Genomic DNA, 72,089 nt, shown 5'->3' on the forward strand with positions numbered 1-72,089 from the left:
AAAACACAAGTGAGCAAATAGAAAATGTCATCAGTGATATGGAATCTACATAAAACTCTAAGTGGAAATTCTAGAACTAAAAAGAAAAAAATGCTAACAGATTCTATCAGAATTCTTCTTATTCATTCTTACCAGCAGAGCAGACATGGAGGAGGAAAAAAATAAGAGAACTTAAGGATGTGCTCATAGAAATTATCCAAATTGCAATGTGAAGAGAAAGAAAATGTGAAAAAAAAAAGATACAGCATCTGAAATCTGTAGCACAATATCAAATGGTTCGATATACACATAACTGGAATTCTGCAAAATTGATAAAGACATTACCCACAGTTCCAGGAAGCACAGTTTCACTCTATTTACCCCGAGCAGGATAAATTAAAAAAAAAAAAAAATCATACCTGCACATCTTAGTGAAAGCCCTGAAAGCCAAATATAATCTTGAAAGCAGCCTGGGGGGAAAAAAAATCACACTTTATGCGCAAGCGAACAATAATCAGAATGAAGTGTGACTATTCATCAGAAACAATGGAGGACAGAAGAAAACGTAATGACATTTTTAAGTTCTGAAAGAAAAAAACTGTCAACCTAGATTCTATAGCCGGTGAAAATATCCTTTATGAAGGAAGAAAAAAATAAATGTTCAGACAGACAAAGGCTGAAAGATTTCATCCTTAGCTGACCTGCACCACAAGAAATGCTAACGGGAATTCTTTAGTCTGAAGAGAAATACTGGAGGGAAACTTGTTCCACATGAAGGAACAAAGGACATTAGGGAAAATACATTTATGAATAAATATAAAGAATTTTTCTGAATGACTCTGGAATATAGATGTGTATATGGGTCCATATCACATACATATATACGCAAAAATGTACAAATACTTCAATAGTATAAAATTGTTCCCACTATATTATAAAATATAAAATGTATTTTTAAATTCCAACATATCTATATCTATGCCTCTATCAGATAGAGAGAGAGGGAGAGACTAAATGTTTTTTTTTTAAGATTTTATTTATTTATTTGACAGAGATAGAGACAGCCAGCGAGAGAGGGAACACAAGCAGGGGGAGTGGGAGAGGAGGAAGCAGGCTCCCAGCGGAGGAGCCTGATGTGGGGCTCGATCCCAGAACGCCGGGATCACGCACTGAGCCGAAGGCAGACGCTTAACCACTGTGCCACCCAGGCGCCCCGAGAGATTAAATGTTTTAAAACTACAATGACTGTGTGAAGTCAAAATTATATCAAAGTGTTATGGGGCTTATAGTCTATGTCAAAATAAAACATATGACAACCACCATGAACAGACATGTCCAGTAAGTTTGGAAGTTTGTGGGTTTAAGGTTCTTGCACTGACTACAAAGTGGCAGAACATTTTTTGAATGTAAGCTATGAAACGTAAAAGGAGAATATTTTTCTATCTAGAGAGACCACTAGAAGGTAATACCAAGAGGTATAACCTAAAAGCAGAGAATCTAATAGAATACGAAAATATACTCATTGCACTCAAGAGCAGGCAGGAAAGAAGACGGAGACAAACCAAGTGTAGATGGAACAAACGGAAACATACTTCAAGATAGCAAACCTAAATACAGACATATGAATAATTAAATTGACTATACGTGGACTGATCAATGCAATTAAAAGGCAAAGACTGTCAGCTGAAAAAAAAGTAAATACATACATACATACGTAACCCTAACTGCATGCTGTTTACCAGAACATGCTTAAAAGATTAAGACACCAACTGAAATTAAACAGATGGAAAAAGTGTATCGTACAAACACCAAGCGTAAGAAAAGCTGGCACAGCCTACTTTCTTTGAGAAGAAAAGTGCTAACAGGTAAAGAAGGAGGTTTCATAACGATAAAAACCTCAATTTATCAAAAAATCATAACCATTATAAATGTGGGTGAACCTAATAACTGCATCCCCAAACATAAGAACCAAAAATTTACAGAATAAATGAGGAAAATTGACAAATCCACACAAAAGAGATGATAATACCGCTCTCTAATTAACGGATAGAACAAGTAGATAAATTAGAAAGGAAAATGAAGATCTGAAAAGCATCAGCAGCTCGTCTGGTTCTACTTTTCTAGAACACTATACCCGGCAAGAGCAAGAAGTCCAAATGAGTCGTTCACCGAGACAGACCACGGCAGAGCCCTTCAGCAAGTCTTAGGGAATTGCAAAGGATCGAAACCATAGGATATGTTGTGTGATCAGAGCAGTATTCAATTAGAATTCAGCAACAATAAGATAGCTAGGAAATCTCCAAATATTTCAAAATTAAACAACAGATTTCTGAATAACTCAAGGGTCAAAGAAAAAAAATCTCAAAGGAAATGAGAAGCCTTTTATGCCTCCGTCACCTTTACATCTTCACGGGAATGAGATTATCAGATCATTCCAGAGCGCAGGTTTTAATTAGTAGAACATAAAAGAAGACTTGGAGGGGCTGCTCTGGAGAAGAGAAAAAAAAAAAATCACGGAAAACAGAATTAAGGGACCTGATACGGTCGTCGCTTTACTGGCTGTGAGACTTTCTGAAAGCCTCTCAGAGAAGGTATTTGTTCACCTGAAATAGGAATAAGAAAACTCACATTGTCACACCTTTGTGAAGGCTAAATGCTACGCTTGCAAAATTACCTACAAAGCAAAGGCCTTGGTCCGTCCCTGTAGATACTCAACAAACACTGGCTGGATGAAAAAGTAGCTTGAGCTATCAAAACAAAGCTTCATAAATTTGCCTAGGGCTCAGCCCAGCAAAAAGAGAAAGAAATATATTAGTTACATGTGAAGATTTCGTCATACCTAACTAGCCCAGAAGAGACTCCTTTAAGGATAACTGAAAGAACTTTTTTTTTTTTCTTTTTAAGTGATCTCTTTGGAAGGAACTAGCAGTTGGGGAAAGAGTGTGTGTTCATATTCTCCCACTACGTCTCTTAACTGAACCAGTGCATTCCAGCTTCTTAAACAAACAGTATTTCCACTTCATTGCTATTTACAGCCATAGCCTAAAGCACAAAGATCAGACTCAGAGTCTGATTAAGCTAAGTTTTATAAAGAATGACAAAATAATTGGTAAAAACATTTCAGCTTGGGTATGTAAAATAGAAAAAAACAAAGTAGCGAACATTCAAAGCACAATGGGTTTTGGGGAACAACACTGTCTTTTCTCTTTGGCATTTCTCTAGGATTCCTATCTTGGCTGGGTGACAAAAACCTGTCCATCAGCTGCAAGCCTGAGCCTATCAGCCTTACAAATCAGAGTTAATAAAAGTCAATCAGTGATGGTTTAACTTGCTTGCTACTGCCTGAAGCAGGATTCAGCCCCAGTGTCTGTCATCTACTTAGAAAACACTTTCTATGGCCGCCCATAAATTCTAAAAATTTACTCATCTACATTTCTATAGATAGGAAAAAGTGACTCCTATAAATATGTACCAGGCCAACACAGATGCGTATGAATCCCCCTACAGATAAATGCACACATATAAACTTAACCCTCTGCGGTTACAGACATAGAAAGACCGCAGTTTTCATAAACAATCAGTCTCTTAGAGTTTTACCTTGTACATACATATCTTTTGATATAAAAGCTATTTCTATCACAACTGTTTTTCCATGTATGTTGGCTTGTGACTTTTTCAATAAATTAAATATGAGTTGACATATTCATTGCCCTAATCTTTACAACGTCCACCAAGATTATGATATTGGATCTAAAATTACAAACCATTAGCACTACGGTTCGATCCTGTCAGGTCCAAGTTATTGTCTCTTTACACGGACAACAGCAGAACATTCTGCCTCAGTCAGGGCTCTCTACGTTCAAATACACATGTACCCAACTCACAGAAGGGCCAATTCGGAGAGCCAGGAGGGAGGAAGAATCTAAGGCTGTTGGGACAAATATTAATCAGAGACAGGTTTTCCTCTAACCATAAATACCTTAGCTTTTGAGTCAAGTTTAAAATCCAGAGGTTGCGTCAAACAGAATCAAGGTAGAATACAACAGATGCTCATTCATTCATTCAACAGATGTTTACTGAATGAAAACTGTGCTTTTTATGTCTGCTTTTAACAAAAGTATAATGTGAGCCACGTATGGAATCTGAAATTTTCCAATAGCCGCATTTTAAAAAGGAAAAGGAAATAAGTAGAATTAATTTTAATAACATCTTTTATTTAATCCAGTATATACAGGCATTATCATTTCAATATGCAATCAATATAAATATTTATTAAAGAGATATCCTACAGCACAATTCAGACCAGCCACATTCCAACTGCTCACAGCCACATGTGGCTAGTGGCTACCACATTGAACAGTGTCATGTGAGATGCGGTACGTTCAGCAGCGAAAAAAAACGAAAATATTTGCTCTTATGGAGATTAATCTGTGGAGAAGACAGACAGTAACAAATACCTAGGAAATGTCGGGTTGTTAACATGGCCCTATGTGCTCTGGCTCCAGCCACCTCTCCGAACTCAGCAGCAGCAGCATGTCCCCCTGCCCCCTTGCACTCACCGCGCGGAAACCACACCGCCCACCTGCCTGTTGGCGAATGAGCTTGCCAAGCAAGTCTCACCCAGGCTATCTCCATCCACCTGAACATTCTTCTCTAAGACATAAACACTTTAAAAACCTTAAGAAACAATGTACACAATAATAAACAGCTACAGAGTGCTTACCACACACGGCATACATTTTCTCAATTGATTAAACTCCGTAATAAAATAAAGAGATAACTATTATTATGTACATTTTTGGACAAACTGTAATTTCCATGTTATGCATATATAACTCATTTAACCAATCTATTGTTCAATCTCTCTTTTTTTTTTTATTTTTAAACTTTTATGCCCAGTGACTATATTGCCACAGGTCGCATTCATTCTTTTCTTTTTTTTTTTAATGTTTTTTTATTATATTATGTTAGTCACCATACAGTACATCCCTGGTTTCTGATGCAAAGTTCGACGCATTCATTCTTAGAGGTAGAATTGCTGGGACAAAAACTAGGAGCACTTTTAGATTTTAGGGATAGACTGTGAAATTACTTTCCAACAAAGTTATGCCAGTGCAAGTTCCACCAGTAAAAGCAAGAGCCCGGATCCTGTATCTCTCATGGTTTTCAATTTAGTGTGCTTTCATTATTTGTGATCTTTAGCCAGTTTGATGTGAGAAAGACAGTATCGCAATGCTGTTTTAATTTTCTTTTCATTTATGTTAGTCTTTGTGAAGGTAAATGTTGATCATGTTTGCTGAAAATTTTATAGCCCCCTATTTAACTTCCTTGTGTCTGTTGTTATTTTTCCCATTTACGTGTTTATCTTTTTTTCATCATTAATAAGCACTAGGCTCAAACAGGGACATTAATTAACTCTGCTTATTTCTTAATGTTGCAAATGTCTCTTCTAGATCCCCCTTTGTCTTTTCATTCTGGGTTTTTTTTAGGTGGGGTATTTGGTAGACTTGCACATTGTTTTTTTATTACGTTCAGCTAGCCACTGTATGGTGCATCATTAGTTCTTGATGTCGCGTTCAACGATTCATTAGTTAACCTCAGCAATAGCACAGAGGTCCATAGGGGAAGGGAGGGAAACCTGAAGGGGGAGAAATCAGAAAGGGAGACGACCTATGAGAGATTTTCATTCTGTTTGAATCCCATTCATCTTTTCTCTTTATGGTTTCCACTTTGGTTGGCATGCCTTAAAAATCCCTGCCCCCAAATTTTGGAAATGCTTCTTCATCCTTTCTCTTAAACTGCCTCGGTGAGCAGGCAATGAGGCCACTGTCTTCCCACATTTGAGACATGATCCATGCTGAGCATATCACAAAAGAAGGGTCTGTCTGCTGGTGTTCCTGTTCTCCGTTTTCTTCAACCCTCCCTTAACCGCCCACAGAGCTCATGGAGCCTTCACTCCAGAGCACCCCCACCCCAGGTCACCGTCGGATCTATCTTCTCTCATCTTCCAAAAAAAGCACTGGTCTCATGCACTTACCTTAGGTTATCGCATTTTTGACACCTATCTGAGAAATATTTAGAGAAGTAGTGGAAAGGAGGACAGGCCTTAAGTGAAGGGGACAGAGCACGAATTTGAAGTTGGATCCCAGAATGTTAATTTTGGTTCTGCTATTAACTGCAGGTCCTTACCCTTAAGTTCTCTGGACCCACCATTCCTTACAAGATAAAAGGGTTGGCACAACGATCCTCAGCTGCATTCAAGTCTAACATCTCTTATTGACTGCCATGAGTCTTCCTTTCCATCTGGCCTTGGAAGAAACATAGTCCGAAGCACAGAAGCCATGATCTAATGATATGACCCACATAAGGAGAGTTTCTGGCGTAAATAATTCTGAATTAGGTTCAGTGCTCTACCTTTCTGCTTCTTAATGCCATTTATTGTATGATCATCCTGGGAAAACCAACTTCTCTACAGACAAAGAAACGTTATTTGTCAGTGAAAAGAAATCATCAAGGCTTGAAATATCTATACTGAGTCATCAAGTCAAATAGGGAATTGTTTCTAACTCAGAAATATCACAAGTAATCGAGAGTTGACTTTTTACCTGAATTAGAAATAACAAATTTTATTGGGCTTGGAATCATCAGTAAAACATTAAGCTTCTCTTTCATATCCTACCCAATGAATAATGAACTGCTTCACTGGACTAGAACTTTTTTGGACGTGAATTTATTGGACCATTTTCTGAAGGTAGAATTCCAGGCCAGAATTCTATGTTAGTAACTGAAGGCAAAAGTTGGCCGTCTTTGTCTGGTGGAGAGACTGCCACCTCTTCTCAAATACAGAACAGATTTTCCAGTTCGTTTTGCAGAAACGGCTTTCATGGGATTTGACAACACAAGAGTCATTCATTAATCTAATTGTCTTCTGTCATGAAATTATGCTTAATGTTAGTAATGTGGAGATAGTAATATTATAAAATATGAACTGCTAAAGTAGCCTGGAATACCCTGGCAATTTCCAGCCATTTGATGGATTAATGTCTAATTCTGGTAAATTTTAGATACTGATTGATGGGGACATTCAAAAGCAAATGTAATTAATTTTAAACTTTATTTACCATTAACTTCCACATCTTTAACCCCTACATATACTAACAGGTAGGGATGAGGAATTCTCATCAGAAATGACCTGTCTTTAAGATAGAAAGCATCACTCACTGGAATTACTGCAGTATTTATCAGAATCCAATCCTCATTCATACGTTCTCCTGTACTGTTGTCTCCCTAATATTATCTTGGTAGTGGAAATTAGAAGAGAATTCGTCCACATACATCCACATGCTTACATCCATTCCCACTTACTCTTTTTGCCTTTTTTGGAAACTGCTATTATCAGAGAATCTGTAGTCGTATTTTCTCATCATATATTTCCCCTCTGGGGAAAATATACATATTTCCGGGTCTGACTAAATAAGCTTGATAAAAACTTGGGACTTTTGGCCTAAAACAAACATTTCGAGCTGTTTAAACATCCTATAAATTTTAAAGGTCTGTGCGTTTGAGGTGTCAAACATTTCCGACAACAGTCTCAACGGGAAGAATGATACTTACGGGTTTTTTCCCCCTAATCTTGAGCTGTTTCAGAAGTGAGCTCCCAGAATATCTCGATGCCAGTTATACTGGGACCTCATCTCAAACCAAAGAAAGAGAAGCTCTTGCACCTGTAGAAAAGAAACAGGGAGAAAGACTTTGTCCATGTTCTTTGCTGCCAGACACCCCTCAGCGGGCAAGGACCGTGTGCCTTTCACAGGATGATTCCACCAGCAGCGCCCTCACTGGCCCTTCCAGCCTCTTAACGTTCCCCCCAGTCAGAGACAAACTGCCAAGTCAAAGAGTATTAGCTGCAAAGGCTTTCTAGGATGGGATTTTCTGCATGTTCTCCCCTTCTCTGAAAGCTATTCTACTTACAAAATTGATTTAGTGCAAAACTGGCACCTAGTTGTTCTAGGTGTGTGACTCAGGGCATCTGAAAGCAGGGTGCCTCAGTTTCTCTTTTGAATTCTGCCACCGCCTCATCTTAAAGGAACACCACGAAATACAATGTCTTGGAAAGGTCCTCAAGCTCCAGCAAAGCCTCAATAGACCAAAGCCCATCTGGGGGAGTTCTGTTCTTCAAGGGTGTGCAACACACGGGGGCAGTGGTGAACGCACTCGTGGAGCCCCCTTTGGAAGTACAAGTAGGAACAGGCTCACTCGGCAGAACCCCACAGCTGGCCATTTTGTTGTCTTCACTCTATCCTTGCCACCTGAAGAGCAACAAAACCTAATAATCATGGCCGTACTATATTATTAGAGCTCACATCCCTTTTTAGGGCACAGTTAAGCGATTGACATAGGTTTTCTGACTCCAAGGTCATGCTATTAGTAAGAGAAGGAACCAGAATTCAAGCCAAGATTATCTGGCTCCATGGGCTCAACTAGAAAATGCAAAAGGGGGAAAAAACAAATCAACCTTTCAACATTATTTTTCTACCCACAGGTGTTTACGAAGAAATTGGCAAAAGTAACTTTTCAGCTTCACCCTGGAAATATTTTCCCTGTGACTTTTAAAACTACAAGCGATCATTTGATAATCTCCGAGAAGATATGGCAAATGGAAGTAGACAAACATGAAAATAATGGTAATGATAATCTCAACCTTATTGCACACCTATTAGCTACCAGATACCGTACTAAATGCTTCCCATTGGCTAGTTTATTAAATCTTCTCAGCAGTCCTTATGGTAGGCACTGTTACTGTCTCCACTGTACAGATTTAAAAAGCTGAGGCTTGTATAGGTTTCTGAGAAACTCAAACGTGTTAAAAATGTTAATAATTTGATATCTAAAAATAGGACTTTTGCCTTTATAAAAATACTAAAATATTAATATGTAAGATCTAATTTCTTCCACTTATCTTTTATTTTACTAATCTGATGTTCATACCATGAACCATATCTTAAACAACTTGTTCTTGCTGAGAGTGGTCTAGGGAAGGAAGTGGGGAAGGAATAAATATCCCTGTCTGCCTCCCAACCCCTCCCCGCCCCGTGGTCCTTATTAGCAAAACCCAGCCAGAAGAGAGGGCAGAGGATTTGGTGAATGCAGCCTCAGAGCAAGGAAGACAGGTAGAGGATGGGGTTGAGTGAGGGAGCTTGAGCAAACTGGCAGTAACCAACATAGCCACTCCCCCTCCCAATTAGAAATGGGGTCCAATAAGACCCATTTGATTTGGTGCCAAATGTCCACCGAGAGACAGCAGATGTGATATGGGAAAACTGCTGTTGCTTGACTTGCAAAAAAAAATAAGAAGAAGAATGCCAATGTACATATTTTTTAGAGAGCTCTATAAAGCATGTATACTTACATATAACAAAGTATTAAAAATGTAGGTTAGGTCCTGATATCAGACCCCATTGCCCCTTGCTTAGGGAGTAACCCTTAATCAGTGTGGCTGAAGGAATAGTCCTGAACCCTTTCCTGTGTCTTCCACATGGATTTGTGCCCCTCGTTCGGGAAGACCAGCATTGAAATTTGGGATTAGCCACAGTTGATGATATGGTTTCCTAAGCACATTTACGTTCTTCCTACTTCTCTTTGTTAATATCGACCTTATTTTTTCTATAACAAATTCTTTGATGCAGGCCCCACGTCTACCCAAGTATAAGAATATAGCTGTCATCATACTCCCTATCTCCTTAAGTCCCAGATAAATACTGTTCAATTTTAATGCATCAAGAAACTTAAAAAAAAAAAATTGAAATGGCTCGGTCACCTCTGTGAAAAGTCAAGATTGAAGGGATAAAGATTGCAGCTCTGTACGTGTTAACAACCATTTTGTCAAAGTGTTGTTTTGTGTCTGAAGGATGTAAAAAATTGTCATAAAACTGTGGTTCAGCTGACTGTAAAGAGATAGCCACATTGCTTCAAAAATATGCTTTGTCATAGCCTAACCCTCCGTGTTGTCTTCACTGCTAGCTCTCTTGAGCCAGATCTGCAAAGTCAAGGTTGCAACAGAGTAGGAGACGATTCCTGGGCGGTTCCTACCTTCACTAGGATTAGATTGAGGGCACTTTACTACTTTACGTTCAGTATGGACACTGAGCACACAGAAGGCAGAGAACAGTGGCTTCCAATTTTAAATACATAGTCTTAATCATTCCAGCACAGAAAGTTTGGAAAAATAGAAATTCTGATATACTGGTGATGGGAATATAAATCGGCAGTTTGGCATCTAATAAAGCCGGAGATGTGCACCCGGTGACCCAGAAATCCCATTTGGGGTTCTTTGTTTGGTATGTGTGCCGGAGAAAATCTCACACTTGTGAAGGAAGACGCATGACTGTGATTTAAATATATTCATACAATGAAATATTTTGCCACAGTTAAAATGAATAACTTAGATCTGCAGGTGTCGACATTGGTAAACTCCAAATATAATGTAGATAAAACGGGTAAGATGTAGGGGTGCCTGGGGGGCTCAGTTGGTTAAGCCGTGGACTCTTGGTTTCAGCTCAGGTCATGATCTCAGAGTCCTGAGATCGAGTCCCAAGTTGGGCTCCACGCTCAGTGGGGAGTCTGCTAGTCCCTCTCCCTCTGCTCCTCCTCACTCTCTCTCTCTCTCAATTAATAAATAAATCTTAAAAAAAAACCCACAGGCAAGATATAAAAGGATGCATATAATACCACCTCCAAAAAGTTTAAAAACCTATAAAATCATATATGTATTGTTTGTAGTTGCAAAAATATGTCGCAAGAGTAAAAAGTAAAAATAAATAAATAAAGTGTTCAAATGCATAAATTCATGATAGCCATTCCCCCGAGGAGAGAGAGACTAGAAACAGACAGAGGAAGGATACAAAGGAGTCCTCAACGGCATCTGTAAGATTTATTTCTTTGAAACACACGTACACACACACACATACATCGGAAGTGCAATGTTAAGATTTGATAAAGTTGTGTTGTGGGTCCATGGATTTTTATTATATTATTCTCTGTACTTGTCTGCATGTTTGAAATATTTCATTATAAAATATATATTTTTAAATCATCCGAGCACAAGAATATTTCTCAGAGGAATCACCAAAGCAAGGAAAAATAAAACATCCCACTCAACTTCTTTTCCCTATAAGAAGCCATGAATTATGGAGCAAAGAATGCCTTGTATTTATGAGAGGGATCCTTCTAAAGGATGCCTCACATTTATAAGTGAGTATCCTTGTAAAGATCATTGCTCTTTCATCTTGAATTCCAGACAAGGATATCCCACAAAGTATTAAGACTCGCTCTGCTTTACATTTTATTTCTTAGCAGAACACTTCAGGAATTCAGAGAGAGGATCACCCAGCTCGATCAGGGTGGTACCCTGCCCCTGGAGCCCAAGGGAGATAAGATAACTGCAGAAATGAATGATGGGATGAACTGAGCCTTCAGTTTGCTATGTTGTCTGTCATACCGCTAAGTCCACAGCCATCAGAACATGTGTGCGCATTTTTACTTTAAAACATCTTTTGAGTGGTAGTTGTGTGAAACAATGATCTGTTGAATTTAATTCACAGATCAAAGAGGGAGGAAATTAACCAACACAGTAAATTGATTATTTCATGGGTGACATAACCAAGGCAATGATTTATCTTAATAAAGAGCAACTTCCCCCTAGTCCTTAACTGAATTCCAGCCAATGCAATAATACTCGGCTGTTAATGACTTTGATGTTGATGTGGAAAAGTGAATGACTGCATAATCACTGAAATGGGACCTCATCACAGTTGGAAACGTTTAAGCCAAATCATTTTGGACTGTGAAAAGAGCCCTGAGTGGTGGAGATTGGCTGGGTCCCAGCTCTTCAGTCTTAACTAAACAGGGCCTGAAAACTTTATCATGTTGCATTGCTCTGGGCTGGACCATAACTCTGACAGCTCACAGGGACTGAAGTTTAATGTATATGTCTGTGGCCTCACAGAGGAAAAAAGAATTCCAGGGCTTACAGCACCGATAATAAATACATGTCTATCAGCATTCAGCTGAAAGTGTAATTAGTTAAATCCGTCTTTGGGAGAGGGAATAGAAGAAAGGAAACAGAAGTCAACTTGAAAAAAAAATTGAACCAAAAGCTTATTTTTATACCCCATGTTACTAAATATGGCTTAAGAGCTTGCAAGACAGCATTAGTCATAGATGGCAGCCTCCACCCCCACCCCTCCTCCACTCCCATCTCTAAATAATAAAGCGAACTAAAATTAGAGCTGCTTTCAAGTATGTTCCCTTGATTATTATTATTTGAGTTACAGCTGAGAAGTCTATGAGGGGACGGAGCACCCTTGGGAATCTAGGTGACTCCCCAAGGCCCACATTTTTGACTTCCGAATGGGGAAAAGGAAAAGAGCTTCAGCTTTAGCCCAATCGCCATCGGCCAACCCAGGAGCTTTCCTCTTGTGCTAATCAGATCCTGGATAACATCAGCTTCCTAGAGTTAAATTATGACATCCATGTATTATAATGCCAGTCTCTAGCCGGTCCCTCCGATACACCCCAATTTTCCCCCATCCCCTCGTCTCCATGCCATCCGCCCTCCTCACCACCTCCCACTGTCCCCAGATGCTCCAAAACGAAAGTTCTAGGGAATTGTCCAAGACAGCCAAGGTCAAAGCTCTGCAGCCAAAGCTTAGCGACCTAGCCTTACAAGAAATATGGCTCCAGGTGTAGCTGCAGGAGTGCCAGGCACGTGCCCGTTAAATACAGCAGAGCGCCTGGGTTCAAGAAACTCAAGATGCCCCCTTCTGATCATCTACCAAAAAAAAAAAAGTCTTTGTTTAGAGGCAAGGATTGTTAAACTGCTCATCCAGACCCACAGCTGGGGTTGACTCAGAGGGCAAAGCTGGAAAATGCCCGTGTGGCAAGATTAGAAACTCATTTGTGTGGTTTGTGTGGCCTTGCCGGGAGCCTCCTCCTTTTCTCTCCTCTCTCCTTTAATCCAAGCCTTGATTGGTTCGTAACTTTACAGGCACCCTCTTCCTGCGGAGAATCTGGCCTGCCGGTGTCCTGGCAGTTTTTCCCCAGGGTCCAAATGACCCTCAGAGGTTTCAGTCCTGTTCAGCAGTCTACTTATGTGAGATCATCTGGGAAAGTCTCAAAGAATCTGTATCCTTTTCTTTAAAAAAAATTTTTTTTTATGTTTGCCCTCCCCAAACTGTCTCCCCTCATGCACATACAATTCTTTTGTTTTATTCCCTCTCTTCAAGTTCCATCTGAAGCCAAGTGCTTTTAATTTTTAGCTCCATTTTGCAAGCCTGGACTTTCAGGAATATATGTTATGAAAGCAGGGAAAGAAAAGCCTTTCTTGTCATCAAAACCATAATAATTATGTGTCAAAGATAATTACTGCTTGGTGTATAATACATCTAATACCAAGTGACAGAGAAAGTAGTCTACCGGCAGACAAGAGTAACTGCCGGCTGGCTGAAATCTGATATAAAATTAACCACCAGGCTCAAGCTCTCTGCCCACTGGAATTTTACCAGATAAAGGCCAACTCCACCCCTCAAATGAAACTCATAGCAATGTCTAGTTTATCTCTGTTTGTTGTGGGGGTATTTTTAAGAGGTGCATATATTTGCATAGGTATAAAATTAGTTGGGTCTCTCATAAAGATTTAAGACTACATTCCAAGGCATCTGAGTAGCTATTCGAGGGGTAAAATTATTCATAAAACAGCTAAGGAGTACAACCAAATTCGGGGCAATAAGAATGAGAAGCTTTCAGAGATATGTTCGTGGTTTTGTTCCAGAATACCCAGATTTAGAATCTGAGTCTTACCTGGGAAACCAAAGTTTTATCATTTTTTTTTTAGAAGTGGGGGGAGGAATGTTCATAGCAGCAATGTCCACAATAGCTAAATCGTGGAAGGAGCCGAGATGCCCTTCAACAGATGACTGGATTAAGAAGATATGGTCCATATATACAATGGAATATTACTCAGCTATCAGAAAGAATGAGTTCTCAACGTTTGCTGCAACATGGACGGCACTGGAGGAGATAATGCTAAGTGAAATAAGTCAAGCAGAGAAAGACAACTATCATATGATTTCTCTCATCTATGGAACATAAGAACTAGAATGATCAGTAGGGGAAGAAAGAGATAAAGAAAGGGGAGGTAATCAGAAGGGGGAATGAAACATGAGAGACTATGGACTATGAGAAACAAACTGAGGGCCTCAGAGGGGAGGGGGGTGGGGGAATGGGACAGACCGGTGATGGGTAGTAAGGAGGGCACGTATTGCATGGTGCACTGGGTGTTATACGCAACTAATGAATCATCGAGCCTTACATCAGAAACCGGGGATGTACTGTATGGTGACTAACATAATATAATAAAAAATCATTATAAAAAAAAAAAAGAAATCTAAAAAAAAAAAAAATAGAAGTGGAGGGAAGGGCAGAAGGAGAGAGAGAATCTCACACAGGCTCCATGCCCAGCGCAGAGCCCCACGGGGCTAATCCCAGGACCCTGAGATCATGACCTGAGCCAAAATCAAGAATCGGCTGCTTAGCTCACTGAGCCACCCAGACGCCCCAAACTGAATCTTTAAAAGCAAAGCATTTAAGATATTTAGAAGATGGACTGCACCGTCCCTGGAACAAAAGCAGGTGAAGGGAAATCTGGAGACACAACCAAAGTAAAAAATGATGTTATTTGAGAAATTCCTCCATGTTAGGCTGGGAGTGATGTCAAGTAAAGATGACTATTAAAAATGGCAAGCGTGAGAATTCTGCTCAACGGTTCTTTCTGGGCAACTGCATAGCTGAGGATGAAGCCCAGCTTCTCTTGGCTCCGTGGTCCCTCTGCCCCATTTCACCGTGAGCAACATCAGCTGTGCCAGGGAAAAGCTGGCTTGAGCCCAGCAGAGGCAAGTGTTGGTTGCCAGTAGGCAGGGCTGCGCGGTTTATGCGTCGTTTGGTGTAGGTCTGAGTCTTAACCTACCTCATCAGTAGCAAAAACTGTTTCCACGGTAGCAGGAGAGGCCAGAAAGTTAGAAAGAGGACTACGGTTTGCAAACTGTTCCCTGATTAGCTGAAATCACTAATCAGCTCGCAGACGCTTTCCCAGTCTGCTTGCTCTCAGGCAATGAGCGGGCTCGGGTCCAGTTTGCACAGAGGCACAAGTGCAGAGGACGTTAGTGACCCTCCACGCGTCTGTTATCTAGGCTCGCTGTCGGGACTGAGCCTGAATCCAGCACAGCATCATCTCTGTGGTCTTTAAACTGAGTCTTGAGGGTGATCATGGAGTTCACACTCATCCCTATCAAACCCCCTGCTACTGTTTTATCCGAATAGATCATTTCGATGGAGCACTCTGCTCCTGCACCATTTGGCTGTTCTGCATCGGCTATACAGGAATCCCTCATTCACTTCGGGGACTACATTCCCGAAAAGTATTGAGGTTGGCAAAACTGCATTTGGCAAGGCCAAGAATCAGAAATCAATTAAAATGGTATTAAGGCCACATACCTAATAATAATAAGTACAATTTCTATAAGGCCTCTGATTTGGGAAAACCAGAATAATTAGCGTTAGAAATGGTCTCCAGTTGGTAACCATTTATTTGTTTAGAAAATATTGTTTCATCATCATGACTAGCTGAGACAGAGTCTCTTGCAAATTTTATGCAACACAAACTGTACCAGTTCAAAAAAAAAATTTTTTTTTAACCGTTCCTCACTGGATTGAAATTCAATGTCCTTTGCACTTGTGCCCTTGTTTTTGTTTTTGCTACCTCTGCGAAATACTTGAGTATCCTTTTCTTAAGTACCAGCTGGTTTAAGTGCACATATTACTGATAGCCCTTCCCTTGGATTTAGGGGGACAGAGCATAAATAATCTCCTTCTCCACCACTCTATAGACCCTAACACATGGTCTGCTGCGGGGGCGGAGGGAGAGAAATGAACTGATTTGAATTGCACAGAAGGAATAAGACCGTGTTTAAAATATTTAGTGTATAAATACAAAACTGTGCTGATCTCAAATTCAAAACTGATGAAAGATTACAAATTTACCTTCCCTCCTCACCTCTCAGGTTTTGAGATAGAAACTAAAGCTCTCTTCTAATTTGGTTGTTCGCAAGATAAACTGTGGACCGTGAAAATGAAATGCTGAGACGTGAAAAGAATGATGCAAAGTCTTCTTGGGAAATAAGAAAAATGTTCATATTATGGCTTCCATGTCAATCTGCTTTGGAATTTTTTCACAAAATATTAAAAAGTATGTTTCCACTATGGTTTTCTCAGTATGAACAACTGTTTTGAGCCTATGTTGTTTTTTCGAAGACTAATTTTTGAAATGGTTTAGATTTTTTTTTAAATGCCTGACCTAAACATATTATTTCCAGCAAAAGAAAGAGTAAAATAGCCTCTTGAATATATATGTGTATATATATATATATATTAATATGCTCATATTCCATGGATATTAAAAAAAGCATATAGTCCTAATAATATTCTTAGGAAGCCATAAGGTAATACAGAATTTATGCTAAAGCTTAGAGCAGTAGGTAATGGCAAATAGAGACTATACAATCCAGGAGCACATACAAATAAACACGAATTTAAAAAAATGAAATGACATTAACCAAAATAAGTTCTTTCCTTTTTTTTATCACATGGATCATTTAAAATCTTAACAAATACAAAATAGCCATCAGGATACACTGTTGTATAAAGCATCCCTATGTAGTCGGCAAGATAAAAACCTTTCTAAACTATATCACTGTGAGCTACTAAGGGTAGATTCCTATCTGGTACTCAAAATAATATTTAAAAATTTGTCTCAGACATACATTTATTTATAGTGTAGTTTCTGATATAACAAGTTATTAGATATCAGTTTCCAATTTGCCAAACACAAGGTGTTATCTCTTCTGGAAGGCCATGGCGTACATTAACGTTCCAGCCCTTTCCACGTACACTAAATGCTGATCCCCAGACAAGCTTCAGTGATTCATCATTCCTGGCATCCACTTCCTTGAGACATCTGATTGGATTCAAATGATGTAAAGAGAAAGAGAAAATATACAAACCAGGGAAATTCACACACACAAAAATGCCACTGAGTTTCTCTTAAACTCGTTGTTACTAAGTGAAAATAATGAAACATATCTATCTCCAGCCACACACAAAAATAAATAACCTCGGAAAATCGTTAAAGAAAAGCTGGCAAACGAGGTACAAATAACAAATGGTTAGGGTGCTTGTTTTTACAAATCAGCGTCACAATACAGGGCAATGTCATGGCTGGCATGCTTTGAGAATCTATGCCTGGGTGTTCCATGACCAATACATCATTCAATAAAGAACAGCAGGTTTGGGGTTGCTTTCTTTGTTTGACTTCCACCAAGAAAGCACTGGCAATGGCGCCAAGAAGAAAAGGAACAAAGAAACCACAAGGCTGGTGTGGATGGCTTTGTCCAGTGCAACGAGTATGTGCAAGGTATTTCTGAGTGGCCCTGCAATGTGACCTGGCCCACTCACTACTCAGGTGCCCCCTTAAAACTTTGCCTTTTTTATATGGACTTTCGGCTATCTGGTTTACCTGCGTTTAACTATCTCATGAGGCACAGGTAACCCTAACATCTTCCCAGATTTTTCTACTTCTTTTCCAGGAATAAAGGCTGCAGAGATTTCCATCTGATAGCTATTGCCATTAGTTTTACTATCCAGCTTGTGAAATATAAAAACTCCCTAAGGACCGAAAGAGGCTTTAAATGTTAACGAAATCTCCCGTGTTCTACATAGGCAGGAAGAGTACAGAGTACCTACACGCATGCTCTATTTTTACTACCACTCTTCCTCTTTGCTTGGAAATGCTTTTGTTTAGAGTGATGTTAAGTATCATCTAACCAGACAGTGACAGGAGCATTGATCTGCTTAACCTTGCAATGAACTGGACATGGTTCATCCAGTCCCACAGCCCAAACCTGGGCCAAATGGGTGAATGGCTCTGTCAGGGAAAAGTGGGAGCTTCCCTGATTAATAGCTAAGATGCAGAGTATTTGAAAAAGAAATTAGAAGAATGCATTATCTGGAGACATTTCCTGCCACCAAATCACCCCCACTTAGGCCGATGACTGAGAAATCCCAGAAGGCGTTCTCCTCTGAATGTGGCCTACGTCAATGGCACATTTCTGAATTGTCAGGCTGAAAGCCCATCAATAGTCATAAAGAGAAGGATGTGTCCTCATTGGGGGTGTGTTGATGGATCTGATCCAGAACATGAGAGGTGATTCCTGGGTTAGTTGGATGTTGGACATATTTGGGTCTGGTGACCGTGCTTCTGATTGTAAATCAAAACCATTCTCCCTGCTTCATCCAGTACATTACAGAATATGAGTAGGGTTGTCTATATGCATAATTATCACTGCTCATGAGAAACAGGCCCAAAAGAATTCTCTGACCTTGTGCTGATAAATTGTGCTGAAGGAACAAGGGGCTCAGAACTGCCAGTGTCAGTTACAGATGCTGAAAAATTAAGTTGGACTGAAGGGAAATCAGGCTTCTGCGTGGCACATTGCTCAGTAGGCTGATACTCTGATCTATTGAAGTCTGTTCCTCAGGACCCCAGTTCAAGCCCTACCTCTGCTCATCAGTCAGCACATCATTCTTGGCACTAAGCAACATGCTTGTAATTTCCAACCTGACTGGAATTAGCTCCTGAGAGGGGCAGGGAGGGGGGAGGAGGGGGGGAAGGAAGTTAGAAAGAAAGGGTTCAAAAAAGTACTCCTTCTAAATCAGAAACATCTGCTGGAGTCATAAATGGTTTTAAGTAGAAATCGGCGACAAGAGGGTTTTCATAGGAAAAATAGAAAGAAACGAAGCCACCCCTCACTGCAAGTTCCCAGGTAACCGAAATAAATGATATCGCTATATATTAGAGCAAACTTTTGAACCTGCTTGGTAGCTGACACTTTGGCATTTTGAATTTGGCTCTTATTACAAAGGACCATGTGATACTAAGGAGCTCTGTGTGCCGTTCCCAACGCCTGAAATGCCGGGGCGTGACTTGGCTACTTGACACAGGTCCCTTGTCATCGATTAATCTCACTGAAGACCCTTCTTATTATAATTCCTCAGGGAGCTTTTTTAGAAGAACAAGGAACAAGAAGGATGTTCCTCTCCCTGCGCTCAGATAAAGTCCGCACTCTGGCTTGTAGGATCTTCCTAAAGCTACAAGAGGTACGGAACGTGAAAGCATCAGCTTCTCTCTCTGGGGTCCTCTTATGTGTGGGTGTGTAGCCTAGACACATCTTCACACAGACTTTCTAAAAGGAAATCACGACTTGTCCGGCCCCACCTATCTTTTGTGTAAAGTCCTCCCAAAACTGCTTTAAGAAACCAATTGTTCTAAAAAGGCAATGTGAGTTCTAAAGCAGTGTTGTCACCAGCACAGAAATCCTTTCATCATACTTGTAGTAAATTCAGTCTCGTCGCACACACAAAGCGCTCTCCTCCTGTCACCTTTTGAGTAAAATTCGGAGATTGGAGGAGTTCAGCTAACACCAAGCCAACGGCGTTATAGATGCTTGCCTTAAAGGAGAGGGTGCCCAAAGAAATAACCAGGTACCCCAAAAGCAACTGGAAATTTAGGCATAACAAAATTGACACGAGTTTGTCACAATTTGCATTACTTTCACAAATGTAGAATTACCAGGGAGTGGAGAATAAGAAGGACAGAAAACATAAGCTAACTTCCTTTTAATCCAACCCTGGAAGTCTGAATAAGGTAAGTGTTGCTTTGCTATAAAATAGCTGGAGGAAGGAGGCGGGAGAACAGTGAAAAGAATTTCTTTAAAAGCAAACATCAAGTCGCAACCACATCAATCATTCCCTGATTTAAAAAAAATAAATGAGTGCTTCTCTCCACAGTTGGAAATTTCATTACTTCTGTATGTTCTCCTCTTTGTTTATAACTTAACTAAGAACTCCTGGAAGTTTTGCTTTCTTTTGGAAAGAGAGGTCAGATTTTTGATGGCCCCAAATGTACCCCAGGGATTCCGCCCCAAGACTAAAGTTTAACTTATTTTTCCTTCTCTTCTAGGCTTTTGCTTGTGGGGGAACAATAAATATATCTTTCAAATATACCATTATAAAACAGGCTCCCTGCCATGCTATAGTACCCAAAGAGTCAGTCACATTATGGGGTCCTAATGAAATACAGATCTTTCAAACTCATCTAAAATGTCACTTTGCACATGACTAGTTTATTGCATAAAGTGCAGTAGTCAAGAGAGCAAATGAGTTATTATACTGAATTAAAAGACATAAAAAAGATGAGACTCTTTGTTATACTTTGCAAAAAAATCTAAATTGATAATTGCCTGTTTCCCTTGACTATGCAGGGCTTCAGAAGCCAAAGAGAAGGTCCAGAGATGAGCAAAAACAAAAATGATTAATGAAAATGGTACTAGGTTTCCATAAAAGAATACATGACAATTCTGGAATTAATTATCTCTGAAAAGAATACAGTAAGGAAAGCATAACTTGGAAATAACTTTATAGCAAAAGTTCTTCTTACAGAGCCCAGAATGGAGGCAGAGAATGAAAATAAATGGGACCATAAGTGATATGGAGGAACACCAGCCAAATGTCTTTCCAGTGATACCAAAACACATTTGGTAAAATTTACAGGCTCTTAAAATCTTATTTTAAGATACAGGTGGAATATCAAGAGACCTAAAAGCAATTTCTTTACATCAGATGACCTGCTGGTACTGTATTTTTCTAAGATTATTTATGGTTGATGCGGACCTTGAAAGCACTACTCTAGTACACCATTATGACACCCAGTTCAGAAATACATTCGGGTAAAGCAAATAGACAATTTTTGGGTAACATTAAAGTTGTACGTGCCCTAAGCCAAATTCTGCTCTCAAGGAAACTCCGTGTAACTAAATGTGGTTTAATTGTGTCTCACCCCATTGTGTGGTTTGTTGATAGAGGTGACTTGGAAACAAAAAACAACAAAACAAAACTAACAAAAACCCATGACTTTCTCACTAAGGGATTTCTGGTTCACTTTTTCATTTCTGGGAGTTTCATATGAGACAAGCATGTAGTGGAGGGGACAGGCAAATAGCTTTTATTCTCCTGAACAATCTCACACTGAATTCTTGTCCTCAGTTTTTTCTCTAGAACTTCACGTGTCATTTGCTTCCTGGAGTTGTTCTCCTTCTTTACTATAGTAAAGCAAGGTGTTCTGCTTCATTGTCGCTCTTGCATGTGATAAAACGTTATTATAAATTTGCACAGCACAGAACAGTAAGCAAGTTAAGGTTTGTTTGTTTGTTTGTTTGTTTGTTTGTTTGTTTGTTTTTGCCAATCCTCCCAGTGGGATTTCTTACCAGCCAACTTCCATCTTAAGCCCACTGCTGTCTTGTATTGCTAAAGCCCTTTCTTAGGTCACCCTTTCAGGATCCGTAACCTCCAATCTCTTGCCAGTTTTGTAATTTGTGTAATAGGTCAGATATTTTGGAAATACCTCTCAAACTTAGTTGTCCTTATATGTAGGCCATCCTTTTCCTTTTTTCCATCCCATCCGAGAATACTACTTAGCAACAAGGCTAAAGTTCAGAAAAAGGAGACGAGGATATAAGAGAAGTCAGACACATGGGGGCGCCTGGGTGGCACAGGGGTTAAGTATCTGCCTTCGGCTCAGGGCGTGATCCCAGCGTTATGGGATCGAGCCCCACATCAGGCTCCTCCACTATGAGCCTGCTTCTTCCTCTCCCACTCCCCCTACTTGTGTTCCCTCTCTCGCTGGCTGTCTCTATCTCTGTCGAATAAATAAATAAAATCTTTAAAAAAAAAAAAAAGAGAAGTCAGACACACGAAAAGATGCTCAACATCACTCATCATCAGGGAAATACAAATCAAAAGCACAATGAGATACCACTTCGCACCAGTCAGAATGGCTAAAATTAACAACTACCCTACAATCCACCAATTGCACTACTGAATACTTCCCTAAAGGATACAAGAATAGATTTGAAGGGATACAGGCACCCCGATGTTTATAGCAGCATTATCAATAATAGCCAAATTATAGAAAGAGCCCAAATATCTATCAACTGATGAATGGATACAGAAGAGGTGGTATATATATACAATGGGAAATTACTTGGCCATCAAAAAGAATGAAATCTTGCCATTTACAATGACGTGGCTGGAGCTAGGGTATATTATTCTAAGCAAAATAAGTCAGTCACAGAAAGAAAAATACCATATGATTTCACTCATATGTGGAATTTAAGAAAGAAAATAGATGAGCATATGGGAGGGGGGGAAAGGAGAGACGGAAACAAACCATAAGAGACTCTTAACAATAAAGAACAAACAGGGTTAATGGAGGGAGGTGGGTGGGGAATGGGCTGGATGGGCGATGAGTTTTAAGGAGGGCACTTGTTACGATGAGCACTGGGTGTTGTATGTAAGTGATGAACCACTGAATTCTATTCCTGAAACCAATATGGCACTGTATGCTAACCAACTAGAATGTAAATAAAAATTAAAAAAAAAAAAAGCAACTTGACTTATTCAGCCTTGAAGGAATGTGGGAAGTAGAGGAAGGAGGAAACGTGAGAAGTTGGGGATGAGAAAAGTGAATTTCCTTGTCCAAATTTAACCTGGAAGAAAAGCATATGTTAGATCATTGAGGAGAATATCTAGTCAGAGGGTCTTTTGGAAAAAATTGATTCACAGGTGTCCCTACCCCAAACACACCAATGGAGTGGCCATAGAAAGGTTCATTTGGCTGTACTGCACTGTAATTGGTCAGAGGAATTGCCAGTTTAGCTTTCCAGAACCACTGCTGATTTCTATTTATACTGTAGATGGGACTTAGAAGTCTCTAGAACACAAAACTCAGAAAGCTGCTGAGTCGAGAGCCAGCAAGATTCTCAGTGAAGCTCATCACTGGAGTTGGCTACAGCAAACTGAAGCCAGGCAGATCCTCAGAAGGGAACTGCACGAGACTGCAGTGAGGGAGCCATCAACCAGCATCACTGGGCCTGGACCAAGGGACCTGCAGACTTGTGGACCACCACCTCAGCCGAGACAGCTCACTGGGCAAGCAGTTTCCAGACACAAAGGGACGTTTTCACAGAAACCAGAGGAGCTGGAAGACATCGGGGGTTCAAGGACCACTTTCCCTTGAGAGTATGTTAGGCTACCCATACACTCAGATCCCACCTTGGCAAAGAAGAAGGAAGAGAAGTGAAAGATTGGGCATTTATCCAAATGAGGTTGAAATTACCAGACTGGATGAAATTTAGCTCCTGCCCCGTCCTAACCATTCCCTAATTTACCTAGCCAAGTGGAGGACAGGCAAAGCAGATAGATGAGCCAGTAAGAAAATAAAGAACCTGTATTTCTCTCCATATATGCATCTAGTATAAATGCATTTTTTGTATGTTTACCATTTATGATATGTAGACTTTTGCCTTCCCTACTTCCTCTTACTAACAATTCTCCCTTAAGAGTTTTCTTAAAATTATGAAAAGCCTTTAGGATAAATGCCATCCTTCCCCCTTCCAGTAATGGTTAGGCAAGGCAGATATTTATTATTTTTCTTTCTCCTCCCACCCTGCTCCCTCTCTCTCTCCTTGCCTCCCTCCTTCCTTCCTTTCGCTTTTCTCTGCCTCCTCTCTCTCCGCCCTTTTTTGAAAAAAAACTACTTGTTTTCTTTCTATATGAGACAGTCTTATCATTAAGGTGGCATTTCAGTATTTTCTACGATGGAATCAGCCTCCCAAAGATGATCCGGGGCAAAGTTAGCAAAGATCTTGAAATCCTTGCTCACCATGAAGCATACCGCCCTATTCCTTACTGAGTAGGTAAATACGTTTTCTGTCTTTTTGGAAGGTGCTTCATTTATTGTTATTTTTAATACACAATAGACATTTCAAAGGCAGAAACCAAAATAGTAATTAAGAAAGCCCTTGAGTTCTTTTGCCTCTTTGTTTTTAAAGCTCATCTATAAGATTTCTCTATTCCATAACATTATTTTTTTTAAGATTTCATTTATTTATTTGACAGAGATAGAGACAGCCAGCGAGAGAGGGAACACAAGCAGGGGGAGTGGGAGAGGAAGAAGCAGGCTCATAGCAGAGGAGCCTGATGTGGGGCTCGATCCCAGGACTCCGGGATCACGCCCTGAGCCGAAGGCAGACGCTTAACTGCTGTGCCACCCAGGCGCCCCGGTCCTTTCCATAACATTATTATACAATTTATTGACTCCTATGGGGGTAAAAGAATATATTGACCAATCCTTAAGAACTCTCTGATTTTATAGAACCAGTGAAAAAGTCTAAATCCCACAAATTGATTTTCCTATATTTATAATTTTAAGATATCATAATAGGATAATCAAATGTAAATATCATCAGAGTAATCCTGGCTGTCTTTGCCTTCTTTCTCCACATTATTGCTCTTACACCTTTAGGACTATAAAGGCCTCAATGTTCCCTTTTTCTTCTGCTTCATTAGGAAAGAGCTCACCTGCTCTTGCTGCCTCTGGCACAATAAAACTTTTGTTTCCAAAATATTGGCAACTCAGCTAGACAAAGCTAGCATTATGTTCTTTAAATATCAATGCTTTTTGAAGGAAATTAGCTTCTGGTTTTGTGAGGGTTTTTTTTTTTTTTTCACAACTACCTTGTATTTATATCACACATTTCCCTGAGTGACATATAGTGATTTACAGGTGTTAACTGATTCATGCTTAGGAAGGAGCTGATGGAAGACACAGTAGTTTAGTCCCAATGTTAGAAATAAAGGTACAGAGAGATCATCACTTGCATGCAGACAGAAAAGTAAGGGAAATAAAAATCCACCAATTGCATCACAATTTGGCCTCATTCACTAAGGAGAGGCACGATATAGAGAACATGTCAAGAGTCAAAGGCATCAGCTAAGCTAGTTTTTTTTTTTTTTTAAGATTTTATTTATTTATTCGACAGAGATAGAGACAGCCAGCGAGAGAGGGAACACAAGCAGGGGGAGTGGGAGAGGAAGAAGCAGGCACCCAGCGGAGGAGCCCGATGTGGGAATCGATCTCCGAACGCCAGGATCACGCCCTGAGCCGAAGGCAGACGCTTAACCACTGCGCTACCCAGGCACCCCCAGCTAAGCTAGCTTTACTGCATCTCGATTTCCTATCTTTAAAATTTATAGTGCTTGATTATTGTTTGTAAGCCCATCAAACTCAAAACTGATTCTTGTGTTTATTTAGCTAGGCGCACACACATTTGCTTAATTTAATTAAGATGAAATTCTACCCCAATTTTTGTTTTTAAAAGCAAAAGCCAATTGGTCATCTTAAGAGTGGGCAAAAAGACATTATTTCATTAATTTCCAGAGAGAAATATGGAAAGAAAGCAAATATCTAGATCTTTATACAGGCACAGTTTCTTTCACATATCTTTCTGCTCCATTGCGGCTCCCCCCAACGACAAACAGTAGCAATATTGATTTCCTGCTAATGTACTGCCGTAATACTTTAGCCAAATATTTCACAATTTTGGTAATTCTGTTTTTCCATAGTTGAAATTCTGAGTACTTACTAGTCTTACTCTGCCCTCTCGTATGTCCATTCTTATCAAGGAAAAATGTGAAATTGGAGAATTTCAATGGCATAATTTGTTTTCCTATTTACAGCTTCTGCTCCTTTATTTGGTTTCTCTGTGTGTGTGTGTGTGTGTGTGTGTACGTATGGTTACACAACCTGTACTATTTCTTCATTCCTTCCAGCCTGTCTTGGTTGGTTCTACAATGAGTGAACTTGCACCTACCGCCGACAACAACATGACGCTCTGTTCTACTAATCAACTCTGATCACTTCCCTTTCCACTCTGCACCATAGCACCACCACTGAGAGATGAAAGAAACAATTAATGATAGAAAACAACAAAAGATTTTTCTTCTTATCACAAGACTGCGAAACCTGCAGGACTATTATCCTTCCTGGGGCCATATTGAAAATCGTGAAAACATGTTGTGCTTGTTACAGATGTCAAATTTTTCCAAAGGCAAAGGATTAATTGAATTCCCTACTTCTCTTACACTTACACAAAATGTTTTTATTAACATGAACTGTTTTGTACATGCCCAAGAGTGTTTGGGATACAATTTACAATCAAGGGGAAAACTAATCAGAGTGATAGGTCGCATGGAGTTGCTTTCAGCCACAATATGGTAACTGGGACCAGAAATAGCGGACGATATTTTTAATTGTTTTGGTTTGGGATTTTAATCTTTTCCCTCCCAGCAGCCTTAGATTACACCAAATGAGATCACAATCTTGATCAACTTGTGGCTTAGGAAGAATACTGAGACAATCTAAATATAGTAAAAAACAAATGACTGTCACTGATATCCAGGATAAAATATTTCAACCTTGTTTTTTAGAGGATGGGGTTATTTTACATATCCCAAATTAACCTCAACAGGAAAACTGCCTTATTTCGGGCAAATCAGGAAAACAGAATGAAATGTATGAATAGCAAAAATGCGTAGTCATTCAAGACAATGGCCTTTTTTTTTTTTGAGGACATTTTTCCGTCTAACATCTAGTTAAATCGATTAGTGGGAAACAGAGGTAGAACAAAGCCTAAATTTCGGGTTCCTCTTTTCCAGGAAGGTATATTCTTCCTGTTAGTAAGGTCAATATATACAGAATAAACAGCAATGAGAAAAAAAACTCTTTTTAAAAGGATCGTATGCATAATTTAATACTAAAAGATGATTTGTCAAATGGAAATCCATCAGTAGTTTTTCTTTCCAGAATGATATAACTTTGAAAAATCAAGAGTATTAAATACAGGAAGTAAACAAACTCACAATGGATTCAACCTCATCATTACTGATGATGACAATCATTTACAAAATATATCCTGATGTTCTTTGCATCTTCATTCATTAACTAAATTAGCAAATCATCATTTAAACACAAGGGTCATCCATGAATATTGGGCATATGGCTCTGTAAGTTATCCAACTATGGATCTATATTTTATCTAAAGGGTAGGGTACTGGGTGAGATTTTTATACACAGGGAATTTGGGGGGCAAAGTTTAAATCATCAAGATAACTTCTAGTCACTTAATTCTAAATGACTCAGACTGAATTTCTCCTAATGTGTGTTAGGCTAAAAACAAAAGGCACTTCTGATATTTGGTAATTTCAAACTTCTGAAATTTGTGAAATACAGTTCTTACAGCAATGATTCATCCTCTAACACATAATATAAATGGGGTTGTCTATTTTTTAAGAGTCAACATATTCCTGACATGTATTTCTTCTTAAATAGCCTAAAGTTCTTCTCCATTATGTTAAACAACCATTATCCTCTAGATCTGAACTAGAAAAACCAAGGTACACATCATTGAAAGTCTTGTCATGAGTCATTTGGCAATTATCTGAGAATAATTATCCTTGGAATCCTGACTCACAAATAACTTAGCCATTCAACCCACCTTCTTTGTGCAAAAGCTTCGTGTGAAATGGGAACCAAGGAAATAAAATTAAAGTCTGTCTCCAATATTCAGAACATCTGCATGAGTAAAAATTATTCAAAAAGATACCATGAATTTTTAAAATAAAATGCAGCATGTAAAAATTAAGCACCTGGTCTTTTCCTTTATATTTCATTAAAAAATTCTAAATAGACTATCGCCAGCTGTACATTTTACTGCATTTTATATTATGGCAGGCAGTCAAAGCCATACTGCATCCTTTCTCGTCTGAGTTCCGCATAAAAATTTATTTTAAAAAAAGAGGAAAAGACAAAAACAGAGCATGCCTTTTGTCAGATGCAACAAAGAGTTAAGGATGCCACACAAACCAATAAAAGACCATAAAAATGAACCCCAAACAGACTTGATTCCAAATAGGAAGTTTGAGATAAAGGAAAAGTAATATTGTTTGATTTTTTGTTAATTCAAACTTCCTAACAGAAACACAAAAAATTGGTTAATAAGAAATTTCATTTAGCTTTGAAGAAAAGATATACTTAATTTATAAGTAAAAACTGAGGAAATAGATGAAGTGAAGTCATCTTACTGGTTATTTTTTGTCATATAACTGATGATTCATAAACCAACCAAAAAGAATTTACATGTTATAAGCATGGAAGAAACACTTTCTAAACTTCCTAGTTGGTTGGCAGATACCATAGGGTCAATACCAATCAAGTCTCCATATTTTTAAGAGAAACTAGGAATAATTGGGGAAAACGTTCCTAAGATTAAGCAAGAATCGAGTCTCAAATGGGCAGATAATCTTAGGTTGCAATTAGCAATTCTGATTGTTTCACATAAATTGATTAATCAGAGGATTTGAGAAGTTTGCCTCTTCAATTTAAAAATATTAATTCTGTGAAATTTTAAATATTAACATTAATAAAATACTTACTTCGTAAATAATGGCGAAATCCAACCTAAGAGTGCTTTTTAAATTTCTATTTGATCAGATTTTTTTATATCTATGGTCATGTGATACTGACATCTGCCTCCTCTCTATGACTGTTTTGATGACTTCTCTTTCTTTATCTTTATCTTCTTTAAAGATAAAAGGGAAAGTCTCAGATAACTACAGCTTAAATCCAACTTTACCAACCATGCCTCAAAAAAATTCATTTATTCACCAAATATGTACTTGGCATCAAGTGCCAAGTATTGTTCTAGGTGATGAGGATAAAAAGTAAGCAAAACAAGCATGGCCCACACCCCCTTGGCTTCATCTGTGAAATGAGAAATAGCATTGAGATAGCATCTCAATAAAGGTAGGTCCCTTGCCCATTCCCTCCCCATCGCACGTTAATGGAAAAATTGCAAGGCCATGCCTGAATGAACACCAGACAGATAAGATCCTTTAGGTAAGTGACAACATGTGTCTACTACTTGGTTTTCAGAAAATGCTTATTGCCTCTAACAGCAATATTGTCTGTAGTCCTATTCATATGATAAGATATGAAAATAAGGTATTTTATTTTTCTCTTTTGAAAAAAATATCTTTGAGTTTTTAAGATAATTGTATTATGTCCTTGGGTGATAAAGTTAATTTATTGTGATGATCTTAACCATTTTTAACCACAAAAAGATAAATAAAAATTTTAATCAAAAGCACTCTTACATGATTTCAACTCATATACTCATCTGAAAAAAAATCCAACTCTTTTCTTGCTAAATGACTTAACTATTAAAGGCTTTGAGGCTTATGGTAAATTAGAAGCTGGAGGGAACTTGTATATTTTGTAGAAATGCTATAAAATACTGAACATTACTAAGGTATGTTACAAAGTTCAAGCATACTGTGTATGGTAATTTTAAGGGTTATATCTATGCTGCACGTCTTGAAAATAAATGGAATGTTCTATTGTATTTGCTTTTTAAACCAAAACCCAGGGAAGAGAGAGATGAGAAATAAGAACATGGATTTACCTTTTTGATAATTAGCTACAGTTGCTCTCATATTTGTAAAGAGGAGTAAAATCACGATGTCAATATTATAGAACCAGACCAGTTTAAAAGAATATAACTCTATATTCTATTTTATTGCTCATAAAATCCTAAGAAAACAGAATATGATCAGAACTATTTCTAAGAAAATTATAATAATAATTGTCAGTATTTTCATGATTTCTTCTACTTACTAGGATAAAAGTAGAAACTACCTCACCTTAGCATATGGCTGCATAAAGGTTGATAAAATTGCATGGGTTTTGTTTTGAATTTTATTCAAATTAGAATTTTCTCAGATGTTCGATCTTGTGAAATTTGCTAACGTTTGATTTTCGCATGAGTGATTAATCATTTGTTTTCCTTTTTTATTGTTCTTGCTGTGACTTTTTTACTATAATCTTCCTGGGGGGAAAAATGTTTCTTAATATTTAGGCTTTTAAGAATGAAGAGTTTCAATTTAAGAAAAAAAAGAAAGAAAGAACCTTAACATCCTTATTTAACTTATACTATAGCTTCTCAGTACTCCCCTAAAAAAGGGTAAAAACATTTTCATGGAAAAAAAAAACTCTTTTAGTGACCTTTTGTCCCTCCCTAAGAGGAAGAAGTCTGACAGGTAGATATATGGAGAGTTTGTTATTGTAAATTCCAGATCTAGTGATTATCTCTGACTCAACTTCTGGGGTTTTATCTGGAATTCCTGTGAAGGGTCAACAAGTGTATTACTGCCTGTCCTCACCTTCTTGTGACCCTAATTTTAAAACTACACCTTGTAGGTTTCAGAAAGTAGATTACAATGCTGCATTTCAGCAGACAAACTTTGGAATGGGATGCATCTGAAAATATATAATTAGTTCAAATGAATAAAAATATATAACTTGTTAATGTATTTATCTATACCCACTTTTGGAATTTAAAGAAAAAAATCTAGAAAATTACTGACTTCAATAATTTTTCAGAGCCGAATGTTCCATTGAACTATTTCTTCCTAAGGGAAATTTCTTTATAATATTGCTATAATTAAATGACTTTCAGAAGAGATACATATAAATGTAGATGTATTTATAAGTACATCTTAATGGATAAAACTATGGTGATGATTCGTATTCTAGTTTTAGAAAATAGACAAATGCAGCTAAAACAACACATTTGACAATATAACTTGTCCACATGTATTAGGAAAATGAAAAGAGGAATTTCTGAGTAAATTTTAAATAAAAACTTAAGTTCAATGGTCCCAAACTTCCGATTATTGTTCCATAGACCTTGAGTACTGGTTAAGAATAAGAAAACTATTACTATTATGGGATGGTGGAAATTGGATGGCTAAAGAAAACACTTGTAACATAGATTACAAATGGTGGGAACAAATGTATGAGAAAAAAAGGAAATTAAAGATGAATATTTAGAAAACTTCTTGGAATGGAGGTACCACAGAGCAATGCTTAAAAACGTGGCTTTTGCCTTGTATTCCAGACCACCTGCAGGATATGTGATCTTAGGGAGGTCATTTAACCTAAGTCCATTTCTATTCATGAAAAGAACATAATATTGTGCCTACCTCATTTATAGGTCTGACATGGGAATAAAAAGTTACATGTTTGGCACACTGCCTGCCATAAAAGCCTTTGTTGTAAATGTCCATTTTAAACTTAACAAATAAAATAATTGAATGATAAACAAAATCTTCCAAATACTATAGATGATCCAAAGTCTTACTATAGGCTAAGATATAAGGTCCAAATTAATCATGAATGCAACTGTGGGATAAAATTAAATTCTTATTATTAGAAGAGGAAAAGAATTTCAATAAAGAACCAAGCTATGAATTTAGTTTATTGTCTAAAACAGAATAATACATGGAAATCATGAGCTATGGGTGCAACCGTCTTTTGTGTCATACTTTATCCATTTGACATTGTTGAAGACTTATGGCAAACTGAAAGTTGAGAACATTTGAAAGGCACAAAAAATGCCTGCAAGAATAATAATTAGGTGAGATGAAGAGATCTAGCACATTTCTATTTTCACTGGTGATTTTTCACTGTTTCTTTTAATCTGAGAAAAGATTCCGCCATCTTAAACATTTTTTCTGAACAAATAGAATTTCCACAATCATTTAAAGATAAAAAAAACTTGGAAATGAAAATCTATGAGACCATTTCCACTTAATTATCATATATAAAATGTGAAAGGGAGCTTTTCTTTTTTATCAAGTTTTGATAGAAGATTTTGTAAAGGTACATCTAAATATCCCATCATGATTATAATTCTTCTTCCACTCTTACTTTTCCAGTCATTTTGGTCCAAATGATTGCTACTGCCCTTGTAATTTAAAAAAAAAAAAAAAAAAGGTCAGTTGATACAAACTGAATATGCTTTTAGAAATAATCATAACTCATGGCTATGCACGTTATACACAGTGAACTTGTCTCTTGATTGCTCCTGCCTGGTCTGAAATTAAATATTCTTGACCTATTTTTGTGATCTCTCTTACATTGCTGTCCTAAACTGTTTAAACATTATAATTTTGTTTATTCCATCTTTCAAATATTTATAGCCAAATCTTTTGTTGGTATCTTGATGAAGTAAGCTCATCATTTCTCTACATTTACTAGACAAAAGAATATTAGCCAAAAATATTTTTTGATATCTCTGATTCATTGTATACTGCTGATAATTTAGCATATTGTCCTGTCAACAGAAAATAGAATTTCAATGATCACTTAATTAAGGCATATTTTCTATAACTAGGACCCAAGTAGCCTTTATTTTGCCTTTTCAATTCCTATTTGATTGATTAGTTCATTTAATGTACCCAGTGTTACAGTAAGACATTGTATATAGGCCTCAAAATATCAAATAAATCATGCTTTATACATTTCTTTCATTTCAACCAAATATTATTAAATATTCATAAATAAGAGTATATATAACACACATAGCTAGTTTAAAGAGTAGTAATAAAATGAATACTAGTGTTCTCACTAACCAGTTTATGTAGTTGGGACCTCACATGCATCTCTAAATCTTCCTATGCTTTCATTCTTGCTTGTAATTCCTACCCCCCTACCAGAGAGAGCCAATACATTTTGTATCATTCATTCTCTTTTCTTTTATAGGTTTTGCCCTATATATCTATATACTAATACAGCCTGTTCCTTTTGGCCTGAATTTGAACTTAACATAAATAAAATCATGCTAAAGAAACTCATCTTTGATATGATTTAACACTCAACATTACATTTTGAGACATGCTCTTGTCTATAATTGCGCATCATTCAATCTTAATATGATTCTATTGTTTGCATCTATCAAAATTTATTTATGCATCGCTAATGAACATGCTCAGAGTTATATTCTTGTCTGAGCCTCCAATTGCAATATCAGAGTGACTCTAGGAGATCATTACTAGGTCACAGGGATATACATTTTTTTTTTTACATTACATGGAAAAGGCAAATTATTTTCTAAAATATACTAACTTAAAATTTCCACAGCAGTGTGTTAGAGTTTGCATTGTTCCTCATGTGTAAAAATATATGGTCTTATCAGACTTTAAAATTTATGTCTGGTAGGTATATCATTGGGCCTTTACCTGATATTTTCATAATAACTAATGAGCTTAAGCATCTTTTCATGTTTATTATAATTTGTTTCCCTATTAAAAAATAACTGTTCATAACTTTTTCCACACCTTTTTTACTGGATGGTTGGGTTATTTATTTTTTGTTTCATGGGAATATATGTACAATGATACTAATCCCATTTTTTACTTGTTTTCTCACCTTTTTCTTTTCAAGAACTTCAAAACAGAAGTTCTTAATTTTAATGTAGGCAAAACTATCAGCTTTCTTACTTTATGTTTGGGGCTTTTTTAAATATTAAGAAATCATCCTTCACTTCAGGCACATAAAGATATTCTCTATGATTGATGCTAGAAGTTTGAAGCACTGGTTTTCAAAGTTAAGTTTTTGTCTGTCTAGAACTGACTTTTCTGGATGCTGTGAGCTATAGATCTAATGTCCATTTCTTTAATAAGCCATCCTTTTCCCAATGCCAGCTCTGCTCTGTATCAAATATGAATATATACACTGGTTTATTTCTGGGCTCTCTAATCTCATTCATCTGTCTGGTCATCCCTTTCTGCAGAAATATTAAACTATCTTAGAACTATAGGTTCATTTGAAATCTTGATATGACCTAGAGCTTAGGTTTAATGAGCAAGAGACACTGCTCAGAGATAGGCAAAATGCTGTCATCCTTTTTATTTCTAGGGTTGCTTATACTTTACATACTTCATCCTCTTTCAATCTAGCTATCCACACTTTGTTTTGTTTAGAATGTGCTTGGTATCTTTTAAACCTTTCACTTTGAATATTTCTTCATCTTGATATTTTAGTTGTGCCTCTTATAAAGAACACATAGCAAGATTTTCCTGTTATTTCCATTCTGATCATCTTTTTTGAAGTATTTAGTCTATTTATATTTGTTGTAATGTTCATATAAAATATGTGGAATTATTTCCATCAATTTTTTTTCTCTTATTACATTCCCTCAACTAGTTCCACAGCTCAACCTTTAATTTCTATTCTTTTAGTGGTTACCCTAGATATTTAATTCATGCAACTTAAAAGATTCTGTTTAATAGTATTATTAACTTGAACAATAATAGCATATAAATTGGAAGGGAGCTAATTAGAATAAAGCAGACCTAGGTCTTTGCATTATTTGGAGAGAGATTAATATCTGGAAAACTCTATACCAGAAATACTTTATAATTAATTTTTTACTAATTGTGAGACCATACAGGTAGCACAACTTGGGGTTTCAAACCGTGTTAGGAAGGAATTGTAAAAGATTCTCATGGGAGACGTTTTCCATTTACCCAAAGCTGAAGTATTCCCACAAACTCTTTCTGCAGAGCAAGTTTATTGTTGACATCATTTATTTTTCATTATTTGCTTTTTGTTGTTGTTACTGTTAGTCCACAAAGAACACATCACTTTTACAAGAATATTGGATATGACCTCCCAATCTTTGTAAACCCAACATTTTATCTGTCTTTGAGCAGTGCATTAGCCTGTTAAGCTGAAAACTCTAGCCCTGCACAGGGCTCCCTGCTCAGCAGGAAGTCTGCTTCTCCTTCTCCTTCTCCCTCTGCCCCTTCCTGCTGCTCGTGCGTGCTCTCTCCCTCTCTCTCTCTCAAATAGAGAAATAAAATCTTAAAAAAAAAAAAAAAAAAACCCTAAAGCTCTAGGCCAATGTTTCTCAAACACCTAAGGTAAAGGACTAGGGTTTTTTGGGTTTTGTTTTTAATTTCCTGTCCTTTACAGACCATTAATTTAGTAAAATACACTTAAAATATTGAAGCAATGTCAAATTATATAAAAGTTTCTAAGCATACAATCTCTCAGAGATGCTGCTCCGAAACACAAGATATTTTATACAAATGAAATTTTTAAGCTTATTGTGTTTTATATTACCAGAAATACAAGTTCCATATTTCTTTTTCTATTCCTGAAAAATTATTTTAGATAGCTATGCTGTATTCTGGAGTTAATTTTAGAAATTATTTCTTTCCCAAAAATATTGTACTGATGATATCTGAATTTAATTACATTCACATCTATGTTATTTTCATAATAAAATAACTAGTAACTCAAAATTGCACTTGTTATAGAGATTAATATTTTCTTTGTCATTCAATGTACATGATGGAGCTGAAGCCTTTATCTTTAAGGCAATTCTTTCTGGTGTTATAACTATATCAAAGTACTTTATGTTCACACGTAAACACAGAAACAGGTTTATAAATTTTGTTCTGTTAAAAAAATAATATTAACTACTTAACCGTCCCTAAATTGCCTTTAATTTAACTTACAGTATTTTCTTATGTACTACTTACTATCAAGATTGCTTTCTACTTAATAATTAAATGGAAGGGGGAAAATAAGACATAGACAAACAAGATTCATGTTAAAAGAAAACCAGGAAGGATGAACTCTGCATTCTAAATTATATACAACCAAAAACTGCTGTATACAAACTATGATCCTAGTATCAAAAATGAGACTTCACTGTATTGGGTATGTTCTTACAAAATACAAATCCAGACAAGGAATCATCTCCTCTGACACTGTGCTTCATTGAAGAAATAAAGAGTTATAATGTTATGACTGCTATCAAAAGTGCAAAAATTCAATAGAAAAATTAACCTGTGAAACATGTTATCTGACAGCTGATACTGAACCTGTACTATGAAAGACTAAAGATTTTTAAGGTTATTGCTGATAATGGAAGAAAACAAAACAAGCAGAGTCCCTGAGTTATAGCTTTTAAATATATGATGTGAAAATAAATCTGATTTGAAAGAATGATTTACTAACCCATTTCCACCCTGTGAGGAATATATAAACTTCTCAAAAATTTTCCAACATATTTGTGCTTCTGTTATGTATTTGTGTTCTGGTTATTTTGAAATTATGCATTCATCATCTCATGTAGCAAGAGAAATGAGTAATACTAAGACCTTATCCAAAGCAATTCACCACAGCTGATGTGGGTGGCGCTAGTGCAAAATTTTTTTTGCCAAATTTTATGTTTAACCTAATGTTTTTGAAATCATTTGTAAGAATGACTGAAGAAAATTACCCACTATGTTATATTTCTTCTGCCACCAGCTCATAAATATTACCAATTACAAATTTTTCACTAGACTAGCTAGAGCAATAAATACATTTCTACCAAGATATTTATATGTGCCCATTTTTATTACATTCCCAAGACATTTTAACATAATTTTGATGCATTTTAATAAATAAATCAGAATGAAAAATGATTACTGCTTAAAAACTCGGATTTTGTTGAATTACTAAATGAACATGATATTTTAAATATGCAACTATACACAGCTAATATCTATTAAAATAGAATTTACAAGTGAATAACCACTTCATAAAGCACCTGTATTTCTTTCCAACAGGAGATAAAAAACACCATTATAACATTTTCTAAACTATTGATTCTTTGTAGAAATCCTGGGATAATTAATGAAGTTACCCTAGCTTCTTTGTCCATTTTGATAACTGTAAGATATTCCATTCAAAAAAAGATGTTTGTCTACTTATTCACATTAACTTCTAACAGAATATATTCAGTAAGTAAGCTTATTATAGATATCAAATGTTGTCTCGTAAAATTTCATTTAACATTGAATATACAACTTCATGTTTTCTTTCTAGGTTTATTTACGAAAGAGGCATTCCTCGGTGACACATTATGTTATGAAGTATATATTATATATTATATTATATATATTATATATATAGTATAATTATAGTAGTTAAAATTTGTGAACATTTCAAAGACTGTATGTTAAAGTAACAACTGAAAATGTTACTAGGCATGTTCAAGAATTATTAGGCATGCAGCGAAGACCTACCCCATTAAATTATTTTATACTAAAAATGTGTATTAAGCCAGTGTAAAATCTCTATAAATTGTCCAATTATTCATTTGTATTCATTATACACAAATGGATTAAAATCATTCAGAATGGTATCTCTGAGGTTGAGCTATACCCAAATTTGAAGAGAAACTTAAAAAAAATGCTAAAGCCACTTAATAAAAACAGAAAAATCATTAAAGTTAACTATCACTTTCAAGTAATTTTTGGAATATGTATTTAAATAAAACATTTATTGGACACTTTCTATGTGTTCACCAATTTAAATGCTATTATCAAGACTAGCAGTTGAATGCGCAGAGCAGTTTTGCTTGAAAAAGCCAAAACTGGAAATAGCACAAATGTCCATCGACACATACGTGAGTAGACAAATTGTGGTACACCCATACAGTGGAATATCACTCAGCAATACAAGGAATAAACCACTGATACACGCAACAACATAAGAGAATCTCAAAATAATTATGTTGAGTGAGCTTAGCCAGACAAAAAAGAGTGCGGGCTATACGATTCTATTTATATAAAATTCTAGTGAGTGCAAACTAATTTATAGTGACAGAAGGCAGCTCAGTGGTTGTATAGAGATAGGAGAGTAAGAAGGGGTGAGAGGCTAGAACTGGAAGGGGGCATAAAGAAACTTTGGGGAAGATAGAGATGTTCATTATCTTCGCTGCGATGATGATTTCATGGGTGTATACGTAAGTCAAAACTTTAATTCTACACTCTATGTACAGTTTATTATATGCAATTATACCTCAATAAAACTTTTTTTAGCTGTAAAAATAAATAAATAAATTCTATACTTGTTTCAGCATGACTTTGCCTCTTCTACTGTCCCACCACCATTATGTCTTCTCACTGGAAAAATGTCCGAAGTACCATCACCCAAAAGAGAATTATAGAATTGTGAAAAACAATGTCTTTTCCAAAAACAAATTAAGTCCTTTAAAGAGCTAACACTATATGAATTTCTCTTTATTTATAATGCATTGCATTTATTCATTGTATTCATAATGGTTCAATTTCCCAAAAGAATACTTATTTTTAAAAGAAAAAATAATGATAAGTACCTGTTGAAAAGAAAAAAAATAATTGCACAACAGGAATTAGGCATATCTTCTTAGACATTCTGGCTCTACAGAAGGTAGCAAAATCTCTTTTATGCTATTGAAATTTCTAGTTATTTTCTTACTATCTTCCAGTGTCACCACTTATTATGGGATCCAAGGGTTGACATCAGAAAAATTAAACTCTGGACATTTGGGCATACTGCATCCAAGCATACACTAGCGATGTAGTGACCTGACCTTTGAAAGAGGACAATTCATGTGCACATATCTCATGCCTGTCTGCCTTCCATACACTTAGCAAGATGATGATTGCTCCCAGCTATGTTGATACACTTCTATCCACTTGACTGGCCGTGGATAGGAGGCAAATGATCTATCTGGTAAGAGGTGATCTTCTTTGTAGATGTCTCACTTAATCAGAGTAAGATACAGGTAATCATAAGCAGGTATGCTACTTTATCTAGTCCCACTACTACCTTCACTGCTTTCACTTGCTTTATATAAAAGGTCAGTACAAATACCGCTATAAAATGGCCAAGGGAATGAGTCCCTCTGATACGTTACTTGTGGCAATGGACAGTAGGAAATCCTATCTGACAAATATATTGCATATCTTCATAGATAATCTATAACTATAATGTTGGTTTAATTTCTCTCAGGAGAATAAATATTTTCCACTACATACTAGAGTAAGCTATATGAAATTACCAATATGCAAACTTTTTTTTTTTGAAGATTATTTATCGTGAGAGAGAGAGTGTGTGCATGTCCGAGCAAGGAGAGGGGCAGAGGGAAAGAATCTTCAAGCAGACTCCCTGCCGAGTGCACAGGGCTCTATCCCACCACCCATGAGATCATGACCTGAGCCAAAACCTAGGGTTGGATGCTTAACCAACTGAACCACCCAGCACCCTTATGCAAATATTTTTGATCCATAAGAATACTGATTCCTTATGGTTCAACCTAATATATCCTATAACCTAATATAGAATTTAGGGGAAAAATTGTTTTCTCCATTTTTGTTTCAGATTTATGTTATTGAAAACAGAACTTTCTCTGTGGTGGCCTACATCCATGCCTGAATAAAAATGTCTAATATAGCAGAACTACTATAGTATTTTCTGTCGATGCTAGCGGTTTTCCAAGGTGTGACGCAAGTCCCATTCAGTAGATAAGGTGGTACACTGACGAACATGAGAGCTATTAAGAAATATGTAGCTAGCATTCCAAACTAACATGCTTTAATGGATAATACTACTTAAAAAAAACTACATTTAGTTAAGTTTTAAAACGTGACTCAATGACCACTTCTCAGCCTTTGGGCTAAGACCAAGTGTAAAAACTGACTCAATGAAAAAAACTAAGTAGATAGAAATGCAGATGGTATTCAACACACATGGATGACAAACGTATGAGAAATACTGGTCTATATGACCACAACTTTCCATGTATTACTGTATACTGCTTATATTCCCAAGTTTCTCCAGGGAAGACAAAAGAGCTTATATCTGTCCTATATAATGTTGTCATTTTTTTAATGAAAACCAGACAAATATTAGGAATTTCATATGGCCCCATCTTAATGTGTCTCTGTGACCACACAGCATTCAATTTCTAAAAAGTATTAAGTAAAACTTAAATTTTAGTTGAATGATGGATTCAATACAAAGACTTTGAGTTTTTCTATGTCTCGGTATAAATATAAAATATATCTATCAACAAGTTTAAGAAAACTTGCCTATAAACAAATGGCAACTGAAAAATCAGGATAGAAGTCGACATGCTTAACTCATATCTAACTATTAAAAATACATGGATTCTTTTTACGCAACACTCTTTCCTGATAGCAACACAAAAATAAAGGATTATCCCTCTTAGGAAATCACACCTTTGTTGACCTACATCCCAACTGGATCAAGATCAAGGATAAATTTATTTTTCTATTTCCTCCAAAGAAATGGAGTCTAATGGCTTAAAGAGAAAAAAACCCTCAGCCTAATATGTCCTTCCTTCTAGAATAATGTAATTAGGAGCAAACTATGAAAATCCAACAAACACCGTAAAGGACTAAATCAAGCATATTTGCACATACCCCCCCCCTGCAAATTTTACTCACTTTAGGCATGAAGCACAAAACAATGCAACAGTGTAAAAAAAATTTACTTTAACTGACTAACGTTAAAAATTAGCTTTGTAAACTTCATCAGCACTCAAATATCCCAACCTTTCTTAGCAGATCTCTCATTAGTTCCTTGTAAAAGTAATAAAAAGAGTATGCATTAGTAATCTCCTCAACAAGCAATTAGAAATCTATAACTATTTGGACATTATTTGTCCTACGGTGACCAGGGTTAGGGATGCAGGGCAGAGGGAATGCTGAAGGATGGCCAAAGTCAGTAACAGATTAACACACATTTCACTATCATGTGGTTTCTACACTCAGTCATACCCATCTACGGTAGATCTCAAGCTATGAAACCAGAGACATGGAGAACTTACGAAAAGACACCCTGACTTAGAAATTTCTGTAGGCCAACCATGTAGAAATATATTGTATAAACAGACATAAATGTTGTTGTGATTTCTGTATACACAAATGATGGTATAGTTTAGAAAGCATTACAAATTTCACTTTAATTACAAAGGAGGCATGCTTGCATTTTTATGCCTTTGAGAACATTCCATTTCGAATCTAATGTCTGAATTTATTAGCCAGGGCGAGTGCAATAAAACTCAAAAAGCTCAAAATAATTACGGTTGCCAGATAAAGCACAAGATTCCTAGTTAAATTTGACTCTCAGGTAAATAACAAATAATTTTTTTAATATAAATAGGTCCAGAATATTGCATGGAGGCACTTATACGAAAATATTATTCATAGTCTATCTGAATTCTAAATGTAACTGGGTACCTACCTGGTTACTTCCTACATCTGGCAATCCTAAAAATAATGCATGTGGAAAAGGAAAACAGAAGTCTTTTTACCGAACAATCCAAAGAACAAAGAGCCTTCCTCGGTCAGTGGAGGTGGTCAAAGAGTTAGAAGTTTTGATGGCTCCCAAAGCTAACGAGGGTCTTGAAAGCTTCTTCCAATAGGTTCCCACTGGCTTCCCCATGTCTAGAAATAGTTGCCTATCTTGTCTCTTCCCATGTGTTTTCCTTTGGTATTGGCTGTAGATTCCACTGGTTCTTTCTCACATGTAGAAAATCACCATAAGTTTGCTTTCATCACTTAGTTTTAAAATAATGTACAGATTTGTGTATTATCTTGAAGCCAATGAAGACCAACGTTAAAAAGTACTACAGCCAAACAAAGTAATCAATTATAAGGTTGGAAAATAATATACTTTTGCTAATTACTCACAGCTTGGTGCCCATTTTTTCACGGCAGCCAACAACTGCGTGTTTTTAATCTCCATAATAACAATAATGGCATACATCATTAACTCTATTTTATTCTTTTTTAATTTTTTATAATACCAATAACAAAGATCATTAACCTCTGTTCTGTTTAACATCTAATCAGCCATTTTAGTTAAATAAATATGATAGAAAACATTAAATATCACTTTGCTAAGCTACACTGGCTCTCAGGAGGGGAATTCTTCCTAATGCATTATATTAACATCAGCTTATTCCACAAGTGTCAAACCATGAATGGTAACAAGGAAAGAGATAAAGGATAATTTATGGCTTTAATCAAATTAGTTTAAAACTATCTTTTTCAAAGTTGTTTTAAATCTTATTTGTATAATTGCATTGTGTTTATGAAGTTATTTTCTGAAGCTATTTATAGGACAGAGCTGCCCCATTACTGAGATATTGTCAGACAATTGCATGGGAGGAAACCAAGACAGTGAGAGCCAACACATTTTTGAAGGGAATTTCTGAGAGTAAGTGCTTTCTGAAGCATGGAAACCTGTGTGGTATTGTTGGTCTTGGTAAGAGTTACTTTATTTATTTTTTTTTTAAAGATTTTATTTATTTATTTAACACAGATAGAGACAGCCAGTGAGAGAGGGAACACAAGCAGGGGGAGTGGGAGAGGAAGAAGCAGGCTCATAGCAGAGGAGCCTGATGCGGGGCTCGATCCCATAACGCTGGGATCATGCCCTGAGCCGAAGGCAGCCGCTTAACCGCTGTGCCACCCAGGCGCCCCGGTAAGAGTTACTTTAAATCAAGATTCTTACTAGGGGCAATATAACCGCTTGCCATAGAATTTCTATGAGCTTACTGCCCGAATCAGCATTTCACGTAATCAGTGACATCAAAAGAACTAAAATGGTAAACAAGACTCGTACCTAAAATATTCAGCAAAGCCTTCTCCAAAATCGTAACTAAATGGGCATTTCTCTACACACTGGTGCTCATCAGCTCCTTTGTGAGAATGAGCCCGTAACTCAGGCAGTCCCATGCTGCTCCATCTACCTCGTCAGGCTTGTTCTAGAATCCGTGTAAAAAAGACAGATCAGAAGCACAGATAAGGAGAAAACGGCAGGGTGGAGGGGTGACATGATTAAAATGTGATATATAATACATATTCTTGAAAGAGAGAGAGAGGCTTTTAGGGCAAATTAATACTATATCTTAATAAATCATAGTTCTTATAAAATGCCTCTATGCCTCCCCCCAATTTCTATGCCCAGGATAACAGATTAGCAAAATTTTTTGAAAAGTAAACAAAGATATCACGCTACGCTGATTTCTCCGCTAGGGGGAAAATGTGCTATCCTCTCCCAACATACATTTTAGCATCCTGTCTAATTTCCTATCATACGCACATCCCAGAAAATACTGTAGGTGGTTTTTATCAAGCACATTACATTATGTATTTCTCATGATCCAAGGTCCATCCATAATACTTCTGTCCAACGCATCTCTCAGTCAGAGAGAGGGGAGTAAGTAAGGAAGAAAAGAAAGGAGCTTCTCTTGGGGCAGAAAGAGAAAGGTAGAGCGGGCTACATCCCGTCTGGCTATGATATTTCACTTACATCATGGTCTGTGCATATAAATACGAAGAGTCATATGGCTTTACCCACCCTCCATGCTTTGACTTAGCATGAGTTAACCGTCTTTTTTTTTTTTTAAGATATTATTTATTTATTTATTTGACAGAGAGAGAGAGACAGCCAGCGAGAGAGGGAACACAGGCAGGGGGAGTGGGAGAGGAAGAAGCAGGCTCCCAGAGGAGGAGCCCAATGTGGGGCTCGATCCCAGGACCCTGGGATCATGACCTGAGCTGAAGGCAGACGCTTAACGACTGAGCCACCCAGCCGCCCCTAAACCGTCTTTCTAAACACAGTGCTGTGTTTGGGTTTGGGAGGCCACAGGCACAATATAGAAAACACAGGAGTCAGAAATTAGATTCGAAAATGGTTTGGACAGAAACATGGCCTGGGAGGAGAAGCGAAAAGATCTTGGGGTTAGTTCCTCTCCAGAAGAATAAGCTAAAAGAAAACCTAGTAATTATTTGACTTGCGTTCCTTTGCCTGAGTACATTTAAGCCTCTGGTATTATTTTCCAAAGAGAAACGAACATGACTTAATAATTAGAGAAGAGACAGACTTCTCTTTGATTTATGATTCCTTGGCCAATTCCCAGCGCCCACCCCACAGCCAGCATCAGTGTCTCAGTTTCCCTCCCCACGAGATGCATCGGACAGGTGGCCTGGGGAATAAGATCCCCACTGGACAGGACAGTATACGGAGGCAGGACTCGGGAACGCCAGGCTGCTGCAGATACCAACGTGGTTTAGTCTTCTCTTTTGCGGACTCCATGTACTGCTTCCTTAATGTCTGTAACTGAATGTCTCCTATTCCTCCTGAACCGGACCTCTCCACTGAAAAATATACTCTCTGTTATATGCCTTCCATCCCTACTGTCCTATACTCATTTAGTGTTCCTCTACTTTATGCACATTTTTTAAGACTGGTGGTAGAATGCTTTGAATGGTCTTTGATTAGAAACTCAGTAAATGCAGGTATTTTATCTTAACTAGCCATGGACCTAAATATTGACAAAACTGAGAGCGGAAAGAAAAAAACACAAAAAAACTTGGAATTTTCTGTGCAATGATGTCCACAAAAAAAGAAAGTCTTTCGGAGTTTTCCTACGCCTTCTTTTAACTAAAAATCCTGGTTCCCTAGCTCCCAGTGCAAAACACTGCTGATTTAAGACATTAAATGAGCTATACTGTCACACAAGATTTGTGGACATTTCACACTGTCTTTCAAATAATTTATCGCTAGTATACAGTTCAAGGGAAAAAAATGATTAAAATTTAGATTCACCATAAATTAAAAAGTGATTGCTTTGGTTGTAGCACATTAGAATATCAGAACACAGTAACTATTTATATTTTAAAATATGAAGCATCAATGCCAAGCAATATCTTTACATAACTCTTTGGTTTGATAGGATGGGCTTTGGTCTAAGACGGAATACATTGTAAGTAAAAAATATCACTATGGGGATATATATTTATATGATAAAATATTAGATACATATATCACAATAAGTGTTTTGAATGGACAAACTTGTAAATATATTTTTACTTCTGATTCAAAGAAAAATATTATTGCTATACTGGTACTATAATGGTGGGTTCTAACAACTATTTAGCAATAATAAAAATGCACAGGGGCACCTGGGTGGCACAGCGGTTAAGCGTCTGCCTTTGGCTCAGGGCGTGATCCCGGCGTTCTGGGATCGAGCCCCACATCAGGCTCCTCTGCTATGAGCCTGCTTCTTCCTCTCCCACTCCCCCTGCTTGTGTTCCCTCTCTCGCTGGCTGTCTCTATCTCTGTCAAATAAATAAATAAAATCTTTAAAAAAAAATAATAAAAATGCTCAGTTTTAAGATTGGTATTATCAACCATGCCCCTGATAGCCAGTATTTTGATTTCAAAAAAAATTGAAATCTGTTCTCATCCTAAACAAAATGTTACGTACTGTGGTCAAAACTACAAGGTGAGAGCTGACAAATTTATCATAAATTGCTAAGCCGTCTTGAATCTTCCACCATTAGTCACGACTCAATCCATAAACCATATCTTCAAACGTTTTCAGGACCCTGCTCTGAGACTACTCTTTTTCTTGAAGTATAACCTAAATTCTTCCAAAGGGAAGTTAAACTTTTCCTTAATAAAGATCATTTACAAGAACACAAATAGGTTTTACTCAGGGTGCCTGGGTGGCTCAGTCGGTTGAGTGTCTGACTCTTGATTTCGGCTCTGGTCATGATCTTGGGGTCATTGGATCGAGCCCCAAATCGGGCTCCTCACTTAGTACAGGGTCTGCTTGAGATTGTCTTTCTCCCCCTGCCTCTGCTCCTTCCACTTCTGCTCTCTCACTCGCTCTCTAAAATAAATAAATAAATCTTAAAAAAACAATAAAGTAGGCTTATTCTCCTATACTTTTAGAAAAACCCATATGAATTTTCTGTTTTTACAGGTCAAAAAACTGGTCAAATGTTAGCAATTTCATATAGTTCAACCTGATGTTATTCTAGACAGGTTTAATGTTCCTTATAAAAGTCATTTGTGAGACAGATATGTTGAAGTCAAATTTTCCTGGATTCCTTCATTAAGTTTCAAATAGAAAATGCTACTCTTTCAATAGCAGACGAAAGACAAAAATCCGATATTAAGCTATTTTCGAACCACAGAAGTCGTGTATTCGATGCCACAAATTTTCCGAGACAATATTTGATACTGAAACTCAATGTTTTACTGAACACATTCTTCTGGAAGCAGTTATAAGAATCTAAAAAGATTTACAAAACTGAAAATAATACCACTATTCTATTTTTTCTTTTTTTTTTTGCTTTTGGAAAATATTATCTGTTTTGGAATGCAGAGTTATTTGCTTTGAAAAATGTTTTTTTATGTTAACTACCATGGGTATGCTGTTATTTTTAAATGAATTAATGAATAAATAATTTTTAACCCCAGTTTTAATATCTAATATGGTAAATATCAATGGATATAACCCACAAAAGTCAAAGCTCTGTGGAGTTTTCAATAATTTTTAAGAGTGTAAAATGTCTCTGGGACCAAAAAGTTTGAGAACCACTGGATTAATTAAAAAGATAAATCAGAAAAAGAGAAGGGAAACAATAGACACAAGACGCTTTATAAATCATACTATTTATTCGGTCCTGAGGGAACCTCGCCTAGACCTGCTTCTAATAAGGGAGTGTCTGACTGGCAGACTATCTGAGGACCTCATCTCATTACTCACCTGGGGTGGGGTGAGGAGGGGAGTCTGGGGTGAACACAGAGATTTCCATCGGCATACGCGTCTGACGCCGAGTAATGTTTTACCGCTCACAGGTGCTGCAGAGAAAGCTCTGAGCAAGAACAATGCTAGAGATGAACACAGCACGGCAACAGGTACTCTCCTGCATGACTCATTGATTTTAGATATAATTTCAAGGGTCATCAGGCTTTTTTTTCCTTATCATAACAATCTGGAGAGATTAAGAAAAACAGAGGTGTTTTACTCTCAGCTTACAGATAGGGAAACAAAGACGGTTTCAGGGTTTCACCCGGAGGCACGCAGATGGTGTTGGGGCAGGCTATGGAATTTAAGGAACTTGCTTCCAAGCACAGGCCTTTACCTACTAGGTCTGCGTCTGTCAAACTGCTGTTTTAGCACTAGAAATTTTTTTTTTTAAGTGAACCCTTACCCAGAAGCCCATGATAGAGCACAAGAAAGAGAGCTGCTGCAGGGGAAGGGGGAACCGCCACCTAAACTCCCACCCACCCATTTCATTTCCCTTTTGCCAGTTCTTTCCCTCTGCTTTCCCTGTCCCTGTCCTTCTCCCCGTCTCAGGACACCAGGCTACCCAAGACCTTCTCCTGTTCATTTTTCCCTTTATGCCAAGATCCTGTCTCCATCACTCTGCCTTCCTAGCCATCTACTCAAAGACATTTACCTCGTTTCTTCAAATATGCATGTATTCTCATAAAATATGAAGCAGTGGGGTTTGTGCTTATGTGTTTAAGTCACACGAATAGTGTCATGCTACGAGCCATGTTCTGTTTCTTACTTTTGTCCTATTAATGCTATTCTTAAAAATCGACCCAGACTTTTAGTTTTTAGTTCTGTATCTGTCTGGTTCCTTTGTATGCACCTATGGTTCTATAAAATATATATGAACATGCCATATTTTACTTATCTATTTTATTGATTAATCTAACACTCCATCTAAAAAAAAAACCACCTCAAGTCTTTTTTGACCTATCACCTTGGGGTCAAGAGAGAGAATTTCCTTGAGAGAGTCTGGGGTTGTTGGGTGTGCACAGACGTAATCTCACCGAATGCTGCCCAGCGGCCCTGCAGAACGGCCCTCCCACCACAGATCAAGAGGGTTCCTCACTGTTCACGCAAACTTGCCTTCTTCTCCTAATATTCCACACGCTGTTCAGTGTTAGGTGTCATCTCATTATTGTCCTAATTAACATTTCTCTGATAACTACTGATATCGAGCATTTCTTCACACGTCTGTCAGATTTGGAGTTTTCTTGCCTGTGAAATTGTGTCCAACTCCTGTACATTTGCTTAGTGGATCATATGTCTTTTTCCTGGGGATTTCCAGCTTCCTTTTCTACTGTAAATATGAATTCCTTCTAAGTTTTAGATGTTTCAAATATCTTGGCCCAGTGTGTGGACTTCCTTTATGGTATCTTTCATTTAGTTGGAATCTCTTCATCTTGATATTGTCCCATTTCTCTCTCTCTCTTTCTCTATTTTTTTAACTTTTGGATTCTTACTTTTGAATCTTGTGTGAGAAATTATTTTTGTTAGTCGGTAGGTCCCAAAGATATCCTCCTAGAATTTATGCTTTGTTTTACGGCTTGACCATTCACGTTTACATCTTTAATTTACTTGGCATCCACCTAGCTATATGGTGTAAGGTAGGAATCCAGCTTCAATTTTCTGCATTTAATGAGCTAATTTCCTGAACACCAGCTGTCTATCCTTTCTTTGTGGGGCCTCATTTATCATGTATCATATATTTTCATCCAATCCGTGTTTCTATGTTTAATTAGCAAATTTTATCCATTTACTGTGACATTCGAACATTTCTCCTCTGTTATTTCATATTTTTGTCATGTTTATTTTTTATTATTTTGGAGGTTTCCTTTTTATTTTCTGTCCCCTTTATATCCGCTACTACAAAATTTCTTCCTAGCCTTGAAATCTTGCATTCCCTTTCTATTCTGGTCATTGGTCATCCTATCATGTTTATCTTTCTCTAGTAATTTCTCGGGTGTACCTATATCCTTACCTCCTCCCCTTAAAAGAAGACATACACTGGTCTCCTCCTTCCACTTTAAAATGGCACGCCTAGATTTTTAATTCTGTATTGCTCAGACATTATCTTTGTTTGCTTTCTTTGTCACGCCTTTTTCAAGATAAAACTAGCAGTTAGTAACCTATTCATTCATACTCTTCCTTTCCACTTAATCTTGTTGCTGCCTCCTGTATTTATTTCTCTTATTGGAGTACAAAGAACACCTTTGTGTGACAGACTTTCAGATTTCTTGTATGCATGAGAATATATTATTTATACCTTTACATTTAAATGAGAGTTTAACTGGATTTTTTAAATGTAGTTTTAAGAATTATTTGACTTCAACATTTTAAAATTAAGGACTCCTTTGTCTTTGCGTCCCTTTATTTAGGTCTATTACTTGCCACCGAAAGCCTAAGTGACCTACAGCGACAGGAGGAAACAAAGAGCAGGGAAGCCTGGGTGGAAGGGCACAGCACACAGGGAGTAAGGTGCACAGACTCCAGAAACACAGACACATGGATCTGAGTTGAACATGACAGAGCATTACCAGAAGAGAATAAAAAAAAAAAAAAAATCCACAAACTAGGGTAGTGACCCAGGTTTGTTAACACAGGAAAAATAAATCCCCCAGTTTTTCAATATGTTATGATAATCCATGAATCGCTTCACTACATTCATGAGTCGCATCCAAAAATCCACTTAAATTTCAGGAGCTGATGGCCAGATCCGAGTGTTTCACAGGACTTCCTATACCTAGCGATTTTATGGCGAAAAGAAACTGAAAAAATATACATACAAAAGTTAAGGATGGTTTCACCATGGGTTCATTATTTAGTCAATAAATAAGAATTCTGATGTTTTGTTGCGTGGCACAAAAATGTCGATACCAGCTTTTCACCGAAGATCATACTGTTATCATTTTCAGATGTTCGCGTTTGATTCCATGCTCTCTGATATTACCCCGGCACCTCCTGGTTTGTTTTTGCTTGCATTTGCCTGTTTCATCTTTGCTTATCCTTTTCTTTTCAACCCTAGTCTCTTAGATATAGATGTGTCTTTTATATGTCAACATGTCAAGAACCATGTTAGAATCTGTGAATACAGTGATGAACACACTAGACACATGTCCGCCCTCCCGGACCCTACATTCTCCGGGGACAGCAGACATGAAAGCAGGCACCACTCCACACCCAGAAACCAGCACGCTGTATGGCACAGGAGAAGGGAGGAATACATACACATTGACCACATGAACTTACTTTTTAAAAATCAATTACTAAGGAGTTGAAACTTACATCCACACAAAAACATGCACGTGGATGTTTGTAGCAGCTTTATTCTTAACTACCAAAACTCAGAAGCAGCCCATATGTCTTCAGGAACAGAGTTCATGAATAAACTGTGGTATAACAAGACAACGGAATATTATTCAGCACTAAGAAGAAATGAGCTATCGAGCCATGAGAAAAACATGGAGTAAAATTAATGCATATTACTAAGTGAAGGAAATCAGTCCGAAAAGGCTGCATATTGTATCGTTTCAACTACATGACATCCTGGAAAAGACAAAACTGTGAAGACAGTGAAAAGACCAGTGGTTGGGGATGGGCCAGCAGGTGGAAGGGATGAGCAGGCAAAGCACAGAGGATTTTTGGGTCTGTGAAAATACTGCTCTCGATGCTACTGTGATGGTGGAGACAAGGCATCACACGTGTGTCCAAACCCACAGGACGTACAACATCAAGAGTGGGCCAAAATTAACCTATGAACTTTGGGAGCTAATGATGGGTCAGCGTAGGTTCACTGACTGTCACAAAGCTATCACTCTGGTGGGATGTTGATAGTGGAAGGGCTTATGCATGTGTACGGACAGGGAGTTTATGAAAAATCTCTGTACCTTCCTGTCAGTTTTGTTGTAAACCAAAAGCTGTTCTTTCTAAAAAAGTGAAGTCTTAATAAAACAAACAAACAAACAAAAACTAGCTAATCAGAATCTTGCTAAATTCTTTAAGGGGAATTACACAAAGCTGAAGGAACATTTAAAAGAGAGATCTAACCTAGGGATGAGACTATTCCCCTAATAAGCGGTTCTTGCTCAAGGATGCCAGACAATTAATCAAGAAAAGAATATTCCAGAAAAAGGAAATAGAATTTTTTTCTATTTTAATTTGGCTATATTTTCTAGTTTGGTATAGAGAGTAACATTCATAAAGCACATAAATACAAAAGGCAGAACAAGTGTTATAAATAAAAATTTCTGGCTGCGAGGAGGGCATATAATAAGCAAAACGAGGCAAGGGTAGGCAATTAGGAAGTGCCTTTAATGGATTGATTGTATAAACATAAAATGAATAAATAGAGGTTTATAAACAAAGGAGATGATCTTATCATCTCTAAAATGAGATTTCTACTTTTTGAGTTGCTATGAAAATTAGAGAATAATTAAACTGATTTAAATCCAGTCTCAAACAAGGCAATAATCACATTAAAAAAAATAAAGAACTTAGTACAGCGCCTACCATACACTAGGCATTCAATAAAAGATTGTTGTTGTTTGTTGTTATTATAAGTAGATACGTTAAAATGTAGTTTCTCCTATAAGATGTGGTAATATCTATCTGTAAGATTCTTTGGAGAACTGAATTTTAAAATGTGTGCAAAGCATATATTTCTGTGTTTAGAATTTAGTGGGCATCAAAAGGTTCACATTTCATAGATAAAAGTACATAAATAGATTTTAGGTAGGTAGGTCTATAGATAGTCTCAGATATCGGTAGCAGAAGGAAATTTAATGGGATGGGGAGACAAGTTGACATGCATTTGAGAATGTAAGGTGTTTCCAGCAAAGCTTCCAGAAGAAACAAGGAGGCATCAAAATGAGAAGAAAGAGAATGAGCAAGTAAAGGGGAACTAGAGTGTTCACAGGAAGGACTCCCCAGAAACAGAGACGCTGTCACCCTAACAGAGACACAGGGCTTCTCAGAGCTTAAAAATCAAAAACCAAGGGGTTTCATAATTTGATACTGAAGCCAGGGAATTAACAGAAATAAGGTAAATTTTAGTTACCTATATTATTATCCCCAGACTAAAAAAGATCTCGAGTTCATGAAGAGAGTGAACTGTCCACTTAGCATAGCCGCCGAAAACTCTGATTGTGTCTCCAACCTCAATTCACGAGAACACCTCTGGGTGTCATGTATTGGACATTTTACCCTCGAAAAATGAGGCAAACTCTCCATACCTTTTCAGGTTGGCCATTAGTATCAAGATGAATAGAGGGTTTTTACAGCTCAAAAATTAGGACTTTCAAGGTTTATAAAGGTAAAGCACAAGAGACATCAAAGAGGAGAAAAATGAAGAAATAATTAAGCTGCTAGCCTGAATGTCTTCTTAGTATTTCTTATGAGGATAAAGAGAGTAGAGGAAAAACCAGGAGGAATAATCTGTTACTGAAGCCCCTTGATAGATTTACTGGTGGGAGCTTGGAAAAAAAGGAAGAAGTGGTATGTCTCAATAGAAAAGGTGGTAAACCCTTCAACTAAATGTTCCTATAATCAGTTCTTATTGAAAAGGTAAATCAGATGGGCTTCCTGAAGCAAGCAATAAATACCGTCAAGTGCACAAACATCGTGGAATTATGAATAAAAATCTGAGTAGGAGTGTCTGTTTTTATTGCAATGTCTCTATGGGAGAACACGAGAGATAAAGCAAAACGGGTTGGATACCATAAGCCTCTTAAAACGATTGCTTAGGGTTTGCTGCACACATATACTGAGGAAATAAAATGCTTCTTGGATTTTATTGGTTCAATCTATCCAGGATCATAAGTATGTAATCAGGTATGTTTCAGGATATTACATTTTCAAATAGCATCCTTATTTCATTTGCCTAATCCCTGATTGCCCTCCGAATCAATTATCTGCACCTGACTTGGGCAATAAATAACCTCATGTTTTCTTCTTGTATTCTGTAAACAAGATAACAAAGGAAACGACTTGGAACCATCAATTAAATATTAACTAAACATTTCAAAAGTAAAGAGGTTTGTTTAATGCGAACACCATCCTTCCCCGGAAGCAGCATATATTCAAAAAAGCAAGAGTATATCCAAATTCAAAATAAGTTCTATGAGAGTAGCCTGCTAAGGTAATTATCAAGATGACTCAGGGATCAATCCCACTTTCAAAAATATATTCAAATGAAAAGACATTCTCACCCTAAATCAGGTGCGGCATTGTCCCAATTTTCCATTTTACCCCAAGCACCAGAAACCTGGTAAGAAATGGATTATAAAATAAATAAAAAAGTGAATAAAAGTGTATGTGTACGTTTGATATCTTATAAAGAGGGTTGCTTGAACTTGATCACAGGGTGCAGTTAAAGAGCAAAAAAATTGTCATAAATCCTCAGTCATAAAACCTAATTTACTTAGGTTGAGTTTTAATAATATTACTTACATTTTCCTGATGCAAAAAATCCCATGTATTGAACAAACATTTGCAGGCATGTCTGCTATATGTTAGGGACTGTAACATTAGATATAAAAAAGAAAAAGGTAAAATTCAGTTTCTACTGTCCAAAAAAAAAAAAACCACAGGCCCAGAATGGCCTCACGTAAGCCAAGTCACCAAATCTGGACTTAATGCCCAAGCTACTTTCAATTTCAACCTTCCCTACCAGTCTTACCTGGTCAGTCAGGAATTTTCCGCTCAGCTCCAATGAGGTAATCTGTTACATGGGCCTTCTCTATCCCCCAAAGGAAGATGAGGTCATCTGTATATTAAGAACCCCTATCCTTTTTTCTCTTTTGCTAATAACTTCCTTGCCTCACCTTTCTTCTCGTAAAAACCTTGCATTTTGTGCAACTCCCTTCAGCTTTCCTCTACTTGCTAGATGGGATGCTGCCTGAATCACAAAGCACTTAATAGAGCCAATCAGATCTTCGAATTTACTTGACTGAATTTGGTTTTTTTAAAATTACCCTTGACATGGGGCGCCTGGGTGGCACAGCGGTTGAGCGTCTGCCTTCGGCTCAGGGCGTGATCCCGGCGTTATGGGATCGAGCCCCACATCAGGCTCCTCCGCTATGAGCCTGCTTCTTCCTCTCCCACTCCCCCTGCTTGTGTTCCCTCTCTCGCTGGCTCTCTCTCTCTCTGTCGAATCAATAAATAAAATCTTTTAAAAAAATTAATAAAATAAAATAAAATAAAATTACCCCTGACAAATAGATCAGTAAGGAATTACATTCAGCTACCAATAACAGAGAGGTACCTGAAGTGAGGGAGAGCCCAAAGATGGTATAGTGGTTTCTGAAGTTACAAGGGACTCTGGTTTCTTTGATCCTTTCCCTTTACTATCCTTAATCCTCAAGATCTCAATCTAGATGTTGGAGCTCTAGCAAGAAGGAGATATTGGCAACAAGACCCCCCCCTCCCTATTTAAGGAACTGTCCTCTCTACCCCCTACAACCACTACCATTTGAAACGGCCCACACCTAGCTCCAAGGAAACCTGAGAATCTTTTTATTAAAAAGAGGAGAACGGATATTGGGTAGGCAATGAAAAGTCTCTGCCGTAACTAACAAAAACATCATTAACAATATGACATGCTGCGTACGTTAGTGCGGGCTTTTCAGCGGCAAGTTTTATGAGAAGTTGGTTGAGTGCAGGAATCCTCGGTAGAAAAATTAACATACATCCTGAAGTGATCAAGGAGCCAGTTATACTTGGGGAATGTAAAGAATGTTAGTTAGCGTGGTCGAAGAGTTAGAACGCTTGGGAAAGTGGTAGATGAGGCAAAGTCCGGTCATCCTTTTACAGACAAAATAGCACCAAGGTTAAATCTCAGACTCTGGTGTCCAAATGCCTGCATGACCTTGAGAAATGCCTGCATGACCTTGAGAAATGAGTGAACTGCTTTGTGCCTCATATGTGAAATGGGGATAATAACCATACCCACTCTCATCGGGTTGTTAAGAGTATTAACAGATAAAACAGGAGAAACCCATAGAAAACAGACTAAAATATAATCACTGCTCAAGAAGTAATACCTACTGCTAGCCGTCTGCGAACCGTCTTCAATGTCTCCAAGTAAGGGACAGCAATGTCATCAACCAGGCGATTCTGACTCACCAAAGGCTCTGGCTAATGGGATGTGTTTCTTAAGAAGATGACATTGTCTGGTGTGGTAAGATTTAAACTGTTGTCAAGGAGGTTCCCGGGACATTTCATGTGAAACATGAGATTCTGAACTAAGTCAAGGAGATTGGCTACATTTTAGATTTTTGATAATATTGCCAAACTGCTTGTTGGAATACCAACAATTTCAACTACCACCAAAATGTGAGTGACAGCTCGCAAAACTTAACAAGTATGTTCGTCTTTTTCCCTGAAAGTTTGCCAATTTATTAAGTGAAATGATGTGCTTATTTTATTATTTGAAATTCTTTTTTCATATTTTTTTCATAAGTTTATTAGCTTTGTAGTACCAGTGTATGCTTATCAGTTTAGATCATTGTCCACTTATATATTAAAACCAATGCTCCTCCTACTGTTTCAACGAGCACTTCATACACAAATGTCTTTAACCACTCACATGCTCTATTAGTTTCCAAGATTAAAGGCTGCATGGGGGAAAGGTCAAAAGAGGACCTCCCCTGATTTAATTATTAATATACCAAAAAAGAGGCAGGAGGCAGAAGACTTTCTGAGGAAGAATGGTATTATGGGAAAAGCCATGTAAACCCTCCTCCCAAAAGTCAATGATATTTTTAGTAAATTCTACAGAGTTCCAAAATATTTTAAAGAGTATATTTATGGAGGGAATATGAACACTTGCTGAGTCCGGCTTTGAGGTCTGTAGGGAGTAAAATCAGAATTTTCTCATAGAGAAACCAATCATAGGTTACCTTGTTAAGGTTATTCTCATGCATTTTATATAATTGATGTCATTGTAAATTGAAATATTTTCCATTATGGTTTCTAAGTGGTTATTTCTGGCATATAGGCAAGCAGTTCTATATAATTTTAATGTATTCTTAGAAATCCTGAGTTTTTCAGTTGATTGTCTTGAGTGTAATGATGATTTTCACAATTATAATTATTGATTCTGCTAAATCAATGATGGGGTATTATTTAGATAACTAAGGATCAAAAAAAGAAGAGTGTTTTATCAAGAAATTCATTAATTATTAGACCAGAGTTTTAGTACTTTTATTCTCCTTGAAATATTAATGCCTTATGTCAACTTAGAGTTAAAATGAGGCTTCTGAGAGCTGTCATTATTACTGTGAATGGCCACATATCTTTGTAACATTTACTCACAAACAAATTTTATTAAATCTATTTAGTATACAAAATACACGCCAGATTGGAAAACTTGCCGGGGGAAGCTGAGATAAGATACCAAGAGCAGGAATTAAAAAGCTAGTTTCTCTACTCACAACACATCTGTCACCAAACATATGAGGTTTTTTTTTTTGTCCCCTCGTATTAAACCATCCTGACACTAAGTACACTCAGCACAGACCCACCAGTAAGAGCTCAGTTCCACAAGCTCTCCCCTGACCTCAGAGGACAATCACAAATCCCAAGTTATCATGTGTATTTCTGACAAGCCAGCCCTAGATTGGGTGCTTCCCCGACCCCCTCCTTGGGTTTGATAATTTGCTAGAACAGCCCACAGAATTCAGGAAAGCACTTTAATCACTACTGCTCATTTATTATAAAGAATATAATTCCAGAACAGCCAAATGGAAGCTATGCATAGCGCAGGGTATGTGGGAAGGGGCACAGAGCTCTCATGTCCTCTCTGGGGAGGCACACCACCCTCCCAGCACCCAGTGTGCTCACCCACCCCAAAGCTCTCCAAACCTCTTTAGTTAGGGCTTTCATGGAGACTTTGTTACATAGGCAAGATTGATTAAATCATTGGCTATTGATAATCCACTCAACCTCCAGTTCCTCTCCCCTCCCTGGAGGTATGGATGGGGGCTGAAAGTTCCAACCCTCTAATCACATAGGTGGTTGCCCTGGCAACCGGCTCCCTATCCTTAGGGTATTTCCAAAAGTTCTTTTAAATCTGAAGTCAGGTGCTGTAGAAAGGGGATTGTTACATATAACAGAAGAGGCTCCTTCCACTTTTAAGCTCCAAAACTGTGTCAGTTGTCAGGGACAAATGTTAAAACAAAAGATGTTCCTATTGTTCTTGTCACTTAGAAATTACAAAGATTAGGGGCGCCTGGGTGGTATAGTCAGTTAAGCTTCCAACTCATGGTTTTGGCTCAGGTTGTGACCTCAGGGTTATGAGATCCAACCCCACGTCGGGCTCCGAGCTCAGCACAGAGTCTGCTTAAGATTCTCCCTCTCCATCTGCCCTCCCCCCAAAATAAGTTTAAAAAAAAATCTTTTAAAAAAATTACAAAAATTTTAGGAGCTCTGGCCCAAGAACATGGGATAAAGACCAAAATAGATGTTTCTTATTATATCACAATCTCACAGGACTAAAACTTAAACATAATAGGTTGAACCTTATGCAATATGCATTGTTCTGGTCCAATTAAATGCCCATCCTCAGAAACAAGGAAATAAAAACTGGAAAACAGTTTTAACAGAAATATGATGTGGCCAAAAAGAACATGTGCACTCTGACATACTGTGATGAAAAATACTTAAATCATTTGAGGGCACCTGGGTGGCTCAGTCGGTTAAACGTCTGCTTTTGGCTCAGGTCATGATCCCGGGGTCCTGGGATCAAGTCCTGCATCAGGATCCCTGCTCAGTGGGGAGTCTGCTTCTTCCTCTGCCCCTCCCTCCCCTACTCATGCTCAACCTCTCTCTCTCTCTCTCACACACACACACTAATAAATAAAATCTTTTAAAAAATAAATAAAAATAAAAACACTTAAATCATTTGAAAGAATGATATATACATTTTTTTGTTTAAAAGAACTTTTCTCACTATATATGGTTAAAAAAAACAGGTAACTAAGCAATATGTGTAATTCCAACCATGTGTTCACATGTTAACAGAGATTATCTCTAATTAGAGATTCACAAGTAATGGCCTTTTCTTTCTTTTTGTTCACTTAGATTTTCCGAACTTTTGACAATAAACCTCTGTAACTTTGAACTCAGGAAAAAAATTAAAGAAAACCTACCACAGTGCCCCTTTTCAGTTTCTATAATTCCATATTACAGCGAAAAATTTACTTTTTTAAAGATTTTATTTGAGAGAGGAAGAGAGAGAGAGAGAGCATGAGCAGTGGGGAGGGGCAGAAGGAGAGGGAGAAGCAGACTTTTTGCTGAATAGGGAGCCTGGCGCCGAGCTCAATCCCACGATCCCAGGACCTGAGCTGAAGGCAGATGCTTACCCAACTGAGCCACCTAGGCGCCCTGGTATTATAGGAAGAAATTCAGATAGATTTAAGATAAAAATAAGTTAGACCAGCTAGGTAAGAATTTCTTATCAGAGAAGCACCAGATATTTTGATAAAACATGATCATTGTTACGATTGCATAATATTTTTCAGTGAGCCTCAGATCTTGAGAAAATGGGATTCCTCATGGGAGAATCTTCATGTTCTTTTTCATCCTGGCTCAGGCAGAAAGTTTACCAGACTTGCTTTTTTTTTGCAGTTTTCTTGACAATTTACTGACAATTCAAGATGGGACCGGGAGGAATGGAGTTCAACGAAAAAAAGCAGAAATTGTGTGTGTGTGTGTGTGTGTGTGTGTGTGTGTTCAAGGTATGAGTCGTCTCTTGCTTCATTTCAAATCAGTTTCTTATCTAAAATCAAATTCCTTTTGTGGTCTTTAACTATTTCTCAAATATCGTGTCTCTGTGTTTTTAAATTCACATATAGCTTAAAGATTTGTTTGAGCTTCTCCATTGTCCTAGCAGGAAAATGTGACGTGACTTTATCAATAAATAAAATTTTTAATTTTTTTTATTCATTTATTAAAATATCTTTAAAAAGTAACTTTTCCCTTTTGATAGAGTCTCACGGACCTAAGATAAAACTTCTAACACATTCTTATTCCTGTCTCATTTTTCACTGAAATATAGAACTTCGTATAACATATATCAATCCACTAAACATAGAATAGTCAAGTAAAAGAGGAAATCTCATTAATCCCATTACTCTTTCGTTTCTCTGTCCTGTTACTTTGGTTACATCCTGGATGCTGACGTAAGATGCCTCCTGGCATCCATCTTGGAACGCAGGTTGGCTCTTGCTGAGATATTCGTATGTGCAGTTGTGGTGGGACGTTATTTTCATATACTGTCACTGCATTTAACCAAAAGTGACTGAGCATTCAGGTCGAATTTTGTGGAAAACAAGACCATGGCGGACTTCGAAAATGAACATCAGCCTTGCAGGTGCTAAATTAACTAAAGCTGGAGGCCGGGAGACTGAGGTGGTTCTAAACCTGGACAGTAGCCTGCTGGAGCAAACCAACACCGAAGCCTAACATGCCTCAAGGTTAAGAAATCAAAACCTAAAGACAACCTGTCACAAACAGCCAACCTGGCTTCCCCAAACAAGGCACATGCCTAAACTGGAGCCACCTCAGTATGTTCTCGCTTTGTTTCCGCCTCTTCTCTTCCCGAGTCTTTCCCCCAGCTGCTGTCAGCAAAGCACCCCCGGCCACCGCAGTTCGGTGCTGGCCCATTGGAATCAATTTTTGCTCCAGTAAACTCAATTTTTTTTAAACATATCTCAGTTTATCTTTTAACACAGATAAAAGTCAACTTCTACCATTCCTATCAGCTACAGCCTGAGTTAACATGGCACTTTTTTGGAAGAATGACCGTAATCAAATCTTTATTTTTGTAACTGTATAAATGTGATCCAAATGTGTCCACCACTAGTTTTTCAAAAAGAAACATTCTATAAATAAGTAAACTGCATCTGCTCACTGATGCATGTATGGACTCCCTCGATGTCTCATTGGGCTTAATTATAGACCATTCACAGTAATACATTTTCGGTGTAAAGTGTAACATAATGTTAAGCCATTTTAGCTTTTGCACATACATGTTGTACTTCTGGCTGAAAGTGCAAAAGAAAAATACTTCACGAATCTGCATTTCATCCTTACACAAAGGTCATGCTAATCTGTGTACTGATCCAAATTTAGTACACACACTGGCAAGCAAGCCCAATATGGAACTTTCAATAAAAGTGAACTTTCCAATACTTCAAAACAATGCTACATTGTTATTTTGGGTGACGCAGTGGTCAACGTTCTCTGTCGCTACAATACACTTCAAATATTTCTGCTCCCTTCTCTGCATAAACATTCACTTATCTGGAAAACTTTGACTAATTAAATTGCTGGAGAGTATGCTTTGGCTCACCCACTTCGGATAAGTCCTGCATATCAAGGGCCTGTAGCTGACATTTCTGAGCCACAGATCTGTATTGACAATTACTCAATCTTTTTGAGAGACAAAGACCCAGTGTTCCATCCCGATTGGGTGAAGTTACTGTCCCTGCTTGGCTAATGGGAATTTATTTGCTCCGAATCCAAAAGGTCCCCGAATTTGAGATAGGGAAGCCTAAAGAGACTCCATTGTAAAAGGCTCTGTCTGTGCCATTTTTCCTCTAGCCCTCATTTCTGAATAAGCCAAAGAAGCTATATTCCCACCGCAAGGGGAAAGCAAAAAAGTGAATCATTCTCTGAGTTTGGTCCTAGGCCCCAAACACCTGATAACATCTAAGAAGAGCCAGATCCCAAACCTGCTCCCGGATATTAGCTTCGAGCAAACGTCCGCTGACGCTGGTGTCGATACCCCCTACCTTTGGTGATTTATAGACTAACACCTGTTGTTCAGCTGACACTCACCACTGATTGGGCCCTACCCTGGAATCCTAAAGGAGCTCATGCCCCAGACCCCTATCCAATAGAAATCCCTAGCCTCGAGTGTTAAGACTCATTCTCCTTTCCTTTCCAAGTCTCCCAGACACTCCTTCTGCTATTCTCTGTCACTCATTTATTCAATAAATTCTGCTTTCACTTTCTTCAGTTCATCATTGATGTCTATCCTGCATGAAGCCCAGGACTCTTCTGACTGGTCCTGCGGGCTCTTCCCCTGGGTCCTCGGACCCAGCCCGCCTGCATCAAATTCATTTAAGATATGAAACCAGAATCATTTTAAGGCAATGGAATTCTGAGTTATGATAAGCCGATGTGTTGAGTTTTTTCTGCATCTTAGAACACACACATCCTGGTTTAAGATCCAAACCTTTGGACACAATTATGGTTGACCAGTAGGCTTTTTAGCTGACAAATGACTGACTGATTTGGAATTCAGGTCTTAAAGCCCCCAGAGAGCAACATGCCCATATCCCTGAGCTTTCGGCTCCTAGATTTTTTACCTAGTTTTTACAAAAGAAACACCTCGTGTGTACCAAAGCTTTGTGTAATGAAATCTTTCAGAGCAGCCTGAAAAATATAACTCTTCCCCACCTGGATTCAGCTGTACGTTAGAGCATATTTAATTTCAAGTCAATAGATTCCCCGCACGTCAGCACTTAAGGAATTAAAGACAAGTCTAGTTTTGTTGCCCTAAATGTACTGTTATTGTTATCAATTTATGCAGCCTTGCAATAAGTTTTCAATAAATCTAAGATTAACTATTATTTTCTCGCCTATAAATAAAATATAATCATCTTAAAAATCAATGAAGGGAAAACCATCATATCCATTAACCTGGCTCAGAATCCCTCCAGGCCCTTGCTGTGAAGCACAGCGCTGTGGATCTTTCGGTTTATTGAGCTATATCTCTTTGTATGGCTACCAGCAGGCAAAAGAAAAAAAAAAATCAAATCTGAAAATCAAAGACTACAGTTTTTTGTTTTGAAAACCACTGAGGCAGGGACTGAATATTCTTTTCTGCCTGGGGTTAATCTTTTTTTTTTTCCCCCACTTTAATTTGCAATCAGATGCAATAAAAGAAAAAAAATAAAAAAGGACGTTGCCTCAAGTAGCTAGCGGCTTTATTACCAGCTCTACTGCCAGTCTCCACTTTTTATCACTTCCAAATCCTTTGTTTCTAAAGTCACCTGCACAACCCTGCAATGTTATAAACACCTTTAGTTGTCTTCACCAACTGTCAGTTTCCTCTTTATCTCCCATTATCTTGAGCGATATCATCTGCTGTTACAATCTCAAAAGCAGTAATGCATGGAGGTCAAGGCCACTTTCTCTCAGGAAACTAAAAAACAACAGAGCCAAGTCATTTAGTGTTTTTTTCTTTTTCCCTGTCAGCTTTACTACACCCTGGAGTGGACATTTTCCCTGCCTTTCAGTGGTGAATGTTCCTCAAAAGACGTGAACTTCACAATAAGGTAACCATACAAAAACAAGGTTTTATAGACAACCCATTATCAACTAGCAGAAGGGGGTGATTAGTCATCTGCTCTACTTGAAATAGATCCAAAAAATTCAAGTCAGTACTGCAAAGAGAGAAATGCATTTCTCTCAGGATTCCAGAACTAACACGGACCCTCCTTAACCTGACGGGCATCTGCCGCAACCTTTGAAAGGCTGCAAGCAATCTCAAAAGCCAGGCAGTGAGGAGCCGACCAGCTCTCCCGTCCACCCAACACAGAGGACTTTGGTCAGTCCCACACCCAGCCGTCCTCCATGATCAATCCTTTTGACCTTGCTTTGGACTAGAGCCAAAAAGGACGACATTTTGTTTTTCTTTTTGTTGACTACACAAAATGGTCAGTTCAATGGTCAGTACTAATTCAACCACTTGGTCCAAATGGGTTTTCTAAAGTCATAGTCCTTTTTCTTTTTTAATGAAAGGAATTATTTATAAGCATATTCTACTTTCTTTCTTTCCTGTAAATCATTACAAATTCACATAAAATGTTTCTATGAGCAAGAGGCCTAGCGTACCCTCAAGGCAGTTCACATGCAAGTCCAAGTTTTTCCCCCATAAATAAAATATAATCATCTTAAAAATCAATATGAGAAAACAATCGGAACCATTAACCTATCCCAAAATCCCTTCAGCCACTTGTATGAACCACACAGTGCTGAGTCTTTCATTTTATCGAGCCGTAAAATTCTTTGCATGGTGACTAGCAAAGGGAAAAAAATCAAAGACTTGGGTGTTGTGTTCTGGAAATCAGAGAGAAATGGGAATGTGAGACTAGATTTTGACCCTTTTTTGATTGCAGAAAACAGATTTTGGAGACCCAGGAAACTACTGTTTTGAGCTACGGAAAAGAAATCAGCTTGGTTTGGATTCTCCTTTTGACGATGCTTATTCATGAGCAATTTATAAAGCTGGGAGTCGATTTTGAAAAGCGTCAAGAACTTTTCTTTAAGATTAACAAAAAGAAAGACAGAAAAAGAGGAAGAGGAGAGAAAGAAAAGATTTGTTTTAAAAGTGTAACTCAAATGCAATGACAAGACGGCTTTAGGCTCACGGGTGAAATAGTTGAGCTAAACTGCAAAGATATGAACTTGGTCACTCCCTGCTTAAAGGTCACGTATTCTCTCCTTCCCTGTTGACATTCTTTTGTAAAGTTCCATAATGACAAAATACCAGAAGGTAAAACTGGACTTTAAACACCTTACTTCATCAATATACGTAGAGTCATATATAATATTTCTCATGATATACTGTTTAAGAAAATTTCCCCCTTCCTTATAATCCTCCATCTTTTTGAAAAAAATAAAATACTTCTTCAATCAACACAAGGACAAAGTAAATAATTTTCTAGTAGTTTATCTAACAAGCCATGAACATGTCAAATGGATTTTAAAAGGCATTATTATTATACCCATATAAAAACAATCAACTCTGCATGAGCTAAGTAGCTTGGAAATTGCTCGTTATAAAAATTGAGTAAAGAATCATTTTTTCTAGAACTTAGAAAACAACCTCATATTTTTAATATTTGTGCCAAAAAATTTCTAATTATTATTTTGCTCAATATCTCTACAACCCAACTTAGTAGCTAAACACTTGGAAAAAGAAAACTATGTGTGATTTTCTCAGTAAAAATGTGGTAAGGAAATAACAGAATCTAAAATATAAACGCTATTGCCCATAATTAAATGGATAAAAATCAACTTCCTTTGATTACTTCTAACTTTAAAAAGTTTAAAGTTTTAAATCACATCCTATGTCAGATAATCAAAAGTATTAAACAAAGGGCAGTAAAAGAGACATTCTTTACCAGCACTTAGCATAGGGCCAGGTATTCAGTCCATTTGCATTTATTGGGATGGTTTTTATTCTTGTTATCTGATTTTATGTTGAGTATTTATTATAATTTACTATGGTTTCTTCTGTTCCCTTAAGTTTTGTTGACTTAAGTTTCTCTTCCTTCTCCCTCATCCTTCCTCTCCAGCTAATTCAGAAATAAAAATTGTGTTTATTGATGTCACTAGTAATTAAAGTCCCTTCCCTGATAATAATTTAAAATATATGTTCTATTAATACATCAATATTAAATAATAATTGTGCCTCCCACCGATAGGCCTGTCTGATCACTGCTTCCTCTCCTCTTTCCTCTGACATTCAGAGAGTGGTAGGATCTCTTACTCCCCAATTATCTGCCTTTCCTTCATGACATGAGATCTTCACACAATTTAAATTGTGTAAATTGAAATCTTAATTTCAAACTATGCTTATGTTATCCCTTTCAGTGTTTCTCAATTGTTGAATCCTTACTTTATACAATAAATTCTCAGTTAATTTTTAAATCACCTACTGAGGCTTAAATATTGCAAGAATTGTTACCACACTTTCCTCTTTATCTCCCATTATCTTGAGCGATATTATCTGAATCCATTGGCAAAAGGTTGGAGTCCCTCCTCAAGGACTTTCTTGGAAGAGGTAACTGAGTGGTGTCTTCTCAAGTTCCTTAACTTTCTCTTGTCCTAACAGATAAGTGATATTTTGGATAGGTAAAGAATTCCTGGTTAGCGGTTCTTTTTTTGTCTTCTTTATAAAGAATGATAAGAACGTTTATACCAAACTGATTCTCTTTCCTTTACAATTTGTTCTTAAAATTTCATCAGGATATATAGGTTGTAAGCTTGTTTGTTCTCAATTCTTTTTGAGACTGAATGAGCCATTTCAATCTACAGATTGAAGGCTTTCTTCAGCTCAAGCAAATTTTCTTCAATTGTTTGTTGAATTATTTTGTATTAGCCATATTTTTTTGCTGTGGTGATACTGCCAAACCTATAGCCCCCAGATCTTACTGGCTTCCAATAAGCCTACTGTGAGGTTTGTAAATGGGCTACAAGTCAGCTGGTCTGGACGGGGCTCAGCTAGGCTGGCTAGTCCCAGACTCTCAACCTCATATAGGGTGTAGGTTAAGTCCACGTGTCTTTTTCTGGGATGATACCTTAAAGAACCACAGGTCTGTTGCATGCATATCTCTTGGTGGAGAGAAGGAGGCATTTCAGAGAGCTGTCAGAAATTTGGCTGACTGCTAAATGTCTCAGCTCAGAAACTGGCACACTTCCCACATGGTCACTGAGGGGTGAGGTGTATTTTTGAAAATAATCAAATCTTCCACATATTGCTTTTCTATCTATTTTAGATTCTTTTTCCTGTAGTCCTGCTATTCACATGTGCAGTTCCCCGGATATTGCCTGATCATTGCAGGCATGGTTCTCGGTATTTTTGCTGGGTTTTATAAGTTATTTCTTCCTCTTGATCTCCCAGAACACTAATTCCATTTTCGGCAAAGATTATATTCTTTTTCAGTGTGACTATTAAAATTTTTCATTTGGAAATCAGTTTTATACATTCTTGTTATGGATGGATGTTTATATCCCCTCAAAATTCACATGCTGAAGCCACAGCCCCAGGGGGATGGGATTAAGGGGCAGAAGCCTTTGGGAAGGAATTAGGTTTAAAGGAAGTCATAAGGGTAGAACCCCTATAATGCAATTAGTGCCCTTACAAGAAGGGAAAGAGACACCAAAATTTCCTCTTTCCACTACTTGAGAATAGAGCGTTAAGAAAGCAGGAAGAAGGTCCTTATCAAATGAATCCATTGGCACCTTGCTTAGACTTCCCAGCCTCCAGAACACAGAGCAACAATGTCTGTTCCCAAAGTCACCCGGTCTATGGTATGTTATTGTAGCAGCCCAAGCTGATTAATAGTTCCAAAAAAATCTCTTTTATGCTCTCCTTTAGGGTCATTACTATTTGTTTAATCTCTCTTCCATCTTCTCATTAGCTCTAATTTGGCAAAACCCTTTCTATTTTCATTGTTTAATTTGGTCTTCTTTCCTCGAGTGACTCAGTCTCCCAAAATTAGCTGTGCGCCCTCTTCGTCTATAGAGGGTTGCATTTTCTTTGAATGTTCCTGTAGGTCAGGCTGTTTGTCACTCTCAGGGAGTGGCAGGCAGACTAGTGGCAGAAGGCATGAACGTGTCCGTTCTTATGGGCTAGCAGCATAAAATGGCAAAACGCCATCCCTCTGCCAACACTTGAAAGAGCCCCCTGTACTCCCGGGGCCCGCTTGGTAGCCATTACCTAGCTGAACAAGCTGGAGATGTTTCAGCACGCTGCCACAGTCCTCCTTCAAGGACCCCAAGTTAACAGATCTAGCAGCCACTCCGGGCCACATGCAGCAAGCCAACAGGTATGTCCCTTTCTGAAACATCCCAAAACCTAGGCTCTTACCTTCAATCTTTTATTTATTTATTTATTTATTTATTTGACAGAGAGAGAGAGAGACAGCCATCGAGAGAGGGAACACAAGCTGGGGGAGTGGGAGAGGAAGAAGCAGACTCCCAGCAGAGCAGGAAGCCCGATGCGGGGCTCGATCCCAGAACCCTGGGATCACGCCCTGAGCCGAAGGCAGACGCTTAACGACTGAGCCACCCAGGCGCCCCTCTTACCTTCAATCTTGAACAAAGGCATGCCCTCACTTCCTACACTGTCCCTGAGTATTTTGTCAATGATATCAGGAGTCCTCACTAGCCAATATGGTAACCACTGGCCGCATGGGACTATCAAGCACTTTGAAATATGGCTAGATTGAATTGAGATGTCCTATAAGTATAAAATACAAACAAAATTTTGAAGAATTAGTACAAGGAAAGTAAAATATCTCAATATTTTTATATAAATTACATGTTGAAATGATCACATTTTGGACATGAGTTAGATAAAATATATTATTGCAATTAATTTCCCTTTTCCTTTTTTCCTTTTTTAATATGGCTACTAGAAAATTTTGAATTCCATATGTGACTTGCAATATAGTTCACATTATTTTTCAAATTGGACGGTGCTGCATTGGAGATGGAGGCCCTGTCCTGCTCAGCCTCTTCTAGAAACTTCAGGAAAATTCAGACCATCCTTCAGGAGCCACCAGAATAATGGAATGAGGAGGAAAGAGAGGCTGGGGAACTACTTGGGCCACCTTCTTCTCCCTGGCCTTGTCTTACAAATAAGAGTAAAGTCCATTTTTGTCCATTAGCTTTATTCTTAAAATCATTTATGATTTTAGTTTTCTCAAATGGACATTTCACCCTCAAAAATAAGAATAATTCCTAGGGTAATAATGTAAATTGGGAAATCCAACTTTCAAAAATATTTCTTTTTTAAAAAAAAGAATTTTTATTTATTTTACAGAGAGAGTATGCTGGGGGGTGGGGCTGAGGGAGAGAAACAGAGAGGGAGAGAATCCTCAAGGAGACTCCCCACTGAGCACGGAGCCCAACGTGGGGCTTGATTCCAGGACCCTGGGATCATGAACTGAGCCAAAATCAAGAGTTAGTCATTCAACTCACTGAGCCACCCAGGTGCCCCAAAAATATTTCTAATTAAAGGATATGAGTGAAAGATTTTTAATATTCAAATGCATTTGAAATGTTAATAAAAAATTTCTTTAAAGATTTAAAATATCCAACATCCATTTGCACAGACTTCTGAAGGCATTTAACATAACGGCCCACACTTGCCCCTTTTCCATATTGGGTGGATTTACAAAATAAATTATATACATTATATACTCTTGGTACTATTTAAAAGCCCTACATAGTTACTCCCTGCTATTAGTCCTTGCATAGATATTAGTGTGGCTGCTTTAGGAGGGATTGTCAATTTTGAAATTACCTTAACTTAAAAACATAACTAAAAAATTTCTTGCAAAAAAATTAACATATTCTATGATATGGTAGAAAATGTATTCTAATGTCTATGATACATTGTGGGTAAAGAAAGCAAGATGTAAAACAATATGAACATTTATAATTCCATTTCCACAAAGAATTATCGTTTTCTATTAATACTGTATACAGATAGAGTCATGTATATTCAGACCAACCTATCATCAACCAGGCATGAACACTGTAACTACACCATTAACGGGGGTTCGGTATTTTTGCTGTAAGCCATCTTTGTAGTAGACATCTGTGCCACAAGCATCTTTGCCACACACACTTCCAGTCCATAACTAAATGATCGCTTTGGTTTCATCTCCCCATTGACAAAGTTCCCATTTATATATTACATAAATCTTAGCTAACCACCATAATTGCTTATACTGTGACAAGTAGACACGGTGGTCTTAAAGCAGTAGAAAACAGCTACCTATATCAACTTGATAGAAGAGTCAGTGATAGAATTTACTAGAAGTGTGAAATCAGACTGCGTAAAGTCAGACTGTATACTACACTAGAAAGTCAGATCACAGCAGTTAACAATAACAAAACTCAGTTACAAATGCAATACAGTGGGGCGCCTGCGTGGCGCAGTCCTTAAGCATCTGCCTTCGGCTCGGGGCATGATCCCGGCGTTCTGGGATCGAGCCCCACATCAGGCTCTTCCGCTAGGAGCCTGCTTCTTCCTCTCCCACTCCCCCTGCTTGTGTTCCCTCTCTCACTGGCTGTCTCTCTCTGTCAAATAAAACCTTTAAAAAAAAAAACCAAAAAAACAAAAAACAAATGCAATACAGCATGAACACATTTCCCCACACAACTTTGAAGTGCCCATCAACGGACACGTGACACGGGGCCAACAAGGAACAACTGTAAAAGAGTCACAACACAGTACAGAGCTCAGTTACAAATAGGCACGCTATCATTTGGAAAATGGATACTTCTCTTAATAAAGAAATTAATCATTAATTATATCACTTTTTCCATGTTTCATTATGTCCTTTCTAATGACCCTCTTTTATTTTTCCTTATTTTATTGTTTGCTGCAAAATTGTCTTAACAGCCTATTAGTTACACGGCAAAAACGCTTACAGCAAAAATGCTTATGGCAAAGATATTTATGACGAAACTACCTAAAACAACCATTAACGACACTTTTAGTCTCTGTCCGTAACGTCATAATTCAAGAATAATTTTAAGTTTTTTAAATAAACTGTGATACTGAAATGACCTCTTCATGATATAACAAGACCAAAAATAAGGCTACCATTATTTTTCCAAAAGACTCCCGGACAAAAAAAAGAAAACCATTATTTTGAAAGCTTTTTTATTTGCATAAAGCATGCTATGTCACATTTCTATAGTTTATTGAACTTCTATTAAATATACATATATATATAGTCCAGATGTCCCTTAATTTCAGAAAGCAATTTTTTTTAAATCTGAACTTATTTACATTATAAGAGATTCTTCTTTTTAATGAAAGAATCAAAGCAATGTTCCTCTAAAGTACAAATTCTCTGAGAACTTATAATTTTATTAAAATGATGTTTCAACTCCTCAAACGTACCCATAGCATAAACTATATATCAGTGTCCATATTACATGGTTGTAAACTATAGTGACTAGATTTATGTCCAACAATTTGAGAGGTCACTCTACCAATGGCCAAAAAGTAGCAGTGCACCTGTATTTTTTCTACTGACCGAGGAAAAGAAATGCTTTTCCAGACAATACTTCCTCCATCAACCCTCAGATTCTCAAAAGTTTTAGCTTCTTATTCTCATTGACAATTTTTAAATGGATCTTAATGAATTAATGTAGTTTTAATTTATTCAAACTTTTTTTTCACTAAGTATGAAAAATGTTGAAATGGCACATTAAAAGAAATAATTTTTTTAAAATATCGGTAATACCTTATAGAAAGCTCACTCCAGGAGACATGATGTTAGTGACATGGGCAACTGGGCAATAATTCAGGAGTCTATGAAAACAGCCCATGCCAGACATGATAAGAACCCTAACTCCAGCAAGAGTAGAGAAAATGGGGGGAAGATGAAGAATATAGCAGACACTCAAAGCCATTTTCCTACCCTACTTCCCTCCTGGCAGACGACTACAGGGGCCCAGAAAGAGCCTGGCTATGTGACCCAATCCAAAGCAAGAGACCTCATGCTGGTGGGGGGTGGGCGGAGGGGGGGGGGGGGAGAGAGAGAGAGAGAGAGAGTGTGTGTGTGTGTGAGTTGGGGTGGGGTGTGCTGGTAGTTGGCTAGGTATTCCTAGAAAGGATTTTCTACCCTGATAAAAAGATTGAGCATTATGAATCAGGGGTCACTACATCAAAAACTAATGATGTACTGTATGGTGACTAACATAACATAATAAAAAATTAAAAAAACAAAAAAGACTGAGCGCTGCACGGAAGAACCTTACCTTTTCGGCTTCCGGACATTGTCGCATGCTGTATTGCCACGTGCAGCCCTGGGGAGAAGACCCAAAAAGTTTCAGAAAAGCCGTCACAGAGTTCTGACAGCTCTGCACTGCCGCACTAGAGCTCGAAATAACAACTCTAGAACCTCCAAGGGAAGTTCCCAAATCCTTGGCGTGGAGGCAGCTTTTAGTCAGGTTGGTTATTACTTGCAGCTGGAAGTATAAACAGACCGGAACGGACGGATGAAGGCTGGTAGGATTCGGTAGGTGGAATCCCAGCACTCGGTCAATGACCGTAGATGACGAGGAAAAGAAAGACGTGTAGCATGACTCCCAGGAAATTTAGGTCAGAGAGCTTAGGGCGTTATGATTTACAAATAGAAAAATGGAAATATAAGCAAAAATGAAGATAGCAAGAGAGTGGGGGGAAATGAGCAAAGTTTGGGACACGTTGAGGCATGGTAATATTCATTTTCTCTGGGACAGTCACGTGACTGCGTGCAGGTGTGGGTTGTCGTCCTAGAGCTCAGACCTTAAACGTATGGAGTAGATCAGTAGGAGACAAGAGAAAATACATATGGTCTCTGCCCCCGGTGGCGGAGCTCCTGAAACCCTTTAATTTCCTAGGTTATAGGAGTCCTAGGAGCATCTTTTTTTTTTTCCACGTGAAAATAAAAGAAACATCATTTTAAATGGAGTTGGAAGCCCTGAAGTGGGGGGGCGCAGCCGCGCACTACCGCTCAGGGCAAGAAGCACCCCACGCCTCCTCCGACGGAAGCAGCTCACTGTACACACCCCAGCAGGAGAAAGGAAGAATTTCTCGCTGCCCAGCAGCAGCCCGGCTAATGAAAACAGCGAAAGGGCCACTCCCGGCTTCCTCCTTCCCTCTATTAAATCGAGCCCTTCTCTTCTGTTCTCTGGACTCGCCTGTGGTTCACCATAGTTTGCTTGTCCTAAATTACAATTCCTCTGCTAGTCCCAAATACACTCCTTTTGCTGGTAAAATAACTGGCTCCCATCTACGGCCATATCGCCCTGAACGCACCCGATCTCGTCTAAAGTAACTGGCTCCTTTTATTAAGGTCAACAATCCATGGTGACCAAATATGAGGCTGGGAAAGAGAGGAACCACTGAGGAACTAATGACCCCCAGAGAACTTGAGCCCTTTGTGCTCTCAGCTTCTATGAGTCTTTTCCTTTTAGTTCTGGAAGTGTCTTCTCAGATCTGAGCTCCCTCATTTTGGTTGAGCTCTCCAACTTTACTTGGGATCTGTTTAAAGGCTTTGTCTTTCCTGGGGCGCCTGGGTGCCTCAGTTGGTTAAGCGGCTGCCTTCAGCTCAGGTCATGATCTCGGGGTCCTGGGCTCGAGCCCCAGTGGGGCTCCCTGCTCCGCTTGGAGTCCGCTTCTCCCCCTCCCTCTGCCTTTCCCCCTCCCCCTGTTCACGTGCTCAATCGTGCTCTCTCAAATAAATAAAATTTAAAAAAAAAAAGGCTTTTACATCGAAAACCGGGGATGTACTGTATGGTGACTAACATAATATAATAAAAAATCATTATAAAAAAAAAAAAGGCTTTGTCTTTCCTGATGAGTACTCATTTGGATTTTTTGAGCCTCTGGCTTTGAATAAGGGGATCCCAATCTCCCAAATACTCTCAGGAGAGTTCTCTGGGACCCCGACCTTTTTTATGTGTAAAAAGTAGGGTCCCTCCTCGTGTTATTTGTAACTAATTGGACCAACTTAACCAAAGATAATTTAGAACTCTAATAAAGTTCACTATAGGGAACTTTAAATCTCCTCAAATTTGCTTTTTTAGAACGAAATTAGAAGTCCCCTGCTCTAAAGTAAACTGAATGGGACGCCCATTTCAATTGGTATCACGAGGCTTCCAAGCATATTCAGGACTCTAAAATTGCCTTTTTACAAAATGCTATCCCTAAATTGACCAAGGAAAGTACACAACTGAAAAAAAAAATAGTAAATAGGCATCGGAGGCCCCTTCACCCCTGAGTCCTCCACTAATCTTCAATTCCCCTACTGCACCTCCTTTGTACCTTTCATTTCTTCATTTCAACCCTCTAACTGAATTTCCCTTTTTTCCCAAACCTCTCTCTACTTCCTCCTCCCCCAAACCCAT

General features: G+C 37.8%; 1 long non-coding RNA gene and 1 pseudogene across 1 annotated transcript; one reads left to right on the top strand and one right to left on the bottom strand.

The window, feature by feature from the left end:
- Positions 1–28,854: 28,854 nt before the first annotated feature.
- Positions 28,855–50,327, top strand: LOC130542504 (uncharacterized). Its single transcript, XR_008957107.1, has 3 exons — positions 28,855–28,939; positions 46,394–46,453; positions 48,752–50,327. It is a non-coding gene; the product is annotated as an uncharacterized LOC130542504 (long non-coding RNA).
- A 9,097-nt stretch (positions 50,328–59,424) lies between these two features.
- On the bottom strand, positions 59,425–59,525 carry LOC113242091 (U6 spliceosomal RNA; annotated as a pseudogene).
- Positions 59,526–72,089: the final 12,564 nt, after the last annotated feature.

This window comes from Ursus arctos, unplaced genomic scaffold, assembly GCF_023065955.2.
Source record: "Ursus arctos isolate Adak ecotype North America unplaced genomic scaffold, UrsArc2.0 scaffold_36, whole genome shotgun sequence".
Lineage (NCBI taxonomy): Eukaryota > Metazoa > Chordata > Mammalia > Carnivora > Ursidae > Ursus > Ursus arctos.